Below are 60,948 nucleotides of genomic sequence, written 5' to 3'. Positions count from 1 at the left end.
ATATTAATAAATGAAGCATACATGAGGGACAAAGTATATCTTTATAATGTAAATGGATAGATACAAAATCTGCTCACCAAGCAGCACCAGGGGAACATACACATGAAAGGATTTAAGTTTTACAAGCTTTTGGAGCCAGTGGCTCCTTCGTCTGGCAGAAGAGTTGGAGGGGAAGGAAGAGGGGTGAAGGTAAAGGAGTGGAGAGTTTTAGGGAAAGGCGTACACTTCAGAAAAGTCACCCAGAATCCTGGGTCAAGGGACTCTTTCCTTCACATCCCGTCCGCTAAGTCTCCCCTGACCCGGGATTCTGGGTGACCTTTCTGAGCTGTACCCCTTTCCGTAAACTTCTCCAGTCCTTTTCCGTCACCCGTCTTCCTTCCTCTTCAACTCTTTTCCCAGAAGAAGGAGCCACTGACTCCAAAAGTTAGTAAAAGTTGAATTCTTTTGTGTGTTGTGTGTTCCCTTGCCACTGCTTGGTGAGTAGATTTTTTCATCTATCCATTTACATTATATTAACAAAATTATATCTTTAGGAAGATGCAGAACTGAAAGAATTCCACATGGTTGGTTCAGTCTTCAGCAGGTATCAGTGGTGGTCTCCAAAAAGTAAATAGACAGCTATAAGGTAAATAGCTCACCAAACAGTGCCATCCAGCCTTCACACTTTCTGTGGCATTTCCATTTGAGTAAAGCAAACTTGCGATTCCTATTTCAATAGCCATCCAACTGTGAGGATGAAGACCTAACATTTCTGGAGCACTGAGCTGTTTTACATGGTGTTTGTGTTGCCATTGATTTGTGTGTAAGTAATCTGCAGCTACGTCACAGCACAAGGTCACAATGGCTCACTGGCTGTTTTCAGCGTGCTTCTCAGAACTGTGCTTGCAATTTTATTTCCTTACAATGAGCACTTCTGCAGTTGAACACTGAATTTAAGAATGATATCTTTGACCAAAACCACTTCCCCTACCAGCCCTGTTCAGTTCTTTCTGGCACAAAGTATGCAAGAAAAGAAGGAGGCACTACGAGTATCTCTGCACTACCATAAAGAAGTAGATGAAATGACGTGTCCAAGCAGCCCAGGAATTTGTCACTTCCAATTTAAGACTTCTGTGCAATTGTCTAATTTTAGGTACCACAAGATTTGTTCTCACCACAGTGCATATTCTCCCATTTTAACCCAAAGATAAAATTTTAAAATTATAATCTACACCAAGGTCTGTACAATCACTGTTGTACATCAGTTTGTGATAAACCAACAGTTCGTCAAACTATAAAATAATGGTCTCTTGTTCAAATTGCATGATGACTGTAACTTTGCTGGAGCAATACAGGGTGACTTGTAAAAATGATACATTGACCTGAGTATAGATTCTATGTTCACTGTCATGAAAGGTCAAGTGAGCCAGCTATTAGGCCAGAGGAAGACTAGACATAAAACCACCTAAGTCTGTGCCTGGTAAAGCACTGTAATGTTCAAACCATTTGTTTCATTCTGAGAAATGCTCTATTATTTTACAATGACACAATTACTTTATAATATCAGCTGTTTATGCAATGTATTCCTACGTTCATAATTTGCGATGGAATTACTTGAGTGAGGTTATATTTCTGGTTAAAAATAAAGAGTCAAACATGCACCAATCTTCTGAGCTTCCTTAATTTCTAATCATTTTACTGAATCGACCATAACAGAACGTTACCGAAATTACTTGTTACTAGTGTTGTCTTCTTATTTTAGCTGCAATTTTCTTGGCCCAATCACCAAAACAACTGTAAATTGTAAGGCATAAAAGAAAAAAAATGATGTAAAAACTTTTTAAATTTCAAATATATTTATACCATCTGAACAAAATTTTGAGTTCTATCTGAACACAATTAACATTTTAGCTGTTACTGTCTGGCAGTCACTCAAATTTCTGACAGTATTCTACATTCTAGTTTCATCACACACAGTAAGGTACACACATATACAACAATTACTATTAAATTGCGTACTTTACACAGTCCACTGATCATATAATTCTACAAAAATTTAATCTTGTGGGGGAAATAATAATTTAGAGGTGTGTCAGTTTTAGCTGTATTAAATATTTGGAGATCAAAGAATTGGTATTTCACCAGTGGAGAAAGAACAATCCTCAAAGAAATATGTTCATAAGTTGTTGAAAAAAGTAGAATGGAATATAGTATTGATATGAGTACTGATCACTATTCAGTGAGTAAAAGAGATGCTAAACATCAGAAAGGCACAAAAAATGATGAGTTCTGAAAATGGACTGCCTGAAGTTTACTTAGCGACTATGGATGCTTACTGTGTGTGTGTGTGTGTGTGTGTGTGTGTGTGTGTTCCTTAGCCACAGTTTATATATATATATAGTGTGCAAAGCGTACACAAGGATAGGGTAGCAGTTCTATGTGCACCATGTTGCTTTAAATGCGTCCTTTGTTCCTTCATACAAAAATCAGGATGACTGGTACTTAAGGTTGCACATCAACATATTTTTCTTTGTACAGTCCATGTCCTCCCTTTCATCTCAGAGATTCTGGGCCCTAAAATGAGAGGAAAAAAAATTATTACTAATGAATCATTTTTGAACTGCAGTTCACAACTTAACAATAAAGTAAACCATAACTATACACAGCACTACTGGTGCTCAACATGAGTTGGGATCCATCCAGTTTCTATAACCGTAGAATATGATAATTAAAAATAGTTAATAATACCAAACATGAAAATCTAAAAAAAAAAAAAAAAAAAAAAAACATATAATAGGAAAACATGTAAAACGACTTGGAGAGGCAGGTACTGCCATTTAAGGAACAATACAGCTTGGCAGACTGTCATTTGTTGTGTATATCAAAAAGCGCTCTATCACAGAACGTTGTTGTTTCTTGATATGTATCTCCACTACGTAGGATGGCAATTCTTCAGTTGATGGAAGCAGACAGCACTAATCATCAATCCTCTGCAGGTCTTCCTGCATTTTGTTACAGTCTTTTGGTATTGCAGCCTTCTTATAGATAACAGCATCATCTATGAACTGCCTGAGCCTCATAGAGCTACCAATGCTCTAGTTAGGGATTATTTCATTCTTTTGCAGTTATTCAGAATTTACACACTTTTTAACTTTGTCAAGTGATTTCCCAACTACATTTTCACTGTGAAGAATTGAAAACTTTTAATTCCAATGGCAACAGCTGGTGCATGGAGTCAAGTATGCCAACCAATCAAAATCTGGAAAATCTGGGGTGCTGTGGCAGCAGAATGACTCGATCTATATAGCTGAGAAAGAAAGTTCTACATAAATCTTCTGAAAAAATGCAGTTGTCTTTTCTTTCTACATTTTTGTTGCTGAAAGCAATAACTTCCTTTTGGATCTTGTTCACAATTTAGCTACTTTCACAAAGGTTCCATAACAGAGGAAGCTGTCGTGGAATAAGATTAGTGTGTACAATCTGTTCTGTAGAACTCATAAATTACAGTATTGTCAGGAGTATGAAGTTCCGGTTAGCATTGCTGGCTGGCACGCTGGGGATCACCAGTTCAAAGCTAATCATGAGCATATATTTGATACTCAGTATTTGTCAGTTTTAGAAAGCTCCAGACTTCTTATGTTTATAATTTTTACATACTCTGGAGCATTTTATGTTTCTGTAAATAGGAGCACCCTCCATCCAGAAGGCAGTTCTGTTCTGTCTGTATTTGGTGTCAGTAATTGTGGTATAGTCAATGGCTACACAGTGGCGCCCGCAGCTGCGTGGCCACGGTCTTTACGTCATACAGCCAACGGCCGGCACGCCCCGCTTATGTGCAGCTCTACACAGCTGTACAGCGCAGGCACGGGCCTCACACACTGAGTGCCTCCGCACTGTCATGGCAACCTTGGCCGGCGTCCTACAGAGAGATAGTTATGTGAGGCCGCGCCGCCAATCATAACAAGACACGACAAGCGGACTCGCCCTATATAGCCAGCCGCATACGCCGCCATGCCCGGCAGTCTCGTGTTGGGCTACCTATGTGCTACGTCGACGTCGCACTCCGGAACGACGCTACACTACGACTGTTTACCATACCGCACTTGGACTCTGCAGCCCAGTCGCTGCTCTTGATCAAGCACCAAGTTGTGTTGTTATTGTGGAACTGCTGGCAATAAACAGAATTTGGAACTCATGCCAATTGTTATTTGTTGTTTCTCCAATTACAGATACAACAGTAATAAAAATGCTTTCAGTGTGCTAAGTGTTCTACTTCACTGCAGAACCTGCACTCAGAGATCGACTCTATCCTGGTTATGACACGACATTTGGCGAGATGCTCGGTACTGATCCTGCTACCTCTCACACTGGTAACTGATTATGTTGAAAAGGTGCATCGATCTTCAGCACCAATCTACATCATCTTTCAAATGCACCTGAGACAGAACTTTACACCAACACTAGCGGTTCTAGTCCAAATTCAGGAAGGTGACAGCTTATGCTTCCAGAGAGATCTCAAAACCCAAGACATACCACTTCAGAACAAAGAATGTGTGCCTTGCAGTTGACTGGGCCATCAACAAGTTCTGGCCATACTTATTTTGCAAATTACCATCACTGTGATGCACACTGTTCTCTAAGCGGGTTGAATGGCCTGACGGATCCGTTGGGTCAACTGGCGAGATAGCACTTAAGCTTCAGGAGTATGACATCACAGTGGCATAAAAAGTGGACGCAAACATGAGCTGACAGCTTTTAAGGGAATCCTTTGACGTAACTGAGCAGTGTGGGTGAAATCTCAGTCATCACTGCTGCACTGAATGACACTCTGTTGAACAGAGTGGAGCTCCAGCACTGCTGAGAGCCACAGACGCCTTGAAGTAGGAGAAGTTGATCAAAGGAGAATTCCAATTAGTAACACTAAGAGGAGCTATGATCAATTACGATGTAAATGGTTCTCATCATGCCAGCTCTTCTACAGCTAGCTATCCTGAAAGTGCTTCCATGCCACTCCAACATGTGGTCACCTGGGATTCATGAATACTCTAAACAAAATCAGATGCACATATTACTGGACAGGTCCCTTGCAGTTTGTTAAGACTCTATGTGAGCCATCAACTTAAGCACTTGCCTTGACTACCTCCGGGACACATGATACGAAATCCAGCTGCAAAAGTGCCATTCAACCAGACTGGAATCGATGTCTTGGGGAGATTCTTGAAGTTGACAAATGGGAATCTATGGATAATAGTCTGCACTGATGGTCTCACTTTCTATGCTGTCATCGAAGCTCTATCAAATGCTGAAGCTCCAGAAATAGCAAAGTTCATTGTAGAAGGCATCATTTTGAAAGTTTTCCAGTTGCGATTAATATCAGAGGTAATTTCACATTGTTACATCACCTACACGATGATAAGTGCCTATCCTCAGCTAAAGAAAGGCCTAACAGAAGGCTATTAGACGTCTGCATACACCATAGTGAAGCAAAACACTATAGGCTTTACACTGTCCTTTCTGCTCTGAAGTTGTGAGGCTGAAACGATAATGGATACACGAAGTATAAAACTGGCTCAAATATGAACTCTGAACTCCTATAAGGACAAAGACCGCTAGAATGACAAACATCAACCAGTGGGATACAGCCCAGGAGGATTTTTATGCCTGTGGGGATAATGGGACTACTGGAAAAGTTACTAAAATGGTACTTTGGGCAGTACCATCTCCTATGTTGCTAATCAATGTCACATATGAAGTCAGGATTATGATCCATTGCCAAGCAGACAAAAGTGTAGAGATTCCATCCAAGTTCTGCATACAAAGTCCCAGAACATTAAGGTGCAAGCTGATTCTGAGGGCTTTTCTTTCAAAGAAACAGAAGACAGACTCAAAGACTGTGAATCTTAGATCTGAGACGCTACCTTCAAACATGACCTGAATGCAAGAATCCTCAAGCAAGGCCATAAAGAGGCACACTGACAAGTCTAGATCTGGGATGCAGTACTTGGCTCCAATAAAAAATAATAAAACCCAGGTCGCTGTTTCTCCAGCAGAGGGAGCAATGCCACAAGCCGAGCTGCATGCAGTAAGGAGCAGCAGTTATCACCACTAGCTGGCATGCTGCACACCACTAGTTCAAATCTGATTGTGAGCAAATATTCTTAGTGTTTGTCATTTCCAGATGGTTCTCAAAATTTCTTATGTTTGTAATGTCAGTAATGCATGTGTTTTTGGTGCCAAGTGCTGTACTTTACTGATGACCCTGTATTCAAATTTGGACTTGATTCTGGTTACAGTGTGACAATATTTATTTTAACAGAAGTACTACAGCAATAGAATCAAAATTCTGTGAAAATCTCTCCTTACCTTTTGAATATTGCTCTGAGAATATTGCCACTATCACCATATCGACTTTCATTATATTGAGCAGCTGCAATCCATTTTTTTCTTACAGCTGCCCAGCGAGTTAGATGTTCTTGCAATAGCATCTCCTTTGGCACAGCAGGCTGTATGTCCTATGTCATAAGAAAGTCAAATGTTAGGTCTGTCATAACAATGGACTTAAAATTTATATTTGTAAAATATGTCGCATCTACAGTACATACAGATGTACTTCACGCATGGATGTTTATTACGATACTCAATTTACTGCACATTACTGGATATTATCATAAGCTTAAGAGAATAAGCAGCTGCTGAGTCCAATCATTTATTCTATGCATCACATGAAAGTGAAACTTTCTTAAGGTGAAATATGCTTAGAACAGGAAAAGTAAAATGAAGCCAGGTTCACACACAACTAATGTGATGCCATTACTTGGGGCATTTCGTAGCGGCACTGTGAACTACCGTTCACACAGGACATCACAAATTCTACGAGATGCACAGCTTTCAATATGGCATCAACTGAAATCATAATATGTGAGGGTATTAATATTATAGTGCAGGTTACGGCATTACAGCTGTGGTAAGAGTTAAATACGAGGAAGACAAAACGCAAATGTTGGCTCCAAAAATACATTTTGCACAGGGATAAATCAGGAGCCATTCCATATGAAATCATGCAACATAACCTTATTTTCAAATGTTTTCCTAATCAAAAACAGCAATGACACTTAGATCAAATGTTGTCAAATCTTGTGCTGGAAAAGAACTGAAGTAAGTGATTTCCAATTTAAGTTCTGATAAATATGTGCACCCAGAAAGTTTGAACAAACTGTTTAAAGTATTTCCTTTCCCCATTCATACTGCTAAGGATATATCCCACCTTGTACAGAACTGAATGAATTGTATTTTTTGTAAGTTCAATGATAGACCATTTACTGAGAACCAATCAACAATACTTCTGAATATATCTTTTATTGTTCCTCATGCTGCCACAGCTCTGCTCAGCTTGGTTATGATGCTTGCATCAGCGGCTAAGAGCACAATGTGCACTCTATCAGAATAAGATGGTAGGTCATTTATATAGTGGAAGAGGAATACAAAGAATTGAACCCTGTGACATGCCAGTAGTAGTTTGTCCCGTAATTTTGAGAGCTGCAAGCGCTCCCTAGCATGGGCCTTTGCTTCCTAACAGTTAAAAATGAAGTGAACCACTTAGTCATTGAACCTCTAAAGCCATGAACTTCAACTCTCTCCAAAAGTATGTTGTGATGTCTCAGAAAGATCTGAAAAAATCGTGGTATGTGAAACCTTATAATACATTTACACACATCAAAAACAGTTTTGCATCACTCCGGTTCCCAGAATTCGAGAAGACAGACGTTGACTGTGACTGTGGATATTGTATTACAGACACAGTCCCTTTGACTGTCAGAGACGTCACTAAACCACCCCAAGATGTAAACAACCATGCACGAGGAGCGCCTATTAGACGGAGGGGGTCTAGTAATTCCACCAGGAAGGAGGTACATGGCTTGTGTTGTCTGTAGTTCAACCATGCCTAGACAGTCAATACCACAGTCCGCATTGTTACTTTGTGCCAGGAAGAGATCTCAACAAGGGAAGTGTCCAGGCATCTCAGACTGAACCAAAGCGATGTCGTCAGACATGGAGGAGATACAGAGAGACAAGAACTGCCCAAGACTACTACTGCAGTGGATAACTGCTACCTATGGATTATGGCTCGGAGGAACCCTGACAGCAAAGTCACCATGCTGAATAACGCTGTTCGTGCAGCCACAGACGTCATGTTATGACTCAAACTGTGCACAGGCTGCATGATGCGCAACTTCACTCCCGACGTCAATGGCGAGGACCATCTTTGCTATCACGACACCATGCAGCAAGGTACAGATGGGCCTAACATACCGAATGGACCGTTCAGGATTGGCATCATGTTCTCTTCGCCAATGAGTGTCACATAGGCCTTCAACCAGAGGCAATCCAGTCAGGCTGAACACCTTACACACAGTCCAGCAAGGAGGAGGTTCCCTGCTGTTTTGGGGTGGTATTATGTGGGACCAACATATGCCACTGGTGGTCATGGAAGGCGCTGTAATGGCTGTACGTTACGTGAATGCCATCCTCCAACTGGCAGTGCAACAGTATCGTCAGCATATTGGCGAGGCATTCATCTTCATGGACGAAAATTCGAGCCCCATCGTACACATCTTGTGAATGACTTCCTTCACGATAGCGACATCACTTGACTAGAGTGGGCAGCATGTTCTCCAGACATGAACCCTAACAACCATGTCTGGGATAGATTGAAAAGGGCTGTTTATGGACGACATGACCCACCAATCACATGCCAAATCGCCGTTGAGGAGTGGGACAATCTTGACCAACAGTGCCTTGATGAACTTGTGGATTGTATGCCACAATGAATACAGGCAAGCATCAATGCAAGAGGACGTGCTACTGGGCATTAGAGGTACCAGTATGTACAGCAATCTGGACCACCATGTCTGAAGGTCTCGCTGTATGGTGGTACAACATGCAATGTGTGGTTTTCATGAGCAATAAAAAGGGCACAAATGATGATTATGTTGACCTCTATTCCAATTTTCTGTACAGGTTCCAAAACTCTCAGAACCGAGGTGATGCAAAACTTTTTTTGATGTGTGTATTTTAATACGTTGTCAGCGAAATAGCAGGTGGCATGTCAGTGTTTCTGGAAACCAAATTGCTACCGATTCAACTGCCGGGGCTGAAAACTTGATGCCCAAGGTATCATGGCATTCTCCATACATCTATGTCTATGTCTATACTCTGCAAACCACTGTGAGGTGCATGGCAGAGTTTACGTCCCATTATACTAGTTACTAGGGTTTCCTTCTGTTCCATTCACGCATGGAATGTGGGAAGAATGATAATGTGAATGCCTCTGTGTGTCCAGAACTTATTCTAATCTTATCCTCACTATCCCTATGAGAGCGATACATAGGGGGTTGTAGTATATTCCTAGTCATCATTTGAAGCCATTTCTTGAAACGTTCTTAATACACTTTCCCGGTATAGTCTATGTCTATCTTCAAGATTCTTACAGTTCAGTTCCTTCACTGTCTCTGTGACACTCTTCCATGGATTAAACAAACATGTGACCATTCTTGCTGCCATTCTCTGTACACGTTCAATATCCCCCGTTAGTCCTATCTGGTATGGGTACGACACAACTGAGCAATGTTCTAGAGCTGGTCACACAAGTGATTTTTAAGCAATATCCTTTGTAGACTGATTGCACTTCCCCAGTATTCTACCAATTAAGTGAAGTCTACCACCTGCTTTACCCATGACTGAACCTATGTGATCATTCCATTTCATATCCCTACAAAGTATTAAACCAATATATTTGTATGGGTTGGCTGATTCCATCAGTGACTTACTGATATGAAAGTCAAAGGATACTACGTTTTTTTCGTTTTTTGATGTGCAAAATTTTACCTTTCTGAACATTTAGAGAAAGTTGCCAATCTCTGCACCACATTGAAATATTATCAAGATCTAACTGAAGATTTATGAAGCTTCTTTCAGATAGTACTTCATTATAGATAATTACATTGTGGTGTCACCGCCAGACACCACACTCGCTAGGTGGTAGCCTTTAAATCGGCCGCGGTCCATTAGTATACGCCGGACCCGCGTGTCGCCACTGTCAGTAATTGCAGACCGAGCGCCACCACATGGCAGGTCTAGAGAGACGTCCTGGCACTCGCCCCAGTTGTACAGACGACTTTGCCAGAAGGGGATCACTGACAATTACGCTCTCAATTGCCGAGACAATAGTTAGCCTAGCCTTCAGCTACATTTGCTACGACCTAGCAAGGCGCCGTATTCAATTGCTAATTAATATTATGAAGCATGTATCATCAAGAGCGATGTTCTACAATTATGGATTAAAGTTAAGTATTCCAGAAGCTACGTACTTTTCTTTATAGCATTCATTACGTATCCTGTTTCAGACCTCACGCCAGCCTGCGTTAGTTTAAGCGCGTGCCTTTCGGCTTCCTCTCATTGTGTCTAGGCTGTCTTGCCTAGACACAACATACATCATCTGCAAAAAGTCTGATTTTACTATTAATTTTGTCTGCAAGGTCAATAATACATAATATGAATAGCCAGGGTCCCAACACATTTCCCTGGGGCACGCCCAATGTTATGTAGAATGTGAGAAGCTTCTGGAATATTCTGCATCTGCTGCCATTGTTTATTGGCAGTCTAACTTCCCTTTCTACATCCAGTACTTACCAACATGCTGTGCCTTGTAAATAACCATAATATCTGTGTTTTACGCTAAGTGAAATTTCAGTCTTCTTTGTCGTCACTAGGGCTGGAGGCTGCAGGTGGCAGAAGGATAGTGGAGAGTGCAACGGGGGTGGCAATGGGTAAGCGCACCACTACAAGTGGAGGTCCATACCCGGAGAAATGTCGTCACCAACCCTGCCATCCGACTGGCCAGATGCCAGACGACCATGACAGTGATTTCATGATAGTGTGTGGATGTAACTGATTCGCATTGCGGGTCATATGCTCCCTATCCACATCCACCACAAACAACTGGCAACCTTTGTGGTCCACCATAACACATGGCAGCCAAAGGAGCGGCCTTAACAGCAGCTCTGGGAGGAAATTGTGGTGGGCTGCAGCAGTCCATGGCATGCAACTAAGGGTGCAACAAATCCAGGAGACCTTGCGGCTGGTGTTCACGCGAACGTTCCACCAGGCTGCACCTGTGGACCACTGTCATCTAAACAATGCATCATTATGAGGAGAAGCAGACACTGACTTCTTCATTTGGGTCTTAAAGGTACAAACAAAACAGTTCACCTCCAAGTTAGAAGCGGGGTAAAACAGGGCGGTAGTCAGATGCTGGATATCATTGTGAATGCAGAAGTCTTCAAACTCCCATGACACAAACTGCCTACCATTATCGGACATGAGGATCCTCGAGCTTCTTCAATGGCTAAAATAACGGACAATGTGCAAACAGTGGCAGTCATCGATGTGGAGGAGATCTTGGTTAAGTACAGGAAATTGAACAATATCTCGACCAGTAACAACCATGCGCTGACCAAAAAAGGAGCTGTGCAATATATGAGCACACTGTCCCAACGGTGCCCCAGGACCGCCCAAGGAATGAACTAGCACAGTAGTACAGACTGATTTTGTGCATAGGCCCCACAGGTCTCCACCAAAAGTACTGTGTCACAATCGACCATTGGCCAGTAGACACGACGTCGCACCAACGACATAATAGAGCCATATCCATTGCAATACACACAGTACCTGGAGTATGCAAGGGCACCACACCACTGGTATGACCTTTCAACAGCACAGCTCCTCCGTGGCAAGTAGGAAGACTCTCTGGATAACATTGAGCTGATCACATTAGAGGAGAAACATATGCCATGTCCAATCCGCTCCCAAAGAGAGGCACTACAGCTGACCCATCTGGGACGCCAAAATGATTTTCCATAGAAGCAGTCAGCACCCACGGCTGTTGTGACCTCTCGTGCTGTCAACGGAAACTCCAACAATGTGTGCTGCAAGGCACCATCCATCGTGAACGTGAGAGTCTCCTGCTGATTGAACTGTAGCTGCGACAGCACATCAGCATTGGCATGCTAGGCGGTGGTGTGGTAATGAATGTCTTAACAATAGTTACTGAGAAAGAGGGTCCACCATTGCCATCAGTGGCCAGTCCTATCATGCAGTTTGGAACAAGGGTCAAATAAAGAAACCAGCAGTTTGAGGTCAGTGATGAGGAGGAACGATGCTCCATATAAGAAAATGTGAAACTTTTTAACACTGAAAATAACAGCTAGCACCTCCTTTTACAACTGTGAATAATTACGCATGCCAGCAGAAAGCATCTTCGATGCGTAAGTGATGGGCTATTTGGTGCCATCCTAGTTCTGATGGGACAGGACTGCACCAATGCCATACTGGGATGTGTTACGGGCCAGGATTAAAGGATTACCTGGTGTGAAAGAAACCACACAGGGCACAGAACACAAACACTGCTTGAGAGACTGAAAAGCCACCTGAAAATCTGTAGAAAAGATAAAGTTTAACACCCTTCTGGCGAAAAAGGAAACAGGATGACAGATGTGCATGGCCAGGGAAAAGAACTGAGCATAGCTCAAAATCTTACTCAAAATAGACCGGAGCTGCACTGGCAAGCTGATGATGGCAGTGATGTCGTCGTCCATGGGAACGAGGACATCTTTGGTAGGCACATGTCCAAAAAAATGCCTCTTTGGAGAGAAAAACTGCACTTTTCCAGCTTGCAATAAAGAACATTTTCCAGGAGGTGCTGTAAAACTGATTGAAGGTTTCGTAAATGCTCCTCTACGGTAGGGCCCTTCACCCAGATGTCATCAAGGTAATTGATGCAATGGGAAATGCCCTAAATCAACTGCCCCAAATAGTGTTCATAAATTCCTGGTATACATGAGACTCTGAAAATCAAGTGATTAATTCCAAAAGGTAAGTGATTAAACTGGTAAAGCCCAAACAGGGTGTTGAGGACCAAGAAAGTCCAAGAGGCTGCGTTCAGCAGCAACCGTAGGCTGCACGAGTTTATGTGTGAAAAATATTGGCCCTCCAACAACTTTGCCAACACCTTTACCTTGCACACTGACCACCTGTTTAAAATCACTGGACTAGCACACGGCACTGTTGAGTTTTTGAATTACTACCAAAAGGGTAGTCAACTATCTCAATGGAGTAAGAGAGATTGAGCACTGATCCTGCCAACACTGCAACTCAGCCTTTATCTTCTTTCGTGCATGGCAAAGGGAATGGGGCCAGCAGCTTAACAGAAACAGCCCACAGTTTTCTCCAATAGTGGGCAGTATGACCACAGTAAGGAGTCCAAATCATGATAATGTACCTCGTCAACAATTTGGAAGCCAAAAACAGAAAAAGCACAAGCCCAAAAACATTTTGTGCCAACGATGAATTGACCACTAACAATGTAAGTCGCTGTTCCCCATTCTCATAAAGTGCGGAGACAGAGAATTCCCCCCACAAAAGAATGCAGTATTTACTATAAGACGCATCCCAACTATGCAACTATGGGCACTCCAAGAGCCTGCACGTATCTTAATTAATGAGGCTGACCATCACTCCCACTTCACCTGGAAATTCAACCAGCCACCTCCCCACAAATGTTAACAAAATACACTGGGATGAACGTGTGAAGGCTGCCCCATGAGCCCAGTGAAATCACAGGGTCATGCAATATCTGACTTGCACTTGGTGACTGTCACAAACAGCTGCCAAATGGCCTATGTGACAGCATACCCCACACAAGGCTTCTACATACAGTCAGTCTCGCTGAACCTGCAACAAATGACAACAGGAAGAGGACTGCTAGCTCACCAAACAAGCAGAAGAAGAATTATGCTGAGGATCTGAAAACCGCCAAGAGCGGGAAGCATGATGCTGTGACTGTCGCGCATTCGCCGAGTTTGGTGTGGGTGAAGGCAGACAGTGAAGCAAGGCCACTGTGCTGAAGTTGACAGTGTCAACACAATGTAATTTGGCGGTGGTGGGGCCACTGGGTTTACCACTTGGGGCCATTTTCCGTGCACAGGTAATTGAGCCACCTCCCAATTACAAGAAAGGATGTCCGCTGCCGTCGCCATCGGCTCATGAGTCTCCAATCTGGGCAACATTGGCTAAAAAAGGGTCAGACAGGGTCAACATCATTGTCTTAACCTCAAGATGCTAACCAGGCTAGTGAGTCTGCATAAGAGGTAGCACATTTAGGACACAAAATGACACTTGCAAGAGAGAGCCTGCAAATCAGTGATCCAGGCTGCAAACAACTGTCCAGATCACTTGTGGGGCAGGGTTAACTGCAACCATTCTGTCACCACACGGGTTTCATGTCCAAAATACTGTATCACCAAGTGACAAACCTCACCAAAGGGGAGTTTCTCGAGCTCAGTGTCAGGCTCAATTTTGATTACTTCGTATAAACCCACTCTGATGGACTACAGCAAGGCTGCCTTATATACTGGATCGTTGATATTCCTTGCCTGGCAGTGCACCAAGAATGGGCGCAAGTAATTCTCCCACCTTTCTGTAGACTCACTGAAACCAGCAAGCAATGTCAGGGCCAATGGGGATGGAGTTACATTCAAGTTAAGCATGTTCAAACACACAGACACAATGATTTTAGAGTTTTATTATTAATATAGATCTTATTTATTACACAACATGTCAATGCTACAGTAGTAATATGTACTGCAATTAACACTCACATAATCAAGAATAATATCCTCTGTACATTCCCTGGGTAACGGTGATGGTATTCGAATGTTGACTTGATAGTTCTTTTGGTCTAACTGCAGGGGTTCTGGAGGAGGCATCTTGTACATGTTGCGTACAGGATCCTTTGCATTTTGTTCCATTACATCCTCCGAAGGTGGTTCTGGCGTAGGTGTTCGCATCCTACAATGTAAATCACATCATCACTACAGCTGTCAGGGATTCTAACTTCTATTAGCTAGAAAGTTAACTGCTAAGTAGAGAGAGAAAAATCATTGCCACTCCTGCATAACTATGTTTGAACACAAACCATAAATATCATGCAAAAATGTATGTGTACTCAGTGCTCGCCAGTTATCATGCGCTAATGTACTAGGGCACACTGTAAATATTGCACTAAAATTATGTCATTTCTCTTGGGAAGCAAGCCAGTAATTTCACTAAAATTATGCTATTTCCCATTGAGTGCAAGAAAGAAATTACACTAAAATTAAGAATTTCTCTCGGAAGGCATGCTGGAACACAAATAAAATGGATGAAAACATGTTCTGTTCTGTAGTGCTCTCTCCATGATGATTTGAAATCAGTGTCTACTGCTGAAATGATGGTCACCCTTTGTACACAGCGAAGGGACACAGCTGCCTGTTTTTGATTGCGCATGCTCTGATGTTATGTCATCCCTTCTAGCACTATGAGTGCTATGTTGCTCACAGCACCAGGTCAGTATTTTTCTTTGAAAGTGTTTGTGTAACATATCGTGTAAGAACAGAGTATGAGGAATTTTTGGGGAGCAGTTAACCTAACAGTGCCGTGTCCGAGTGATCAAGTACTCTTACTAGCAATTTGGTGGGTCAGGTTCAATTCTCACTTCTAACATGATTATTTTCATTTTATTTTATTCTTTGCCATGTTAATGATTAATTACAAAATTCAAATATATTTAAACTTCAATTTATTTATGTAAAAATAATATATCCAATTTACTTTCAATTAATATCCTTATAAGTCAAAAGGTTATAGGGCACTAAATTGTAGCACATTGGTAAAATTTTGCACAAGCCACCACTGTGTGTACTATTATGATTTTTCTACACTAACAAGGGAACCTCCCTATCGCACCCCCCTCAGATTTAGTTATAAGTTGGCACAGTGGATAAGCCTTGAAAAACTGAACACAGATCAATCGAGAAAACAGGAAGAAGTTGTGTGAAACTATGAAAAAATAAGCAAAAAATACAAACTGAGTAGCCCATGCGAAGATAGGAAACATCAAGGATAATGCAAGCACATGAGCGCCGTGGTCCCGTGGTTAGTGTGAGCAGCTATGGAACAAGAGGTCCTTGGTTCAAGTCTTCCCTCGAGTGAAAAGTTTTTCTTTATTTTCGCAAAGTTATGATCTGTCCGTTCGTTCATTGACGTCTCTGTTCACTGCAATAAGTTTAGTGTCTGTGTTTTGCGACCGCACCGCAAAACCGTGCGATTAGTAGACGAAAGGCGTCTCCAATGGGAACCGAAAACATTTGATCGCAAGGTCATAGGTCAACCATCCCATAGGAAAACACGTCTGATATATTCTATACGACACTGGTGATGGCATGTGCGTCACATGACAGGAATATGTTGTCGACCCACCTAACTTGTACACTTGGCGAATGGGTAAAAAGATTCTTCTACCTTGCCCGATTTAGGTCTTCTTGTGGATGTGATAATCACTCCCAAAAAAGTGATGAAAACATAAGAGTTTGTCACATAAACTGCAATAAATGAATGCAACAGTTTCACGGTCGCACAGTTTTCGCTGTGCTCTGTCAAAACATGTTTTTAACGTTTTCAAATTTTTCCGTGTATAGACCGTCAAATCCTGCATATGTCCAAGCAAATCTGAACATGTCCTGGAATTTTGGAGAGTGAAGCTGATTATGTGTGAGTGCCTGAACTTTGATAATTGTATGAAAATAAAAAATTAAACTTTTCGCTCAAGGGAGGACTTGAACCACGGACCTCTTGTTCCGCAGCTGCTCACGTTACCCACGGCACCACGGCACTCGTGAGCTCACATTATCCTTGATGTTGCCTATGTTGCGCATGGACTACTCAGTTTGTATATTTTGCTTATTTTTTTCATTGTTCCACACAACTTCTTCCTGTTTTCTTGATTGATCTGTGTTCAGTTTTGCAAGGCCTATTGACTGTGCCAACTTATAACTAAATCTCAGGGGGGTGCGATGGGGAGGTTCCCTTGTAATAATGTGTTAATAGTCTGACCATGTTTATATACAAGGGCCGTTTGAAAAGTTCGTGCCAAAATAAAAACTACTAACGTGTTTGGGGGTAAACCTTTATTATTTTTCAACATAGTCTCCTATTAGACTTATACACTTTGTCCAACACTGTTCTAATTTGTTGATCCCTTCCGAATAATAGGAATTGTCCAAGTCTGCAAAATAGCTATTAGTTGCTGCAATCACCTCCTGGTTTGAATAAAATCTTTGTCCCGCCAGCCATTTCTTCAAATTGGGGAACAAATAGTGGTCCGAGGGGGCCAAGTCTGGAGAATAGGGGAGGGGGAGGGGGGGGGATGTGAAATGAGTTGGAATCCTATTTCCATTAATTTTGTGACCACAACTGCTCAGGTGTGTGCTGGTGCACTGTCATGATGGAAAAGGAAATTTTTGCGGTCCAACTGCCGGCGTTTTTCTTGTAGCTTGGTTTTCAAATGGTCCAATAACGATGAATAATATACACCTGTAATAGTTTTACCATTTTCCAGATAGTCGACGAGGATTATCCCTTGCGAATCTCAGAAGAAAGTCACCATAACCTTTCTGGCCGAAGGAGTGGTCTTTGCCTTTTTTGGTGCAGATTCTCCCTTGGTAACCCATTGTTTAGATTGTTGTTTGGTCTCAGGAGTATAGTAATGTATCCATGTTTCATCCACAGTGACGAAACAATGCTCAAAGTCCTGCGGATTCTTCCTGAACAGCTGCAAACCATTCTTGCAACACTTCACACGATTCCATTTTTTGTCAAGTGTGAGTATTCGCGGAACCCATCTTGCAGATAGCTTTCTCATGTCCAACTGATTATGCAATATATTATGTAGCCGTTCATTCGATATGCCCACAGCACTAGCAATCTCACGCACCTTAACTCTTCTGTCTTCCATCACCATATCATGGATTTTACCAATGATTTCTGGAGTCGTAACCGCCACAGGGTGTCCAGAACGTTCAGCATCATTTGTGCCCATATGGCCACTCCGAAATTTTTGAAACCACTTATAAACTGTTCCAATCGAAGATGCAGATTCACCGTAATCTTTATCAAGCTTCTCTTTAGTCCCCTGAGCATTTTGCCTTTTATAAAGTAGTGTTTAATCACCACACAAAATTCTTTTTCGTCCGTTTTTTGACAATAACTCGACTTCTTTGATTCACACGAATGCCAAATGAAAGAAATAGACCACTATGGCTGAAACTTGGTGTGCATTCTTTCCAAAGATGCTACTAACTAAACATGACCTCGATACGCGCCGGTGGTGCCACCTCTCGGACTTTGCACATACTTTTCAAACGCCCATAGTATTAGCAACATTAATTCGACATTAATGCAATAGTTACCTTCTACAGGTGACCTCATGAGCCAAAAACTGATTCATTAAATAAATTAATACTGGAGAACATCGAAAATTTGTGTTATAAACAACTCAGTTATCTCTATCTATATGATTAAGGTTATCTTGAATGAAGACAAAGTTCAGTTTTGCATTGCCAATGTTTTTCACAACCCAAGCTGATTTGCAAATTGGGGCTGAGGTATTCTGTCCACTCCTTCTCTTGTGTATTATCAAATATTATGCACTTAAATGGACTGTTCTTTCAGATACCTCAAGTGTGGCAACCAACAAATTGTTTGATTAGGCATAAGGCCAATGGCATCTTCAGTTTCATTTCTGGAAATGTAAAAACAAGACACACACAGAGAAAAAGTACACAGATTTCTTTTCAGTGTAAAATCTAGTACCAGTATTGTCTGCCCATTTCTCCAGCCTCTTAACGATCAGTTGTAAATTCTGAGAGATAACTGAGGTTTGAAGAAGAGAAGAAGATTGCAACATCAACCACAAATAAGGAACTCCTTATTATTGATGTTACACTACCAATGGCTTTAAAAAAAAGTTTCATATTTTCTTTGCCACTGTCAAAGTGAGGCGGTTGTGGCAGACGGAAAGTTATTGGAGGGGTTTGCCGATTCCCTTGGGTGGACTTCAAATGTAATATTTTCTTTTCATATTGAGTTCCTTGGTACAACATTCTCCTTCAATGGTGATCATCATTGCTTAATTGTAATGAAGACGGCTTGACTTTGCTCCATGTCTGCAGAGATGAATTTGTGGTTTCAGGGGTATCCTGTGAGTATTGACGTTGGTTTGGGGAGTGGGGTGGGGGGTGGGTGAGACCACTGCCTTTACAGCAACTTCAAAATGCTTTTGTACATGCAAGTTTTTGCAGCAATTTAAGTTGGTAAAGTATGTATTGAGGAATCCTTTTACAAATTGCTGTTTAGTTACTGAAGAACGATATTACAAAGCTTAGTGCTTTCTGAGAATACAAAAAAACGTAAAGTTTTACTTCCCAATGAGGCATTCTTCTTGTGACTTAATTCCTCAAATTTTTTTTCATTAATATATAATCGACAGTAAAGATTGTAAACAGCAGGATTGTTTTTGCAGTTCAAAGAAAATGGAAAACCTGAGCAAGAGTGTCCATCATCACGTACTGTTTGACCACATTTTCCACGTCACACATCCATTGCTTGCTGTGGTGGTGTCTCATTTGAAATAGTGCATTGGGTTAGTGATACATGACGTTGCTACCAGGTGAATGAACTCAGGTAACTGAAATGTGTGAATAAATGTTTCACAGTAAATCACATCAACAACTTCCTTACTAAAATTGAGTGTGTTGTCTTATTCATTACAGTCCAGGCATTTTTCATGCACTTTTTCTGGGGACTATATCTCTTTAGACTGGAGTGATTTAACTACAGAGCTATTCAAAAAGAAGGAACAGATTACAAACATTCATTGCTTCCAAACTACAAAAGATAGAAACACAATTCGAATGTTCATGGAAAGAGAAAAGTTCAAATCATTAAGCATTCAATGCCAGCACCATGTATTTCTTGACAAATATCAAACTGGTGGCTCGTTTCCTGCCACACACAAAGCAGGGATCTGTCATCATCAAATTTACAGCTTCAACTATGCAATGCTGCAGACATAGGGGAGATAAAAGTGCTGTCTTTTATGTAATCTCACAGATAAAAGTCACAAGGTGTGAGGTCTGGAGACCTGGGGGGCCATCAGCAATGAAGTTCATCCTCTGCTTCTCCTCTTCCAATCCAACGTCCTGGAATGGTGTCATTTAGGTAACGTCAGACGAACTTACAGAATTTCTCTAAGCATGTTCAATGTGTCAGGCATAGAGGGGGATAAAAACACAGTCTTTCACATAACCTCACAGATAAAATGCACAAGGTGTGGGGTCTGGAGCCCACTGGTGATGAAGTTCAGCTTCTGCTCCTCCTCTTTCAATCCAATGTCCTGAAATTGTATCATTCAGGTAATATCAGATGAGCTTACAGAATTTTTCCAAGCACATCCGGCATTACCTGAGTTGATCCAAACAGAGCCCCACTTATCTGAACAAGACTTATTGAACAGGGTGTAGCAAGTGCCTCAGAAGTTGCCAACTATCAAATGTTTCATTTGAACTGCCTCCCTCCCATTCTCATAAAGCACATCTTACAGAGGTTGAGGTAATTTTTAATAAAATTTTGTACAGTCCTCTCGCAATAGAGGCACGTTAGTCAAGACACCAATCCCCGAGACTCAGGAAATTGCACCACCATCCAGTACAGTAGCACCCAAGGCACACATGTGGCTTACTTAATAAAATAGAATATTTTAGAATAGAACCTAACAAGCATTACTCTCCCATTTCACTTCAAATCAATGGCTGATACTGGCTAAATATTATGCAAAATATGACAATGGATGGCACTCAACCACTTCTAATAATACCACATTATTTAAAGTTGCAATCATAAATTGGGTTAGATGTTACTATTACACAAATTTCTTTGAAAATGCACCAGACCAAAGTTGTTATCAGAGCTTTAAGAACTATAACTGTAAAATAACCTGTGGAGATCTTTATCTTGCCTTATAGCGAGGTACCTGTTAGTAAACATACCAGGTACTCACTTTGGTACAAGGTTTGTGTTATGTGGCTGATTAGCCATCCAGGCACGGCACACTGGGTACAATGGAGCATCCTCCTTGAACTGGGCCAGGTCAACGCTTCTATCAAACAGCTTCATCACATAAGTGTGATGGAAATCCCCTTCTTTAATGGTTTCACGTCGACGTCGCTTGCGCTGTGTCCGAGATCTGTTAATGGCTTCCCTGTATACAACAGAAACATTTCTCTGTGCAAATAAGCTTATGCAAGGAAAAAATATCTTGTTTAACATTTTCAGAGGCACTATCTGCAAAGCACACTTATAAGTATCAGTCCTACGAATTAGCATTACATAACACAAAGACAGCACACGTAGTTTCAGTCTGCAAGTCTAAAAGAGTCCTAAAACAGTGATCTACCTTGGTAATATTGTTAACTGCCTTTTTGTAATGATTTATCTGTATTACCCAGACATAAATAAGAAATATGCAATTAAAAAAGGAATAAAGGAAACAATTCACTGAAAGGCAGAAGCGCTGTGTCATCAACAGGTACACAAACGAAAGGTACAGAGCTTGGCTAGCTTTCGGAATGCACTTCCTTTTTCTAGCTGTAGGAAAAACATGCCTGTCTCCCTAAACTGTGTTTACACAACTGCCAGCTCTTTACTAGCCCACGGTGAGCCCACTGCAGTGTGTGTGTGTGTGTGTGTGTGTGTGTGTGTGTGTGTGTGTGGAATGGGATGAATACAGCCTTGCCACCCGTGGTAGATTCATCTGCAGACAGGCAATACCCTCCACACTTGAATCACAAGCAGATTTCCAGTGTCATCTCCCCCCCCCCCCCCCCCCCCTCTCTCTCTCTCTCTCTCTCTCTCTCTCTCTCTCTCTCTCTCTCTCTCTCACACACACACACACACACACACACACACACCTGATCCTCATATCCATAACAAGAACCAACCACAAAAAAGCAACCCCCCCAACCACACACACACACACACACACACACACACACACACACACACACACACCTGATCCTCATACCCATAACAAGAACCAACCACAAAAAAACAACCCCCTTGTCACTCAATACCGCCCCGAACTGGAATGACTGGACAATGTCCTTCATCAGGGCTTTAATTATCTATCATCATGTCCGGAAAAAGAGGGACATCCTACTCAAGATACTTCCAACCCCTCCAAAACTAGTGTTCCACCATCCACCCACCCTCCACAACATCCTAGTCTATCCATATGCCACTCCCACCCCTGATCCCCTGCCACGGGGGACCAATCTGTGAAAAAGCCAGATGCAAGACCTACACAATCCACCCACCCAGCACCATTTACCCCAGTCCTGTCATGGACTTATCCTACCCCATTACAGGCCAAGCCACCTGTGAAAGCAGCCATGTCATATACCAGCTCTACTGCAGCCACTGCACCTCCCCACAGTACACTCACCAAGGGCCAGTAAAGAGCTGGCAGTCAAGTGAGCACAATGTAGGGAGACAGGCGCATGCATGAGAGTAAGTGTATGGGTGTTTGTGTGCACGTTTTTCCTACAGCTAGAAAAAGGAAATACATTCCAAAAGCTAGCAAAGCTCTGCCCCATTTGTTTGTGTGCCTATTGATGACACGGTGCTTCTGTCTTTTGGTGAGTCACCTCCTTTATTCCTAAATAATTCGTAATTTTCAACCAGAACTTTCTGTGCAATTAAGAAAGTGTTGTCATCAACAGAAAGGCTAGATGCAGTGTTCCCTTACTACTACCAATACTACTACTTCATTGGTGCATGCCTATATTTAATAGCAAAAATTTAAATAGCAAAAAACTCTTTTGAGAGCTGAGTGGAGAGGTCTTCATTACTGCCTAATGAGGATTAAGGAAACCAGCCAGATGAGATCCCAATGTCCAGTTCAGATGTTCGCACCATACAACTAGTAAGTCAATTACATGGTCTGTAGATAATTAGAACAATTCTTTTATCAAAATGATGTGGGACAAGTCAGTTTACAGGATATGTGTAAGTAATTAGTGTTGACATGAGTGAAATTGTTTTAGCTCTAGTCATGAAACTACATTTAAAAATTCTTTTTTCTGGCTACCAGTTTTAAATAAAAATTCATCCATGAAATTGAAGGGGTTGTCCATGAGAAACAGTTTTAGGCTGGATTTAAAACATGACTACTATTCATGCATCTTTCTTACTAGAAACAAATACAACAGACTGCCCACCAATTCGCACCATAGACAGCGTGATGAGAAAGATACTGTAACCTCAACAATAAATTATATCTTTTAGGTACGTTACCGTATGGTTATCTTTCTAGGGTTAATACAGAACGTTAGATGTTTATTCAAAACACAAAAATGAATTAAACTTATTAAAAACAACAAAAATAAATGTTTATAAAGAAATTTGACACACAGTTTTGTATATTTTCTTAAAATTTCTACAATACTGCAACCTTACTCATGAAATACCAAACACAAGTTACACAGGACAATCATTATTTAAAAATATTTGGTAACTGTCATCTGACAAACATTTTTCTTCTTCATTGCTGCTACATTATGAATTCGATTTAATTGTAGCATATTCATGGTATCCAGCACTGTTTTCTGAACCGTTTGAAAGCCATTTCCAGACCTTGAAATGCTTTCATGTGAGGTGGTCCTGCATCATTTTCCACATCCACATTTTCTTATGTTTCATCTTTTTGCATTTCCTGCCGTTCGTTTGTGTGCAATATGTTTTCAACAATTTTGTCATTCAACATGATCTGAAAACCTTGATCATTACTGTCACAAGTGAGCCACTTTATCCTATCATTAGAGCCATGTTCCTGGCATATTTTGTGTTTGTCACTAGTTCACTTAAATCCTCCACACAGAATCATCCAAACCAGTTACTGAATTTTCATCCCTCTGTTTCAGTATTCAGATCCGAATTTTGTTCACAGTCTTCCTTTCAATCAAAACCAATACAAGGACAACCAAGTAACACCACTCCTTTAATTCATTTGCTTGATAAAAAAAATGACTTATGTTACCTTCAACACCAGATAACAATCTACATACAAGTTGTTTTCCATAAAGTTGTTTTAATATTTCAGTAACACTTTGATCCATTGGTTATAGTAGGGATTACATTAGAAGGCCCCCACCCATGAACCATGGACCTTGCCGTTGGTGGGGAGGCTTGTGTGCCTCAACGATACAGATAGCCGTACCGTAGGTGCAGCCACAACGGAGGGGTATCTGTTGAGAGGCCAGACAAACGTGTGGTTCCTGAAGAGGAGCAGCAACCTTTTCAGTAGTTGCAGGGGCAACAGTCTGGATGGATGACTGACTGATCTGGCCTTGTAACACTAACCAAAATGGCCTTGCTGTTCTGGTACTGCGAACGGCTGAAAGCAGGGGGAAACTACAGCCGTAATTTTTCCCGAGGGCATGCAGCTTTACTGTATGATTAAATAATGATGGCGTCCTCTTGGGTAAAATATTCCGAAGGTAAAATAGTCCCCCATTCGGATCTCCAGGCGGGGACTACTCAAGAGGATGTCGTTACCAGGAGAAAGAAAACTGGTGTTCTATGGATCGGAGTGTGGAATGTCAGATCCCTTAATCGGGCAGGTGGGTTATAAAATTTAAAAAGGGAAATGGATAGGTTAAAGTTAGATATAGTGGGAATTAGTGAAGTTCGGTGGCAGGAGGAACAAAGACTCTTGGTCAGGTGAATACAGGGTTATAAATACAAAATCAAATAAGGGTAATGCAGGAGTAGGTTTAATAATGAATAAAAAAATAGGAGTACGGGTAAGCTACTACAAACAGCATAGTGAACATATTATTGTGGCCAAGATAGACACGAAGCCCACGTCTACTACAGTAGTACAAGTTTATATGCCAACTAGCTCTGCAGACGACGAAGAAATTGGTGAAATGTATGATGAGATAAAAGAAATTATTCAGGTAGTGAAGGGAGATGAAAATTTAATAGTCATGGGTGACTGGAATTCGAGAGTAGGAAAAGGGAGAGCAGGAAACATAGTAGGTGAATATGAATTGGGGGTAAGAAATGAAAGAGGAAGCCACCTGGTAGAATTTTACGCAGAGCATAATTTAATCATAGCTAACACTTGGTTCAAGAATCATGAAAGAAGGTTGTATACATGGAAGAACCCTGGAGACACTAAAAGGTATGAGATAGATTATATAATGGTAAGACAGAGATTTAGGAACCAGGTTTTAAATTGTACGACATTTGCAGGGGCAGATGGTGACTCTGACCACAAACTATTGGTTATGAACTGTAGATTGAAGCTGAAAAAACTGCAAAAAGGTGGGAATTTAAGGAGATGGTGACCTGGATAAACTGAAAGAACCAGAGGTTGTACAGAGTTTCAAGGAGAGCATAAGGGAACAATTGACAGGAATGGGGGAAAGAAATACAGTAGAAGAAGAATGGGTAGCTTTGAGGGATGAAGTAGTGAAGGCAGCAGAGGATAAAGTAGGTAAAAAGACGAGGGCTGCTAGAAATCCTTGGGTAACAGAAGAAATATTGAACTTAATTGATGAAAGGAGAAAACATAAAAATGCAGTAAGTGAAGCAGACAAAAAGGAATACAAACTTCTCAAAAATGAGGTCGACAGGAAGTGCAAAATGGTTAAGCAGGGATGGCTAGAGGACAAATGTAAGGATACAGAGGCTTGTCTCACCAGGGGTAAGATAGATACTCCCTAAAGGAAAATTAAAGAGACCTTTGGGAAAAAGAGAACCACTTGTATGAATATCAAGAGCTCAGATGGAAACCCAGTTCTAAGCAAAGAAGGGAAAGCAGAAAGGTGGAAGGAGTATATAGAGGGTCTATACAAGGGCGATGTACTTGAGGGCAATATTATGGAAATGGAAGAGGATGTAGATGAAGATGAAATGGGAGATATGATACTGCGTGAAGAGTTTGACAGAGCACTGAAAGACCTGAATCGAAACAAGGCCCCCGGAGTAGACAACATTCCATTAGAATTACTGACAGCCTTGGGAGAGACAGTCCTGACAAAACTCTACCATCTGGTGAGCAAGATGTATGAGACAGGTGAAATTCCCTCAGACTTCAAGGAGAATATAATAATTCCAATCCCACAGAAAGCAGGTGTCGACAGATGTGAAAATCACCGAACTATCAGTTTAATAAGTCACAGCTGCAAAATACTAACGCGAATTCTTTACAGACAAATGGAAAAACTGATAGAAGCCGACCTCGGGGAAGATCAGTTTGGATTCTGTAGAAGTGTTGGAACACATGAGGCAATACTGACCCTACGACTTATCTTAGAAGAAGATTAAGGAAAGGCAAACCTACGTTTCTAGCATTTGTAGACTTAGAGAAACCTTTTGACAATGTTGGCTGGAATACTCTCTTTCAAATTCAAAAGGTGGCAGGGGTAAAATACAGGGAGCGAAAGGCTATTTACAAATTCCACAGAAAGTAGATGGCAGTTATAAGAGCCGAGGGACATGAAAGGGAAGCAGTGGTTGGGAAGGGAGTGAGACAGGGTTGTAGCCTATCCCCGATGTTATTCAATCTGTATATTGAGCAAGCAGTGAAGGAAACGAAAGAAAAGTTCGGAGTAGGTATTAAAATCCATGGAGAAGAAATAAAAACTTTGAGGTTCGCCGATGACATTGTAATTCTGTCAGATACAGCAAAGGACTTGGAAGAGCAGTTGAATGGAATGGACAGTGTCTTGAAAGGAGGGTATAAGATGAACATCAACAAAAGCATAACGAGGATAATGGAATGTAGTCGAATTAAGTCGGGTGATGCTGAGGGAATTAGATTAGGAAATGAGATACTTAAAGTAGTAAAGGAGTTTTGCTATTTGGGGAGCAAAATAACTGATAAATGATGGTCGAAGTAGAGAGGATATAAAATGTAGATTGGCAATGGCAAGGAAAGTGTTTCTGAAGAAGAAAAATTTGTTAACATCGAGTATAGATTTAAATGTCAGGAAGCCGTTTCTGAAAGTATTTGTATGGAGTGTAGCCATGTATGGAAGTGAAATGTGGACAATAAATAGTTTAGACAAGAAGAGAATAGAAGCTTTTGAAATGTGGTGCTACAGATGCATGCTGAAGATTAGATGGGTAGATCACATAACTAATGAGGAGGTATTGAACAGAATTGGGGAGAAGAGGAGCTTGTGGCACAACTTGACTAGAAGGAATCGGTTGGTAGGACATGTTCTGAGACATCGAGGGATCACCTATTTAGTATTGGAGGGCAGCGTGGAGGGTAAAAATCGTAAAGGGAGACCAAGAGATGAACACACTAAACAGATTCGGAGGGATGTAGGCTGCAGTAGGTACTGGGAGATGATGAAGTTCGCACAGGATAGAGTAGCATGGAGAACTGCATCAAACCAGTCTCAGGACTGAAGACCACAACAACAACAACAACAACATTAGAAGGCAAAAATTTTACTGTAAATATACAATTTCCTCTCTAACAGTTCAGTCGTAAAATGGGTTGGTGCATTATCCAGTAAAAATTTTCTCTGTTTACCAATTTCATTTATTTATTTTATTTTTTACTTCATGGATACAAACGCTGTCATACCAGTCAATGAATATTTCGCCAGTCATCCATGCACTTTTTTTTATATATATATGAATTAAGGGAACTCCGTTACTTCTGAAGCATCTAGGGTTTTTAGGTTTTCCAATGAGGAGCAAAGGCATTTTATGGGTCCTGGTAGCATTTGACAAAACTAATACCGTTACTTGCTCTTTACTAGTTTTACATATCCTGGAGCAGAACTCTCTCACCAAGAGCCTAAAGATTTTGATGGTAACGATTTACGATTTCATCCAGTTTCATCAGCGTAATAAACAAAGTCCCCAAGCCATACTCATTTTTGTTCAATTCTTTTTTAAAACCATTTCTAAAAGAATTTTCTTGCATCTACATTAGCTGACTTTTTTTTCACTTTGCATTTCCAATTTGTGAATTTCATGAGATTTAAATCTCTGTATAATCTCTACTGCTTGTCTCAAATGATTAATTACAAGCTATTATTTCATTTAAATGTAATGCCTTTTCACCATGCCCTGTAGACAGTTTTTGTAAAAAGCAACAAAACAAAGTAATGTCTCTTCATTTTTCGATTTCTTCATGACTTTTTGTCGTTAAACTCTCTCTTCACATCAAGTTTGCAGGTGTACTTATTGTAGAAGTACCTTCACCATACTTATCAGCTAACTTACGACCCTCTCCTTTTGTTATTGAATCAATAATTTTTATTTTATCTTTATGCAATAACACAACTCTCTTGCACTTTGACATTCTTAAACACAGCAGTGGAGTGAATGGCAACTGTCTAAATCAAGGGCAGGTACAGACTGAACTATAAACATATATGCTCATGGTTGACAATCCACATAATTTATGAGTCGATAGAACCGAGGTCCAGATAATTAAGTATTCACTGTGCATAAAATAGTGGACTGATGCATGGAGCACACTAACACACAATAGAAAACGACATTCGCCTTGTAACTATTTTTCCAGCAACAGTACACACATTCACACACTCAACCGCCCAGACACCCAAATGCACACTTCCGTGGTTACAGGAGTGAGTCTTTGGGAGGCTGTGTGAAGTGTATATATTATTGCTATAAAAAGAGTTAGTGCTCGAAAGCTAGCGTGAATGCTGTATACTGTTTCCGATACTTGTTATTTAGGAACAATAAATTGCACAACTTCAGGATCTGGAGATAGGTTAGTGAAGCTGGATGATGAGTTAAATATTACCAAGTGGGATTTAGTACGGCTACCAGAATTTTTCCAGAACAGAATTAAAATTATTGCATATGTTTTGCTACAAAGGAGTAGACCAAGGGGAAGAGGAAGGGGGATTCAGGTGTTGTCATTATTGTAAATAAGAAAATTAAAACAATGTTAAAGGTGCTGAAGGACTCACAGGCAATTACTGAGATTTCTTTTGAAAATAAACAAAAGATATTCAACAGAAATTTTCTTAGAAGTCTTCGCGCCAATGGTAATACATTATTAAAAAAATATATTACAGTCATCACGGCACACATGAAGTCTTGTATCAAATATGGAATTCAATAGAAATAACTATGACATAAATCGAGGGAACAGTAGTTGTTATAACTAAAAAGAGGGAGAAACATAACTGGAAGAAGATTACAACATTTACTTTACTGTTAGGCCGAAAGAAATGGCCATTTGCATTAATTTATTAGGGAAAGAGTATAAGGCTGACATATGAAATTGCTTCAGCTTCTTTTTAAATGCAACAGGGCAGATTTCACTTTGTGTAGAGTACGTGGTAGCATTTTCCATAATTGGGCACCAGCAACACAGGAGTTTACAAATGTTCTTGTTTTTGGATGTGCACTTCTCGGAGAAATTGCGTATGATTATAAAGATATAACAGGTACTTGATCTCTCCTGAGGTATCCTGTGGCACACATAAACAAAGCATTTGGTAGTCATGCAAATTCTATGATCTACCTTGTCATAGATGGGCAAATGACACACTGGCACTGTCAAATATACAGATGTTGAAGATGTAGCCCACACAGGTACTAGGGGTAGTTTTAACTGCCTAGAATTTTTATTGCTTGTGCTGTGTTGTATTACATCACGGCAGTGTAGGTTTGCCAGAATAAGATACTGCAGAAGTTTATGTTTCTGACCCTGCAGAAATATGTTCCAAAACCTCTAAATAGTACAGAGATAAGCCAGAGTCTTTCTGCATGTGGCGACAGTATTTTCTGCCCAGTTGAGATTATCATCCAAAAATATACCTAAATTCTTCATAGTTTTCTGACATAGTATTGGGATACCATCAAGAACAGAAGACATTTTTTTGTGAAATTCAGAATTAATTAATTTTTAATATGATACTACAATTACTTGGAACTCTCACATTTTCTTTAAGTCCTTGGTTGTGCACCAATCAGATCATTATTTGAGAGAGAGAGAGAGAGAGAGAGAGAGAGAGAGAGAGAGAGAGAGAGAGAGAGAGAGAGAGAGAGAGAGTTATTCTTTTGGGCAATGGTTGTCTTGATTTCTTCAGGTCTGGCACCTAAGTTGGGTTGGGTTGATTTGATGGAAGAGACCAAACAGCGAGGTCATCAGTCTCATCTGGTTAGGGAAGGAGGGGGAAGGAACACGGCCATTTCCTTTCAAAGGAACCATCCCGGCATTTGCCAAAAGCAATTTAGGAAAATCATGGAAAACCTAACTCTGGTTGGCTGGACACGGGATTGAACTGTCATCCTCCCAAACGCGGGTCCAGTGTGCTAACCACTGCGCCACCTCGTTCGGTGGCACCTAAGTAAAGCTGGAGGCTGTTGACACAGAAATGTGTGAAGAGAACAGAACTGCTGAGTCAAGTAGCATCTAGTAGCCTCATGGGGACTATGGCATGTCTGAGGCAATAAATTACCTTAATTAGCAGCATGTGTGTGTTTATGAAAAGCAGAATGTTGTTAGTCATATATGTTGAGCTTGCATTCAGTTAACTGATTGTGAACACTATATTCCAGGACTTTAAACTCAGCAAATAAAATAGTAATTGGCCTTAATCACAATGTGAGTGTGGGTTTTTGTTCTTAGGGATAAGTCAGTATGCTTCTTTTCAGTCATGAAAGAAAAAATGAAATATGTCTGTCAAGCCTGGTACTAATATAACTTAACTGGATTGATAAAAAAAAGACTTACCAATCAGTGGCAGAAGAATACACATATAAAGGTACTGAAATGTACAAACTTCCTGAGCCACTGGCTCCTTCTGCCGGCCTCTTCTTTCCAATTCAACACTTCTCCAAAAGCTTGCAAATTTCAATATCTTTATACATGTGCTCTCCTGCCACTGCTTGGTGAGTAGATTCTCTATCTGTCCAATTACATTACATTTTCCAAAATTACTTTTCACATTGCTACTAGGTTATCTGTTACATTCTTGATCAGAGTCATGCCCATACTGTTGTTATCAACCATTTCAGAACAGATTCTCTTTACTGTTTTTCTTTCTGTGTTTATTGTAGTATGTAGTCTGAGTGTTCTTACAGGCGATACTTCCTTTCTGCATCAAGGTTGACTGGTGTTGACAAAAATTAATTCAGTTCATCAGCTGAGACCTGAGAGTGTGTTTCTGGTTTTGTCTTTCTGATACCCAAGCCATGGAGATTCTTCCACAGATTCACAAGTTCATGTAGTTGCACAGAATGAAATGAGAGTAACTGAGTTTGTGAACATATTACTTGAACCTGTTTCAAAGCTTTCTATATTCTGATAGTCTGTCAGTAGATGATATGAGATTTCTGTAGCTTCATTACAAGATATGTTAGCAAGACAATGTTCCTCCAAGCCATGTGATGTTAACTTATACTTTGGTGGCCCTGATAAGTATATCAAGGAATTATTCACGTAATAAACAAAATGTACAGGATGAGATGGACCTAAACCAATTTTGAATTACAAATGATCTTTAACGTATATGATGTAAAGTAATTGCTGGCTTGAAAGAAAATTCTTGTTGTATTCTATCCAAAGATTGGTTTGATGCAGCTCTCCATGGTACTTTATCCGGTGCAACTATCAAATTACCTCTGATTAACTACGGCAACCCACATCCATTTCAAGCTGCTCATTGTCTTTACCCTGTGATCTCCCTCTAGTATCTCCCCAACCCCTCTCTGCATACACATTTTCCCCATTACCAAATGAATGATTCCTTGATGTCAGGTTGTGTCCTAACAACTGATCCTTTCTTTTAGTCAAGTTGTGTTATAATCCCCCCCCCCCCCCCAACCTCAAATCAGTTCAGTAGCTACTCTTAAAGTTACTCCATATCCCTCTTTAACCTTCAGCATTCTCCTGAAGCAACTATTTAAAAAGCTTCTCTTCTTGTCTGAATTATTTATCTTCCTCATCTCACTTCCACACAAAGCTACGCTCTGACCACATACATTCCAAAAAGGCTACCTGACACTATAATTTATATTAGAAGTTGACAAATTCCTCCTCTTCCTTTTTCCTGGTGTTTATCCCATACTGGATGCCCTTCTTGTCACCCCACCACCCTTTCAGCCTCACCACCAAGGATTGTGTGTACACCACGTGTCTGTGTCTAGCGTTATCCCACATGAAAGTGTGTGTTTTATGTTTGCTTGATGCAGGACGTGGGTACCAAACCAGTGTACACCTGGCTGGGTGTGGGAGACTGCCTAAAAACTACAACCAGGTTAGCTGGCACTACAGCCCACATCATAAATCAGCCAGATGGAGTCAATACAAGGCCAGCATGGGTGGCTCACTGGCTGGATTACAGTGATGAATTTCAATGTTTCAGAAATGCTTTTATTACTACAGTCAGCCTACATTTTACATCCTCTCTATCTTGTCCATCATCAGTTATTTTGCTGCCCAAATTGCAACACTGTTCTACTACTTTTAGAGGCTCATTTTCAAATTTTACTCTCTCAGCACTGTCTGATCTAACTCTACTACATTCCATTACCTTTGTATTACTTTTGCTGATGGTAATCTAAGAACCTCTTATCAAAGCACTTTCTATTCTGTTCACCTCATCTTCCAAGTTCTTTGTCATTTCTGACAAAATATAATCAATAACAAACTGCAAAGTTTTTATTTCTTTTCCCTGCACTTTAATAACCTCTCCAAATTTTTCCTTATTTCCTTTACTGCTTGCTCGATACACAGATTGAATGACATTGGGGTAGGCTACAAATCTGTTTCCTCCCTTCTCAAACACTGTTTCCCTTTCATGTCCTCTCACTCACGTAACTGCCATATAGTTTCTGTATGAGTTCTAAATATTCTTTGCTACCTGTATTTTATTACTGCTACCTTCAGGATTTTGAAAGGCGTATTCCAGATTTACAGACATCTACATCTGTTATAAATCTAATAATGTATGGAAACTTCTAGTTAAGAATTGTGATGTACTTCGGAATAAAGGAGACAACTCACTGAAAGGCAGAACTGCTGCATCATCGATAGATACACAACCAAAAGGTATAAAGCTTGGATAGCTTTCAGAATGCACTTCCTTTTTCAAACCTGTAGCAAACACACACACACACACACACACACACACACACACACGTTTGTCTCCCTATATTGTGATCGGTCGACTGACAGCTCTTTCCTGGCCCACGGTGAGTGTACTGGGGTGAAGTGGGGATATGGGGTGGGGTGAGGGAAGGTTGGTGAGAGGCAGGAAGCAGGGAGGGTGTTGGGGAGGAAGTGCCTATTGACTCATGGGGGAGGGGGGAGCCATCAGTGGGCTAGCTAGGGGTGCAGGTAGATGGGGCAGGTGGCAGATGGCTGGATATGCGATTTCACAGACTAGGGCATGAGACAACAGCACAAAACTATCTGATGATGAGTATGATGATTTGAGATGAGGGGCACTTGACATCATTGTCATCAGCACCCTAATCTCATGGGTGGGGAGGAATGGTGTCCCCACATGCGGAGCAGTTTATAACGTGTTAAAGTCTATCTCCCTTCCCCACCAATTTAGGGACGAGACCTGACAGTTCACAAAATTTCACCACCTATGGAACACTGGAATCAGTATCTGCGAGGGATGGTGGGCAGATCTTCAGTGAGACTGAGGGCTGCCCAAATATCAGTATACAGAACACATGTTGCCACAATATGCTGAACTGAAAGTGGCATGCCACAAACTTCACAGTGTGTTGGATCCTCCTGCTGGTGGAGGTAGCCATGTGTTAAAGGGCTATGTCCGATATGCAGTCTGGTAAGCAGAACCTCCTTATAGCAGTGAGGCTGACCCTGCCTTTGTGGTCGATTTGAATCGCCGCAGTTTGTTTTCTGACACCTGCAACCATTCAGTCTCCCACTGACACACACTGCATCTGTCAGAAAATGAAATGATGGCATGCAACAGGATGGAACATTGCTGGACAGCACCAACCCGACATACTTCCTTGGCCACTTTGTCATCCATGTTGTTGCCCCGTATCCCGATGTGGCCAGGTACCCCGCAACTCTTTGCCAAGGTGTTGGAGCCGCTATATGGATGAGCTGAATCAGCCCATCTACTGGATATATTTAGTGAAGTGCTCACAATGCGCTAAGCGAGTCAGAACAGACGAGAAACCTTGTACAGTGATGTCTGTGAACCCTCTGCAGTGCCATCAGAATGCCATATAATTCCGTACTGTAATTTATAAATTGTTCAGGAAGACACACTTTAAATACCCTGTTAGGGAAAATAGCAGAACAACCGAGGACATTCTCTTGCTGGGATCCATCTGTATAAACAATGTTAACATTGTGGTATGTACTTAAAATGGACGAAAACAAAATTGTAAAAATATAATCTGGAATAAAAGTTTTCTTGTTGTATGAAAGAGGTATAAAATAATTTTTGATTAACCTACAATGAGGAAGACATTTTGAGACGAGAGTCATTTTCAAATACTGACATCAGTAGGAAAGATGGGTTAACAGTTCATAACCACTATAACTGGATTATTCAAAAGCAACTGTCTTTATTTTTGTTTCACATAGTGCCTATTATCATATCTTTCAACATAAAAGAATTTACAAAGATAGTGACTTAAAACTGAAAGAACATAAATAAAAATATATTCATTTGATTTTGTGACTCAAAATAGTGCACAACAAAAGATCTTCAATTCACATAAAATACATTCATAGCATTGTAAAAAGTGTTCATTCTTTTAAGCAAGTCATCAATGAAGAATACTGTGTCTGATAGGAAAGTATATAAGTAATCTATGCTTGTGCTGGGAGCAGGAAAAAAATCAATAAAACATTTTCATAAGGGATCCAGCAAACATCTGCATGAAATGGCTATGAATAAATTGAGGAAGGTCCACTTGGTGTCATGAATTTGACCTTAGCGTCTTTATGTTCTTCAATGATTTCCAGAATTTTTTCAAGCCACCACTAGTCTTCTGTTTTTGTTTTGAATGGCCAGTGTCGGTTGGTCACAGTCAGTGTGCTCCCTGCCGCTGTTGGATAAGCAGCAAGTCGTATACTCCTCGCTCACTCATTTGTTACATAGTTTAATTCTTAATTTCTTTGCGTGTTTTTGGTACTTGCATTGTTTAATTCATAAATCTAGGGTGTATTATAGTATTTGAGAGTTGTAGCATCGCGTTTTAGTACCTGAATAGTGTAAAATCGCGTAGTCTCCTTCCGCCGCCGAGCAGTGTGTCAGCAGTGCGCAAGTAGCAGCATTACTGCATTTACTAGGCAATCTTGTATTTTAATAACCATTTAAATTTTGTGTCGATTTGTTTGCGCACTCTGCAGATTAGTTCAGACGTTCTTTGCACAACAGTTTTTAGCATGGATAGGGACTGCAACTGCTGTGTTCGGATGCAGGCTGAGTTGGCATCCCTTCGCGCCCAGCTTCAGGCAGTGTTGGCTTCGGTCACACAGCTTGAGGCTGTTGCCAATGGGCATCACTGTGGGGGTCCGGATGGGGGTTTGTCGGGGACGGCCAGCTCGTCCCATGCATCCCCCGATTGGACTACGACTGTGGTTGCCCGGGATACTGCCCGCATTGTGGCTGATCCCTCACCTGTGGTAGAGTGGGAGATGGTCTCAAGGTGTGGCAGGGGGCGAAAGACATTCCGGAGGGCTGAACGGAAGGCCTCTCCAGTTTGTCTGACGAACCAGTTTCAGGCTCTGTCTCAGGCTGATACTGATCTTCGGCCTGACATGGCTGCTTGTCCTGTTCCAGAGGTTGCCCCTCAGTCTGCAAGATCCGGGCAGTCGGAGAGGGTGGGCTTACTGGTAGTTGGGAGCTCCAACGTCAGGCGCGTAATGGGGCCCCTTAGGGATATGGCAGCAAGAGAGGGGAAGAAAACCAATGTGCACTCCGTGTGCATACCGGGGGCGGGAGTCATTCCAGATGTGGAAAGGGTCCTTCCGGATGCCATGAAGGGTACAGGGTGCACCCATCTGCAGGTGGTCGCTCATGTCAGCACCAATGATGTGCGTCGCTATGGATCGGAGGAAATCCTCTCTGGCTTCCGGCGCCTATCTGATTTGGTGAAGACTGCCAGTCTCGCTAGCGGGATGAAAGCAGAGCTCACCATCTGCAGCATCGTCGACAAGACTGACTGCGGACCTTTGGTACAGAGCCGAGTGGAGGGTCTGAATCAGAGGCTGAGACGGTTCTGCGACCCTGTGGGCTGCAGATTCCTCGACTTGCACCGTAGGGTGGTGGGGTTCCGAGTTCCGCTGAATAGGTCAGGAGTCCACTGCACGCAACAAGCGGCTACACGGGTAGCAGGGGTTGTGTGGCATGGGCTGGGCGGTTTTTTAGGTTAGATGGCCTTGGGCAAGTACAGAAAGGGCAACAGCCTCAACGGGTGCGGAGCAAAGTCAGGACATGTGGGGACCAAGCAGCAATCGGTATTGTAATTGTAAACTGTCGAAGCTGCGTTGGTAAAGTACCGGAACTTCAAGCGCTGATAGAAAGCACCGAAGCTGAAATCGTTATAGGTACAGAAAGCTGGCTTAAGCCAGAGATAAATTCTGCCGAAATTTTTACAAAGGTACAGATGGTGTTTAGAAAGGATGCATTGCATGCAACCGGTGGTGGAGTGTTCGTCGCCGTTAGTAGTAGTTTATCCTGTAGTGAAGTAGAAGTGGATAGTTCCTGTGAATTATTATGGGTGGAGATTACACTCAACAACCGAGCTAGGTTAATAATTGGCTCCTTTTACCGACCTCCCGACCCAGCAGCATTAGTGGCAGAACAACTGAGAGAAAATTTGGAATACATTTCACATAAATTTTCTCAGCATGTTATAGTCTTAGGTGGAGATTTCAATTAACCAGATACAGACTGGGACACTCAGATGTTTAGGACAGGTGGTAGGGACAGAGCATCGAAAGACATTATACTGAGTGCACTATCCGAAAATTACCTCGCGCAATTAAACAGAGAACCGACTCGTGGAGATAACATCTTGGACCTACTGATAACAAACAGACCCGAACTTTTCGACTCTGTATGTGCAGAACAGGGAATCAGTGATCATAAGTCCGTTGCAGCATCCCTGAATATGGAAGTTAATAGGAATATAAAAAAAGGGAGGAAGGTTTATCTGTTTAGCAAGAGTAATAGAAGGCAGATTACAGACTACCTAACAGATCAAAACGAAAATTTCTGTTCTGACACTGACAATGTTGAGTGTTTATGGAAAAAGTTCAAGGCAATCGTAAAATGCGTTTTAGACAGGTACGTGCCGAGTAAAACTGTGAGGGACGGGAAAAACCCACAGTGGTACAACAACAAACTTAGGAAACTACTGCGAAAGCAAAGAGAGCTTCACTCCAAGTTTAAGCGCAGCCAAAACCTCTCAGACAAACAGAAGCTAAACGATGTCAAAGTTAGCGTAAGGAGGGCTATGCGTGAAGCGTTGTACTCGAAAGTAAAATTCTATGTACTGACTTGACAGAAAATCCTCGGAAGTTCTGGTCTTCCGTTAAATCAGTAAGTGGCTCGAAACAGCATATCCAGACACTCCTGGATGATGATGGCATTGAAACAGAGGATGACACATGTAAAGCTGAAATACTAAACACCTTTTTCCAAAGCTGTTTCACAGAGGAAGACCGCACTGCAGTTCCTTCTCTAAATCCTTGCACAAACGAAAAAATGGCTGACATCGAAATAAGTGTCCAAGGAATAGAAAAGCAACTGGAATCACTCAACAGAGGAAAGTCCACTGGACCTGACGGGATACCAATTCGATTCTACACAGAGTACACGAAAGAAATTGCCCCCCTTCTAACAGCCGTGTACTGCAAGTCTCTAGAGGAACGGAAGGTTCCAAATGATTGGAAAAGAGCACAGCTGGTCCCAGTCTTCAAGAAGGGTCGTCGAGCAGATGCGCAAAACTATAGACCTATATGTCTGACGTCGATCTGTTGTAGAATTTTAGAACATGTTTTTTGCTCGAGTATCATGTCGTTTTTGGAAACCCAGAATCTACTATGTAGGAATCAACATGGATTCCGGAAACAGCGATCGTGTGAGACCCAACTCGCTTTATTTGTTCATGAGACCCAGAAAATATTAGATACAGGCTCCCAGGTAGATGCTATTTTTCTTGACTTCCGGAAGGTGTTCGATACAGTTCCGCACTGTCGCCTGATAAACAAAGTAACTGTCAACTGATGAAAAACCTCTACACCACCTTTGTTCTCCTGGACCTGATTCATGGTGCAGTTGCCGCAATGCCCAGTACTCAAACAGTTCATACAGCCATAAACATTCCATCCCAGCAGCAGTCATGGATATGATAAAACCTATTTACAGAGACCTGGCAAATCCTGAATTACTGGAGAAGTGTCTGCATGGTCTACTCAAAATCCCAAAGAGCCGTTCAATAATCTTATATGGACTTGCTTACCAAAAAATGTTTTTGTTGGAATGAAGACACTAAAGTAGGGGTCAGTGATGACGTTCTTGCTTTAATGATGGTAACATTAGTAGGTTGAAAGAGCTACAGCATATGGAAATTAATCCTGGAGCAAACTGCATCAGAAAACTTGAATGGATGGACGAAGTTCGCATTGATAAAGCAGAGTATGCAGCACAACTGACCACTAAGGAGTCCAGAACGAAGAAAAAACTTTGAAAAAGATCAAGAGGCTAATATACAGTATGGTGCAGGGTGCTTCTGAGTGACTAAAAATAAAATAAAAATAAGCATATATTAAGTGAGTTACAGTCTTTTGAAACTTTAGAAGCTGTTCCTCAAAATTTACATTTTCTGTTTCATTTTCTCCTAAATCTTAGAAACCACTTCGAGTAGGGTATTCAAATTTTCAGGGAGTAATAACATACATATCCTGAGTCTGCTGAACTAAAAGAACATAGTGTTACATACAGGGTGTTCAAAAAGCCTCTCCGCAGTGCCGTTTGATTGTTAGCCGCGTGTGCCGTATGCTGCAGTGAATATATCGAAATGAATCTCAGGGAAATACAAGTTATTACTTTATTGAATATTCAATTTTACATACAAATTTTCACATTAAATGTTGAAAGTGTCCCCCCTGTTTCGAATATACAATTCAATTCGTCTAATCATATTTCCAAACACAAGCGGTAACATTTATTCTGTAACAGAAGCAGTGAGAGTGGATATTGCAGTTTTCAATTCATCGATGGATTTTGGACGGTTTTTATAGACAGTTGCTTTCGCTGCACTCCAGAAGAAAAAGTCACGTGGTGTTAGGTCAGACGATTGTGGAGACCACCAAAGTTCCTGTGAAATTATGTGATCACCAAAAACATCAGCAAGCAATGACATTGAAATGTGAGCTGTATGCACGGTTGCACCATCTTGTTGAAAATAACCATTCAGTATTTCACATAACACAAGTTCTCCTATGAATGGGTACAGAATATCACTGCAGTATCATTGTGTATTTATTGTTTTGTTGAAAAATATGGGACCCACAATCTGACGTCTAGAAATTGCAATCCAAACTCCTATTTTCACAGAATGAAGTGGTTCCTCATGAATACACAATGGATTTGCAGTACTCCACATATGAGAATTTTGTGAGCACATGTACCCGGATAAATGAAACCACACCTCATCAGTGAAAAATATCTCGTTAAGAATATCTCTTCCGTTTTGTTGAACTAAATTTTTGAACCATTGACAATAATGCAGGCTCTTGCCATGATCAGTATTTTTCAGTTCTTGTACGACTGTCACTTTGTATGGGAGAAGTTCTAATTTTTTCCTTACAGCTGTGTGGGCCATTCCAACACTAATACCAATTTCCTGGGCGAGTTTTCTTACTGACTTGTTCGGACCTCATGGACATTATATCAGAGTAGTTTAAACTCAGACAAAACGCTGGGATGACCACTTCTTGGTCCACCTGTCACTGAACCCATACTTCGAAATTTGTTAATCAAATCTTGCACAGTATCACGATGTGGGAGTGTTGTCTCTGGGAAAACTGAATTAAATGTTTGACAAACTGAAACTGTGTTTACAGCCAGCTTTGAACAATTGTTCGACTAAAAACACACATTCTTCAATGGTTAGCATTTTAACAATGACAAAAACGAAACAAACGAACAGAGGAGCTAATCTTAAACATTCACATCAACATGTAAAGACACACACCAATGATACTACTGACGTTGGCTGAGATAAACGAAACAGTGGAATGTTAGGAGACTCCACTTGAAGGGAAGTAAGCCAGGGAGGTGAACTATCATATGGCACGTGTGGCTAACAATCATATGGCACTGTGGAGAGACTTTCTGAACACCCTGTACAATTAAAATTATTTACAATAACGAACAAAAAAGTACACAAACTTTTAACCATGTAATTAAAAAATCGTATTTCCGAAAACAGTGGTTGAAATGCAATTATCACAGTTCAGTCGACTCAAATCATAATACAGTTAAATGTCCTGTAAAATTTTCATGTCAATGGCTACAGTGGTTCTTGAAATACAGGGAAGCTAAGTCACTAAATTTAACACTGTCGGGCTAGGGCATTCCAACTTCCCTTAAATAGCAACATTACATGTTTCCAGATTTCTTTTAGTAATGCATATCAGTTTAACTTCAGTGGTGAATTAAACACAAAGTTTACAAGCTCAGTCTCACCATATTACAGTAACCATAAATGAATGTTAACGAGTACAGAAATAATGTGCACTACAGAGGTGGTGGAGACAATGTCAGAGCATGCAATGACCAGGAAATGTTCTAGTTTATTTCACACACGATTCTCTGCATAGCAGATGTTAAATTACAGATATAAAAGTGTTGCGAATACCAATGTTAGCAAAGCTAGTATAGTGTAATCCTGATTCTGAGAGCTAAGACAATGCATCGCAAAACAAAAAGTGGAGATATTTTAAACTACTTCTCCAAAACACCTCGACTACGAGAAACTCTGTCCTCTCAGGCCAGGAAAATGGATGATCCACCGCTGTTCCCATCTCTGCAGTTCTCAAACACTAGAAGTATCATTGTTAATTCACAATCACCTTTGCCAGATCTTGAAGGAAAATCAACTTCTTTCACTGACACATCAAGCTTTGACACTCCATCACCAGGCAGTATGACATACATGATTAAATGCAATCAAATAACAAAAAAGATGAACACCACATGAAGCTACAACATTTTCAAGGCCTTTTTGTGCCCAACACAATTTATAATTTTTCCCAAAATATTTTTGGCTAGTACTCTCCCCCAAAGAGGATGGGCCTTCTGTAAGTATTGTGCGTTTTTCACTAAGATAAGTTCAAGTTAAGGTAGTCATCAAAATGTTGGATCCCTGGTAACCTCTAAGTTTTCAAAGCGGAAGCATGCTATTAAATTTTCAACATCCATGGGAGCAACACTTACCGTAAGGCTGCTGTAATCAATGGTGACAATTTTGTTCACATGATGGTGAACAAGACAAAAGATGGCCTGGACCACGGCTTGGTGGAGCAGGTGGAAAAAAAATAGAAACTGCACAGTATCTATCATGGAGGTGGAGATTCTTTGTTGACATCACGAGATTACATTAAGGGGACACAGCGAATCTACTGAAGTTGACAAACACGATGATGAGAACATGGGTAAATTTCGCTCCATTCTAAAATGTCATGTGAAAGGTGATGAAAACGTACAAGCAAATTTGGAAGGAACTGGCAAATATGATAATGACATTTAGTGTCCCAATCCAACATAAGATCATCAGTTGCATCAAGAAATTGCTTCTGGGAAAGATTTTTCAGCACAATAATGATGTCAAAGGTTTCACGGTTCTTGCAGATGAAAGTTGTGACTTTACTGGAATAGAGGAACTCTTTCCTTGTGCTCATTATATTTCCCTGGCTCTCAAGATTGGGGAAAATTTCCTGCAAATTGTTTCAGTGGTTGATGTGACTGGCAGATTAGTTGGGGTCTATAACTGAAAGTTTTTGCTGCCCAAATCACGAAACTCATCTACTACATTAAATTTCTATTTCCTAATCTAATTCTCTCAGCATCACCTTGTTTAATTTGACTACATTTCCTTCTTTTGTTTTTGTTGATGTTCATCTAATGTCCTCCTTCCATGATAGTGTCTATTCTGTTAAACTGCTCTTCCAGGTCCTTTGCTGTCTCTGAAATATTTACAATGTCATGGGAAAGCCTCAAAGTCTTTATCTCTTCTCTCTGAACTCTAAATCCTTCTCCAAATTTTTCATAAATGTAATTAATCTTCTAATTAAATGTAAACCCAGTAAAAAAAAGGCATCGCCCCCCCCCCCCCCCCAAAAAGCGAGAGAGAGAGAGAGAGAGAGAGAGAGAGAGAGAGAGAGAGAGAGAGAGAACTGTAAATATGCCACTGATTTCTGTCAATTACAGTATAAAAGTAGTATCTAGTTCTTTGCATCCAAACCTACTTGCATCAGGAACTACTAAAGAAAAGAAAACAGCAAGTAATATTTTAGCAAATGAAACTGCAGAATTTGTAACGACATACTACCCTCTAAATATGTTTTCTCATCAAATTTCTGAGATGATGATGACATCATTGCTGAAAAACAATTTGTAATTTCATTATAGTTCATTATTTCTTACTTATCATATCCCTCAGAAAAGCAAACTTTAATGTACTCTCAACTTTAGTGTATAAGAACTAACAATATCTATGTGTAAAGATACAACACGTATCAACTGTATTGCATCAAAATGGCTACCAAAAATAATAATAATAGCACAACATGTAATTTTTCTTGATTACTGAATGGTTTTATGGTTATTACACAGAAATGACTATGTATTTTTTTTTGATAGGCCAATGACCAAGAAATATACAAGAACGTACAATTATTGGATGAAGACCATGACATTATTACAGTACTATACTGTAAACATACTTATTTGTTTCATTTAAGAAAATCAAGAAAAACACAGACTTCCTGAAACTAATTCATTTCATTTACAAGTTCTTTTTCTCTAAATCATAAACTGTAATGTGTGGTGCAGTACAACTCTGCATTATAACTGAAAATATGACGGCCTATTTGAATTAAAATATATTTCTATATGTTTTTAGTCTGTAAATGTAACATAACATGAGGAGCAGATACTTTACCTTGTATACTGCTCCATGGCTTACTTGGGAGAATCAGTTAGCCTCTTACGTCTGATTGTGTAGACTGCTTTTACATGTTTACTCACACTGTTGGTTTCTTGACTGGGACACTGACTCGAGCAAAGGAGTCTGACTGAATTCCTTCATCCTGGCTTGATACTGAAGACTCGTCACTATGTTCTAAGACTTCCTGCAGGGCTCCCTTGAGACGATCTCGTGCATTTAGCACATCTTCACCACCTATAAAATATAAAACGCAAGTGTCAAGCACTTTAGAGAAATCAATATACCACCAAAGTTGTGATTATTCAAGTAAGGTGTTGATAAAAACAAGAACATCAGTATGGAAGGTAAGAAAATACTTGTAAATACAAATTTTAAATTTATTTCATCAGTTATAATTTTAAAATTAGACACTGGAGGGGAATGTAAACAAAAAATCGTCAGACAACACTGAACTGAAAAGATAATAAATCACATCACTTAACAACAATAGTTGGACTCAACAGTTTCACTTCTTTACAATAACTGGGAAGTATATAAGGCGGAGGCACTGGATTTCCTTATTGCGAAGTTCCCATAATAGGCTTTCTGCAAACTGAATCGTCCCTCTCACCACATATTTCGTTGAAGATTCTGTCCTGAGCATTCAAACACTACATGCACAGCAATGCACATGCAGTACAATATATCACAAATTGTATTTTTAAATAACTGTCTCTTTGATACACTTTCGCAAACATCGTCAAGCGAACATACACTTGAAGGCAATAACTAAATGATTAAGTTATTAGAAACTAAGGACAGGCGGATTTTTTGTAGAATTACCGCGCGCTTGGTCTGCATAGCCCCACTCACACGGATAAGTCCCGATATTTTGCTTATACCAAGCATGCTACAACAGCTTATCATACTAAACTATTACGGAAGATTTCAAACTACACAAATGTTTTCGTAGATACATCGACGATATTATTGCACTATCAAATAACGTACCAACACGCACTCGTCGCTTCATTATAACACTATTTCCACCTAGCTTCGGGTTGCGGCAGCTCTACTTTCGCCGTCAATATTTTGAATTTACAACAGAGCCCTCTGCTGGTTTGCTGCGATTATTATTCTTTTCTTTATAAACATCTGCACACCGTGTTTTTCGAACGTGTCTCTATTTTGAATTTGCAACAGAGCCCTCTGGTGGTTAGCTGCGTATATTACCCTTTAAAAACACCTGCACACCGCGTGTTTTGAACGTGTCCCACAGTGCATGAAAACGAACAACAACGGTTGATGCCTGAGGAGAAAGTAAATCCAAATTTCAAAATAAAATATTCACAAACAACAATATTATAGTGCCTTCATAATTTGTTTTGTGAGATGTGTCACTGACTGCCGATTCTTGGCAGCCTTATGCCAGGCGAGACGTGCGAATTGTTGTGCTCTTGTATTAGTTTAGTACAAATTACTCTTTAATATATGTATTAATGCGTTTTTAAACTTACTATTAAATGTGTGACTTTACGTTACGTATTATCGTTAGTTGCTGCGGAAATTGAAGCTGCATGTAATATTGTAGTATCAAGTAACGGCAAAACAGTGTAATACAGGCCTCATGTCTATCAACAGACTCATCTCCTAAGGTAACGGAAAACTTAAAAGGAAACCTCAGTTCGCTCGTACATAAATTCCCTACCGATATTGTAACCGTGAGAGGAGACTTTAATCATCCAAGATTCACTCGGTGTAATGTGTCGTGGGTGTGACAAGACAAGCTGTGAAACATTACTAAATCCCTTCTTTGGAATCTATCTAGACTAGATAGTTCAGAACCCCACTCGTGATGGAAATATATGAGATGTAATGGCAACAAACACACCTGATCTGTTCGAGGACGTCCCCATCGGAACTGGGATCAGTGAGCAGAGGCAGTGATAGCGACAATAAATACCAAAACACAAAGGGCAACTACAACAAACAGAAAAGTTTTTATGTTCAGCAAAACAGACAGAGAAACATTAATGTCATATCTCACTGAGACACTTGAAACTCGTAGCTCAGGACAGGAGCAAGTAGAGCAACTATGGCTCAAGTTTAAAAGAATATTTGACCATGCACTGGATGGATATGTACCCAGTAAGCCATTTCGTAATGGGATAGATCCTCCATGATATAGTCAGTGTAAAAAATTTTATGAAGACATGGAGACCACTGCATAACTAAGGTATAAACCGAAGTAAAGGGCTATGGATAGACACTGAATGAAACACATTTGGCAGTCAAGAGAGCATTGCATGTAGCCTTCAGTGACCATCGTAGCAGAGTGTTGTCAAACGATGTTTCGCAGAACCCAAAGAAATTCTGGTCATATGTTAAGGTTGTTAGGGACAACAAACTTAGCGTCCAGTCACTCATGAATGAGGCAGGAACTGAAATTGAGAGTAGCAAAGTAAAATCAAAAATGCTTTCCAAATGTTCCTTTACAAAGGAAAACCCGAGGAGTATGGCCCCAATTTAATTCTCGTGCCACCGAAAAGATATGTGAAACAGATATGAGAATCAGTGGCGCTGAGAAACAGTTGAAATCGTTAAAACTGAACAAAGCCCCAGGGCCCGATGGAATTCCTATCAGATTCTACACATTATTGCGACTTAGTTGGAACCTCTGTAAACTCTAAGCTATCTTAGATGACCTCGACCAAAAAGCTGGGCCCAATAGTTGAAAGAAAACAGGTCGCACATGTCTATAAGAAAGGTAGCAAAAGTGATCCACTAAACTGCTACCCAATACCCTTGACATCGATTTGTTGTAGTCAGGTATGGATAAGGTTTCAAAATGGTGCAATGATAACGAACTTGCTTTAAATGTTCAAAAATGCAAAACTGTGAACTTCACAAAATGAAGAACTGTGGCATTCTATGAATATAATCTTACTGAGTCACATTTGAAATGTGTAAACTCACACAAATTCTTGGGTGTAACACTTAGTAGTGCTATGAAGTAGAACGATCACAGTCTCAGGCGTGGGTAAATCAGGTAACAGACTTCGGTTTATAGGTACCATACATAATATGGAAATATAATTAGTCTCCAAAGGAGATTACTTACAAGTCACTCGTGCGACCCATGTTAGAAATTGCTAAAGTATGTAGGACCCATACCAAAAAAGCTTTGCCGGGGAATTACACATATACAGAAAAGGGCAGCACGAATGGTCATCGGTTTGTTTGAGCTGCAGAAGAACGTCACAGATGTTGAAACAATGGAGCTGGCATACTCTTTAAATGACTCTAGGAATATGCTACAACCCTTATATATCGCTCTAATAGGGATGGTGAAGATAACAGCAGATTAATCAAAGTATATACAGATGCATTTAAACAATCTGTTTTTGCCGTGCTCCAATGTGAATGGTACGGAAAAAAGCCCTAATAACTGTTACAGCCTTACATACCGTCTGCCATGCACTTCTCAATGGTTCTCCGAGTATAGGAGCAGATGTAGATAGATGTTGGCAAAAGTGCTTTTTTTGGTGCAGCACATTTTGCGATTTTGACTGAGATAAACTAACGCTGCAGTGGTCATCCTCGGCACGTTAGTGTAGAAGTTGTCAAGGAATCAGCTAAGTAAACATCCGTGCCATGTGCATGTTTATTTACATGTAAAAACCAACTTCGGAATTTTTCTGTTTGTGAGATTAAATGTGCTACATTCGTGCGTCGATTTGAAATTTTAGATTATTTTACTGTTCGTGTCGCTTCTGCATAATATTTCATTGATTGTATCGATACTCGTTTGTATTGTGAAATTTCGAACATCTTCGATGAAGCACTGTGCTGCTACGTTCCCACCCTCCCCGCATCGGTCAACCGTACAAGTCAGCGAATATCAACGAGTTACCACCTCGGCCGCTGTAGCGCTAGTAGTAAACCCGAACGGGACAAATATCAGAAACAACAATACAAATGGAGCGAACTTTGTGCTTAGTCGTTTCTGTCTCTTAGATTTGCGAGGGAAATCGGAAGCGTCCGATCCCACCCGTCTGCTTTGACCCATGACGTCACAAATATGGCGGAAACAAAAACAAACGCACACACTTTCCACAAGAAGCCTAATGACTTGCCGTAGAATTGTTAGTTCCGGGGTTTGGTGTGATGGATGCAGTAGTTTTTTTCACTGGGGGGACTGCAGTGGCGTGGGTGTTGGGAAAGTGGATCAGGCTCATCAGTGGTTATGTAGGATTTGCAGCAGAGATAGGAAGATAGTGGAACAGGAGGGGAAAATTGCTGCCCTTCAGGCTGAGCTAGATCAGGCTAGGGAAGATCTGGACAGGTTAAGGAGGGAGAAGGGCAAAGACAGGTGGGAAGTGGCAACAGGTAGCAGAAGGAACAGGCCTAGAACTAAGTCTGACAGTTTTGTGGTGAATGTCAAAAATAAGTTTGACCTGTTGCTTCAGTTAGAAACTGATGAGCCTCAAGCAGAGGTAGGTGTAGACAGGACACAACAAACTTTCAATAGGAAATTGAAAAAGAATGTAGGAAAGTCATCGAAAAGGAAGAAAGTTTTGTTGTTAGGCAGTTCTCATGCCAGAGGTGTAGGCCAACTTCTGCAGGAGGAATTAGGACCAGAATACCAGGTCACAAATTTTTTCAAACCAAGTGCTAGTCTGGATCAGGTGACAGAGGATTTAGGTTCACTCTGTAAAGGATTTACCAGGGAAGACACCGTGGTTATTGTGGGAGGGCCAGGGAACAGCATCGACAGAGATCCTGGGTACAGTATAGAGTGTGACCTGGTAAAGATTGCGTCGGCATCGAGACACACCAATGTTGAATTTGTATCTGTCCTGAGACGCCATGACCGGCCTCATCTGAACTCTTCTGTTGGGAGAGTTAATTTGGAGTTGGAACGGCTGCTTGTGTCAGGTGCGGGGGCTCATATTGGTGTGGTTCCTGTCGATTATCTCAGTAGGTGGGACTATACCAGGCACGGCCTACATCTCAACAGGAAAGGGAAGGGGAAACTGGCTGGGGTAATAGCAGGAAATTTAAGGGGGGGAGGCACTGCCATGAATGGTAAAATACCAGTGGTTGCAGGTGTTGGAGCAGCACCTTTTTTAGGATAGGTAAGACAGAAAGATGTCAAGTTCTACGAGAGGTCAGGATTGAAACAAATCTTCAGTTTAGGAAAGAAATTCAACAGCACAATTCTAGCACATTGGATCACCAATCACAGCTATCAATTATAAATTTTCACCAATCACCAGAAATTTTATCTCCACCAAGTTGTATCTCAGTCCTAGGTAATTGCATTGATGAACTAAAGTCACCCAACCCAGTTGACATAATCTGCCTCTCTGAACACCATGTGACCACTGGTATAGGAACTAGGCCTAAGCACAATGAGAAACTCAGACAGGAGAGTACTGCAAATGTTAGAACAAGGAAAGGTTCTCATAAAAGTATAATTAAAAATAATGTAAGTATATTTCATCAAAATATTGGGAGTTTAAAGAATAAAGTAGATGAGCTTCTGGTTTGTTTGGAAGATTTAGAAGCTGAGAATGAAATAGATATACTATGCCTGTCTGAGCATCACATTGTTACTGATATGGATAAGGTAAATGTAAGTGGTTATAAGCTCTCTGCACATGTAATGAGAGAAAATATGGAGAAAGGAGGAGTTGCCATATATGTCAAAAGTTATCATTGTGCAAAAAGTATAGAAACAAAAAAGTTTTGTGTAGAGAAACATATAGAAGCATGTGCCTGTGAGCTTAAATTAAATAAAGGCACATTTATAATTGTAACTGTATATAGATCCCCATCAGGAAATTTTCATCTATTTCTGAAAAATTTGGACTCCTTGTTGTGCTATCTGTCAGACAGGGGGAAGCAAATTATTATTTGTGGGGACTTCAATGTAGATTCTCTGAAAGAGGGTAATAGGAAAAATGACCTTGAAGTATTACTCGGTTCTTTCAATTTGACACCCGTTATTGATTTTCCTACTCGGGTGGTAAAGGATAGCAGCTCACTGATAGATAACTTCTTTATAGACCAAGATAAGTTTAACCAGATAAATGCTCAGCCTGTTGAGAATGGTCTTTCTGATCATGGTGCACAGTTAGTTACAATATATGACATAGCTCCATTCAGCAATACTAAACAGTCCTTCAAAGTAGTACGTTCAGTCAACAATTTAACAATTGCAAATTTCAGGGAAAGCCTACAGCAGTTAGACTGGGATGAGGTGTACCGTGAACCTGATGCCAATTTAAAATATAATTTATTTCATGACATTTTTGTAAATGCATTTGAAAACTGCTTCCCCAAGAAAATATTTAAATATACTCGTAAGAAACCTTGTAACAAACCATGGCTTACTAAGGGTATAAAAATATCTTGTAACCGGAAAAGGGAAATGTATCTGACAGCAAGAAAGAGTAGTGACCCAGAAACTATCAAAAATTATAAAAACTACTGTGTTATATTAAGGAAAGTTATTAAAAAATCCAGGAGTATGTGTATCATGTCTGAAATCAGCAACTCTGATAATAAAATTAAAACAATTTGGAATATTATTAAAAGAGAAACAGGTCAACCAAGAGCAGAGGAAGACAGTATTACCATCAAATTGAATGAAAACTTTACGAACAAAAAGTCAGAAGTTGAAAATATTTTTAATAATCATTTTCTAAATGTTGTGGATATAGTAGGATCCAGGTGTTCATTAGAAGATGCTAGGCTGTTAATGGAAGAGGCCATACCTATGCAATTTGATACAATTGAAATCTCACCCACTTCTCCCTCTGAAATTAGGAAAATAATAAACTTGCTTAAAAGCAAAAACTCACATGGAATTGATGGCATTTCCAGCAAAATACTAAAAGCTTGTTCTCAACAGATAAGTAAGATTCTCAGCCACCTGTGTAATAGCTCTCTGGAACAGGGCATTTTCCCTGATAGACTGAAATATGCTATTGTTATACCTTTGCATAAAAAGGGGGATAGATCTGATGTCAACAATTACCGTCCAATCTCCCTTCTAACAGCTTTATCCAAAATTTTTGAGAAAGTAATGTATTCAAGAGTAGCTTCACATATCTGTAAAAATGAAGTACTAACAAAATGTCAGTTTGGTTTCCAGAAGGGTTTTTCAACAGAAAATGCCATATATGCTTTCACCAGTCAAATTTTGAATGATCTGAATAACCGAACACCACCCATTGGGATTTTTTGTGATCTCTCAAAGGCTTTTGATTGTGTAAATCATGAAATTCTGCTAGACAAGCTCAAGTATTGTGGCATGAGTGGGACAGTGCACAAATGGTTTAATTCGTACCTAACTGGAAGAGTGCAGAAAGTTGAAATAAGTAGTTCTCGTAACATGCAAAGATCAGCACATTCCTCAAACTGGGGAACTATCAAGAATGGGGTTCCACAAGGGTCAGTCTTGGGTCCTTTGTTGTTCTTATTATATATTAATGACTTGCCATTCTATATTCATGAAGAGGCAAAGTTAGTTCTCTTCGCTGATGATACAAGTATAGTAATCACACCTGAGAAACAAGAATTAACTGATGAAATTGTCAATACTGTCTTTCAGAAAATTACTAAGTGGTTCCTTGTAAACGGACTCTCACTGAATTTTGATAAGACACAGTACATACAGTTCCGTACAGTGAATGGTATGACGCCATTAATAAATATAGACCTTAATCAGAAGCATATAGCTAAGGTAGAATATTCCAAATTTTTAGGTATGTCCATTGATGAGAGATTAAATTGGAAGAAACACATTGATGATCTGCTGAAACGTTTGAGTTCAGCTACTTATGCAATAAGGGTCATTGCAAATTTTGGTGATAAACATCTTAGTAAATTAGCTTACTACGCCTATTTTCACTCATTGCTTTCATATGGCATCATATTTTGGGGTAATTCATCACTGAGGAATAAAGTATTTATTGCACAAAAGCGTGTAATCAGAATAATAGCTGGAGTCCACCCAAGATCATCCTGCAGACATTTATTTAAGGATCTAGGGATATTCACAGTAGCTTCTCAGTATATATACTCTCTTATGAAATTTGTTATTAACAACCAAACCCAATTCAAAAGTAATAGCAGTGTGCATAACTACAATACTAGGAGAAAGGACGACCTTCACTATTCAAGATTAAATCTAACTTTGGCACAGAAAGGGGTGAATTATACTGGCACTAAAGTATTTGGTCACTTACCAAATAGTATCAAAAGTCTGACAGATAACCAGCAAGTATTTAAGAAGAAATTAAAAGAATTTCTGAATGACAACTCCTTCTACTCCATAGAGGAATTTTTAGATATAAATTAAGAAAAAAAAGAAAAAAAAACAAAAATATTAAAAAAAAAATAAAAATAAAAAATAAAGAAAAACAAAAAACACAAAAAATAAAGTTGTTATATTAAGTTAAGTATGTTGTTAAATTAACCTAATTATGTCATGTATTGGAAAATTCGACTCGTTCCACATCATTACGAAATATCGTATTCATGATCCATGGAACTAGAATTAATCTAATCTAATCTAATCTAATCTAATCTAATCTAATCTGACACTAACAGGACAAGCGCGGGAAATGGGGTGTTTTGGGTGGGGGGCAAACTAAATATAAACAAATTTAGACGCCTTGCGTAGCTACAACGTGTAAGTGAAGACAGCCATGCATGAATACCCACCCACCTCCCCAGGGGTCGTAACCCCTGCAACCCATAGAAGATAAAGATGCTTCAGTAGCTGATTAGTGCTTTTTGTCTTTAAAAAAAAAATCTCACGTAATAGAACGAACAGATCGGAAAGATAAATATAATAAACTAAAACAGAAATTCGAGGAAACAGATAATTAAAATAAGTAATAAGTGTTTTTAAATTTTAAAAAAATCTCAGGAGATAGAACGAACAGATCAGAAAAGTAAATAAAATAAGATAAAACAGAACTGGAGACAGCCACACTCAAACCAAACTCCGCGCCGTCATGACGTCACACACGACAACACCCTTACGTCACGGGTCAAAGCCGACGCGTGGGATCGGACGCTTCTGTCGACCCTTTGCGAGAGTATATTTTGAGGTGTGATAACGGAATTACGGTGGATTTATATCATTATAAGGAGGTATGTAACCATAATAATTTATTATGCTGCACCACTACAAAGCTTGCGTAAATCGGATGTACAGTCCACGCACGATACTGAGGCCGATGCGCAGTGGCAGTGACCAATTTTCGTCCAAAGCACGGGCGAATTCATTCGTTTGATTAGAAGGGGAGGCCGCCGACAAGTGTTTGCCACGTATCGGCCGGTTGGATAGAGGCGAGCGCTTTGCAGTTTTTCTTAAAAGGACTTACAGAAACTGTTCGGTAAAAAATATCATTTTTGCTTTATTTGTAGCTTTATATGTCAGGTTCATAATGGTGTGCCCACCACTTGGTTAGTGGTTATAGTTATCGTGATATTTATGTGGAAGTAAGACACTGCGTGAAATTCGGAAAAAGTTAGCATTGAAAAATAGAGGGCTCTATGATTTTGCGTTTGATGCATATTACATAATATGTTGCTGCGTATGAAATTTAGCTAACATGCTGAATTTTTGAAACTTTCCTGGCAGATTGAAACTGTGTGCCGCACCGAGACTCGAACTCGGGACCTTTACCTTTGGCGGGCAAGTGCTCTACCAACTGAGCTACCCAAGCACACGACTCACGGCCAGTTTCATATCAGCGCACACTCCGATGCAGAGTGAAAATCTCATTCTGGAAACATCTCCTAGGCTGTGGCTAAGTCTTGTCTCCGCAGTATCCTTTCTTTCAGGAGTGCTAATCCTGCAAGGTTCTCAGGAGAGCTTCTGTAAAGTTTGGAAGATAGGAGACGAGGTACGGGCGGAAGTAAAGCTGTGAGGACGTGGTGTGAGTCGTGCATGGGTATCTCAGTTGGTGCCGGCACGGTAGCTCTCTGTAATAAAAAAAAAAAAACTGAGTCAAAGAATCAACGATCAACTTGAACGAATGTCTTAGAAGAAGAAGTTGGTAGAGCACTTGTCCGTGAAAGGCAAAGGTCCCGAGTTCGAGTCACGGTCTTGTACACAGTTTTAATTTGACAGGAAAGTTTCATATCAGCGCACACTCCGCTGCAGAGTCAAAATCTCATTCTGGACGTTGAATTTTTCTTTAGACTTGGGAAGAGATGTCACTAATCTCGAGAAAATAGATCGCTGTGCCAGCGATAAAGCCAAAGTGAAACATCAACAACATCTCTCGTATTTCATACACTGTTTCAGATATCAAAATGAGATTTTGGCAAAGAGGCATGCAAAGAGGAGAGTATTTTGACATATCGTTATTATGCAAAACTTCATTATCTACCGTGTTATTCCACTAACTACAGACTTTTTCGATGAAAGAAAGTAATTTTTAAGGGCCATCGTTTGGTGGTGAAACGAGAAATGCTATGGGTTTTGGAACAATGTAAGTGAGGACATTAAACGTTTTTTAGTACAGAGGATGTGCATTTTCATAAACAGAATTCTCTCGCAGTTGTGTTTGCACAACATGTTAGTGAGGCGAGACTATGAAAATTCCGCTGTTTTAGAAAAGAAGCAAATCTTAATACGGCAACCAGAGAAATGTCTAGATTTTACTCAAAATTCGTCGCACATGACGCTTCTCTGAAAGTTACAAATGGTTAACTAGCCAGGAGAAAACAAATCGCTGCATTTTCAGCGGAATTCTTTCTAGATACTAAACAAAGCAGAGATTACAGGCTATTTTGAATAGTCACCATACAGGTGTGGGCGTCGAGGGGTCCCACTTAATATTTACAAAAAAATATGACCATAGGCTTCAGTTTAGAACGGCACTTCTCCTCCAGCACTCCGCATTTCCCCTACAACGCTTCCCCATAACCCTTACCACTACCGCTTTCCCCACGTGTGACTTGCCATCTATGCATCTATCAGCCACGGTATTCTGTGCGGACTCTACGTTTCGTGTTTCACATGCCATCTCTAGTTTGTCACTCCTTCGGGATACTTGTTCAAATTAGTTATTTCTTATGATCTTACCATACATTACATTAACACAGTAATGTCTCGTTACAGGTGTCACCTTACTGACAGCATTGGTGTACTCTTGTGTGGCCTTTTGCACAGGCCAAAGTGGTAATGTGACCTCAGAGGACAATTGATTAAAGCAATATCAAAAGCAGATTTCACACCTAACTTAAACTCTAGATCTTATGTGGCATGTAGCCTTCATTTCCTAGAATCTGACCATCGACTCGATTAAAAATTAAGAAATTGCAGGATGTTGTTGTTCCAAAGTTTTTCCCTTTGTATCCAGCTTATAAAGTCGGACAAGTTAATCAAGATTGGGAGCCTACTACCACACATTCATTGAATGTGACATACAAAAAATGAAAATTTGAAAGCACTGAGCAAATCAATGATGAAAGCATTACCTCGGGGGTCTCCCTGCATGAATATCACAACAATAATAATTGCCATTCCATTCTTCCAGTCACTTCCAGTGTGACATTCTAGACGAAAAGATGATCAAAATAGAGCAAAATTAATTGCATCTGAAACTTTTATGCTTGAAAAGAAACTCAGTGAAACCACTCATGGTTGGAGTCTTACAACAGCAATTATCACAAAACTTTCTCACATACAATTAAAACAGTAGACCAAGATCCATCTAACGCAAAAACTTTCTTTCTTCTTGAGCAACAGCAGATTTCAAGCAGTCCTCTCCCATACGCACAGAAGATACCATAAAACATTGTATAGTGTGGAAAGCAGTATCACCCGAAGCATACAGATATGTTAGAAAGATATCTCGCATTTGCCTCATACGAGCACACTATCTCACTATTTAGATGACGATTCATGTGAAGCGGGAGTACAAACCTTGTAAAAGAGAGATTAATCTTAGAAGCTAAACGTTTGAATGAGACTGAAAGATTTTTTGTTCTTTGATAGCGAATGAAATGACAATAAAACAACAATTACGATATGGCAGAAAGCTGGATACTTTAATTGATAATAAAATGACATCTGTTAACAAGAGCTATCAAAATGCTAAAGGTAATTCATCTGAAGTTAAGAATGACAAGCATGTGAGCTAATGTGAAATTCTCATCAACAACTTACTATGTTCCTTAATAGTGGGCTTACGCACTAAGTATAGGCTGCCTGCTGCATACTTCTTCATCAAAGAAATCTCAGGCAAGGAACTGCATAATTTGACACTGTCTGACATCAAAGACATTGAGGAGTGAAGTTTTCTTATAGTACGTGTAGTTACTAGTCATAAGACCAATGTAAAGATGATGAGATAGCTTTCCATTGCTAGTGTTTGGAAGTCACTCAGCCAATGATCCAAACCAGCCACTATTTCTTGTGTTTGATCAATGCTGCCTTTAAAAAAATGTACAAATGAACCAACCAACCTTTCCTTCGAGCAGCAAATAAATTGGCACTTTGCATCAATGGCATGGTCATGTTATCTATTAAACTCACTCCTGGTGAACTGTTCATGCGGTCCTTCCACATGGCCAGCATCGAATACTTAGTACTTGGAAATGATTTCTTGATTCACTTCGGGCTGTTGCCTGATTCCTGTCATTTGCTTTATTTCGCGATGCTTCGGGTACACAAATTGTGTGTTCAGTCCCTCTCTCAGCTTCCTCTCCCCTCAGACCCCTGATAATGCTGACACAACTCTCATCAAGAGCTCTTCTCTGGTGAACTGCCTCATTGCTTCCATCGCTCAGCTTCAATCGAGCGCCCTGCAGTAGGTGATTTTTCACACTCGCAATTCAGAATTGAACATCACCTTCTTGGCAGCTAGGCAGGCCCTTGCTGATGCAAGATGCCTCATACGCCACCCGTATATGCTGCCGTACTTCAACACCAGCAATGTGCCTCTTACAATTCCCGTGTGCCTGGCTTCGTCCGCCCGATGGTATCTGATTAATGACTCTTGTGTGCTACCAATTCCTTCTTGAGACATCCCTCTGTCATGTTCTTCGGTTCAAATGAAAGCTAATAGGAATGGAATGGCACCTTAAATTGTTATGACAGGCAGCCCACCAGAGCATCATAAAGCATGCTGCCCCCCTCCACACAAACTACACCTTGCTAAGACCGCAGCGGATGAAATTCTGTGGGCAGGCATTGTTTGCCCGTCAGACAGTAATTGGTCTTTTCTCACAAACTTAGTCCCGAAGAATGATGGCACATTGCACCTCTGTGGTGACTATCATCATCTCAATGAATGTACCATAACAGACAATTATCGTATCTCACACATGCAAGACTTCACCCAGCTACTTAGCAGAGCACACATTTTCAGTGTTTAGCAAGGCACATTTATAAATACTTATGGTACCTTGTGATGTGCCAAAAAGAGCCTTGATTACCCTCTTTGGCCTTTATGAATTTTGTTACATGCCTTATGGCCTCAAAAACATTGCTCAAACTTGGCAACATTTCATAGATTCACTTGTATTTAACTTCTCCTACTGCTACGCATACCTAGATGATGTTTTCTCATTTTCTCCTCCTCTGACGAAGAACATGAGCTACACCTGACCATGGTACAAGACTTGCTGGCGTGTAATGGAGTTGAGATTAATAATGGTAAATCACAACTTTGACACACCTCTGTTACGTTTTTTTGGGTGCATCGTCTTCTGTGAGGGTATGTGCCCTCCAAAAGGTTGGGTTGACTGCATCCGTAATCTAACGTTCCCAGCGACTTTTCACAAACTGCACTGGTTTTTGGGGGCCATCAATTTTACTTACACAATCTGCCAATTGCGACAGCTATTCAAATCCCTGACACGTTAGCCAGCAAACAAACTTCCTGTAATTGCTGGGTACAGTGGTTTGACGAAGTGATGTAAGCTTTGGAGGATCTCAAAAAAGCTTTAGAATGTGCCTCTTGCCCACCCCTTGCCATACGCTCGCATCTCTACTAAAGCAGATTCAAGTGATTTCAAAATAGGTGCAGTTCTTCAACAGCATGATGGTAACACAACTTAGCCACTCCATTTTTTCCCACAAAACTATCTTCGGCTCAACATAAGTGATTCGCTTTCAACAGGGAACTTCTTGTGGTGTATGAGGCCATGAAATATTTCTGCAAAGATACTGAAGGAAGGAACATAACAATTTTCATGGATCCCCTTGTGGACTTATTCGCAACCCTGCCATTGACTTTCCTCCATGCAGATTTCAGTTGATGGATCTCATTTGTCAGTACATGATGGATGTCTGACATATCCATGGCTCAGAAAATGTGGTGGTTGATTATCTGTCATGTGTAAATACTATTTCATCTCCTATTAATTTTGATGAACTGGCCCACTTACAGGACAGTGATATCGAATCTATGTCAGATCTCTTCCACATCCCTACTGATAGTGCCTTGCACCCCACCAGGATTGCTCAGGCTGTTATGGTGCAATATGTCCATGGGCATCATTCAGTCTATTGTCCCGGCTGCTGTATGTTGCCAAGTTTTTTCTGCTTTTCATAATCTTTCACATCCTGGTGCTAAGGCTACTATGCATCTCATCACGGGACTTTTTATGTGGCCAGGCATGAAGAAGGACTGCTTTGTGTGGGCTTGCACATGTGTGCTGTTTCAGTGCAGCAAAGTCAGCAGACATACACAGCCCCTTCTGGGGAAATTTGACATTGCAAGAGGCTGTTTCTGACATATGCACCCTAGGCCTCACCACACCATTATTCCCATCAGATAGATTCAGATATATCTTGTCCAACATCAACTACATTGCATAGTGGGTGGAGGCAGTCCCTCTTGCAGACATTATGGCTGATTCTGTAGCATGAGCATTGGTGGTCTTTCTGGATAGCTAAATTCGGGTGCCCTACATCCATCACCAGTGATGGGGTAAGGCAGTTTGGAAAATAAAATAAATAAACACTATTGTTTAGAAAACTCTGTGTACTGTGTGGCGTGGATAAATTTCACACTGCAGTGTACCACCCTCAGAGCAATGAGAGTGTCAAGCATTGGCACAGGAATCTGAGAGTGGCCCTCATGTGCCACGATAGTGAGCAGTTCAACGCCCCTCCCTGGGTCATGTTAGGAATCTGTACAGCTTATAAGACAAGCCTCCAGGGGTCACTTGCTATGGTTCTGCATAGCAAAACATTAGTCCTCCCATCTTAATTCATCAATGGTGCTGCTACCGTCTACCTATCTGACCTTTCCACTCTTGTCAAGTGTGTGTGGTTGCACATAGCTGCTATTCATAAGCCTTCTCAATGACCAGATACCCATCTCCTGGTTTTCTTGCGTTCGGCTCTGGACTCATGAGAGTTTATTATGTTACTGGATCAGACGGTCAAACTGACACTACAGCTGCCTTACTCTGGCTTGCATTGGGTATTGCCATGCATGGTGGTACTATGGACATCCTTGTCAATGGCCAAATCAGACAGTTTCACTTCAGCTGGTTAAACCAGCTTAGATGAATGAGGAATCTATCACACAGGCTCTTTAGTTAAGTTCTCCACTATCACACAGTGGCCCTAAACCCACATATACCACCACTCTGTCTGTTAGCTAACCAGATCTTGCGTACATTGAGCCTATGCCCATTAGTTGCTAAATGGTTGTGTGTGATAATCCCCCTCCCTTGCCTCACTCAGACTCTGTGTGTAATGATCCGCTGCCTGAACCATACATTGAATGTGACATTACATCATTGCAAGTATTATCATCTGCTGTTCCCCCAGTGTGTTCTAGTGTTTCTCCCGAGCTACAATATTCCCCTTCCTCCCCTTCCTCTAGATTACCACCATTGACGGTTATTTGCTTTTCTATCAACACTTATGGGTGCCCACATGATGAGATTTCCTTGCAGCTCCAAGATGGTTCACTCTTCATCCTTCATGTAAGGGACACTTTGCAGGAGGTCACACCCACTTCACATGTTCGACCTATACTTGAATATTGCTCATCAGTATGGGATCCGTACCAAGTCGGGTTGACAGAGGAGATAGAAAAGATCCAAAGAAGAGCGGCACGTTTCATCACAGGGTTATTTGGTAAGCATGATAGTGTTGCGGAGATGTTTAGCAAACTCAAGTGACAGACTCTGCAAGAGAGGTGCTCTGCATTGCGGTGTAGCTTGCTGTCCAGGTTTCGAGAGGGTGCGTTTCTGGATGAGGTATCGAATATATTGCTTCCCCCTACTTATACCTACTGAGGAGATCACGAATGTAAAATTAGAGGGATTCGAGCACGCACGGAGGCTTTCCGGCAGTTGTTCTTCCCACAAACCATACGCGACTGGAACAGGAAAGGGAGGTAATGACAGTGGTACGTAAAGTGCCCTCCGCCACACACTGTTGGGTGGCTTGTGGAGTATAAATGTAGATGTAGATGTAACCATCTTGTGCACAGTCCCCATTCCAGATGGGATGGATGTGGCTGGAATAACAGTGACATTTGGCACCAACAGGATGCTCAAGATACATGTCCCCCTCTTCGCCACTCTGACGCCACAACCTCCTGTGCTGGTCCATTTCACATGTCCGGGTTGACTGGTCAGTCCTCCCTACTGGATGGTGCATTATACCTTCTCCAGTCCACCCTGCATGGACCTTCCTGATTCCACGAGAAATGGTCCATCCATGCCTTCCATTCAGACCAGCCATGGCAAGGGTAGTTGTGCTATCGTGCACAATCAACCAGCGCTCATTCCGAGGCCTGCAACACCCGTGCATTTAACAATGCCCAATTCCTTTCCCCAGTACCATGCATTCCATGGGGGCAGAGTGGGGGTGGGGGGGAGGGTGGGGGGGGGGGAGGAGGGGGTCAGCCTCTGTGGCAATTATTATTTGCCAATGACTCTGGAACAAGGAGTGCTCTACCTCTAGAGTCAGTGAACTTTGGAACTGATGTGGCTCTTGTTGTTTCGAATGCTCTGATATTTTTCATGGGATTGTGCGTTAATAAAGCGTGTTTGACTGTTGACTTCGTCAGTATAAAAAGAAAACCCCACAAGATAAACAAGCTTATCCTATTGTTCAGTAAGGAATTTGCTTTCAGCTTTGATCAATCATGATTTGTAGAGGAAATGCGTATGAATGGAACCCTGGAAATTGGAAGTACCAAGAGAGCTGTATCAAGATCAACTAAAATCAATGAATTAACGCATACATATAAAATTGTGCTGACTGTTAGTCTGGATGGCAAATTAGCTGGAAAGTTATTGTGCTGTGAGAAGTTGGAGGTCCTCTGACTCCACGTGTGCTTGATCTTAGGGTAGTAGGAAATACACTCCTGGAAATGGAAAAAAGAACACATTGACACCGGTGTGTCAGACCCACCATACTTGCTCCGGACACTGCGTGAGGGCTGTACAAGCAATGATCACACGCACGGCACAGCGGACACACCAGGAACCGCGGTGTTGGCCGTCGAATGGCGCTAGCTGCGCAGTATTTGTGCACCGCCGCCGTCAGTGTCAGCCAGTTTGCCGTGGCATACATAGCTCCATCGCAGTCTTTAACACTGGTAGCATGCCGCGACAGCGTGGACGTGAACCGTATGTGCAGTTGACGGACTTTGAGCGAGGGCGTATAGTGGGCATGCGGGAGGCCGGGTGGACGTACCGCCGAATTGCTCAACACGTGGGGCGTGAGGTCTCCACAGTACATCGATGTTGTCGCCAGTGGTCGGCGGAAGGTGCGCGTGCCCGTCGACCTGGGAC

General features: G+C 40.9%; 1 protein-coding gene across 1 annotated transcript; it reads right to left on the bottom strand.

Moving 5' to 3' along the window:
• Positions 1–1,813: 1,813 nt before the first annotated feature.
• Positions 1,814–44,321, bottom strand: LOC124547269 (protein lin-37 homolog). The gene is made up of 6 exons (XM_047125095.1): positions 44,155–44,321; positions 43,245–43,398; positions 20,969–21,169; positions 14,694–14,883; positions 6,343–6,491; positions 1,814–2,553 (listed from the first exon to the last, which is right to left on the bottom strand). Exons 1-6 carry the CDS (start codon positions 44,174–44,176, stop codon positions 2,538–2,540), a joined length of 732 nt encoding a protein of 243 aa, XP_046981051.1. The 5' UTR covers positions 44,177–44,321; the 3' UTR covers positions 1,814–2,537.
• Between the last annotated feature and the right edge of the window lie 16,627 nt (positions 44,322–60,948).

This window comes from Schistocerca americana, chromosome 1, assembly GCF_021461395.2.
Source record: "Schistocerca americana isolate TAMUIC-IGC-003095 chromosome 1, iqSchAmer2.1, whole genome shotgun sequence".
In the NCBI taxonomy this organism is placed as follows: domain Eukaryota; kingdom Metazoa; phylum Arthropoda; class Insecta; order Orthoptera; family Acrididae; genus Schistocerca; species Schistocerca americana.
This window is presented reverse-complemented; position numbering and strand designations above follow the sequence as displayed.

Excerpts from the sequence above, each read along its gene's own strand:
- LOC124547269 (XM_047125095.1), bottom strand. The coding sequence starts at position 44,176 with ATGAAGCGACGAGTGCGTGTTG. Across the intron at positions 43,399-44,154 it reads GAAGCGACGAGTGCGTGTTG|GTGGTGAAGATGTGCTAAAT; the intron begins GTACGTTATTTG and ends TATATTTTATAG. Across the intron at positions 14,884-20,968 it reads AACACAAACCTTGTACCAAA|GATGCGAACACCTACGCCAG; the intron begins GTGAGTACCTGG and ends TTTACATTGTAG.